This window comes from Nicotiana sylvestris, chromosome 2 (assembly GCF_000393655.2).
Source record: "Nicotiana sylvestris chromosome 2, ASM39365v2, whole genome shotgun sequence".
NCBI classification, from domain to species: domain Eukaryota; kingdom Viridiplantae; phylum Streptophyta; class Magnoliopsida; order Solanales; family Solanaceae; genus Nicotiana; species Nicotiana sylvestris.
Genome location: NC_091058.1, coordinates 108,185,991 through 108,258,079, shown reverse-complemented (window position 1 = coordinate 108,258,079; position 72,089 = coordinate 108,185,991). Strand labels below are relative to the sequence as shown.

The window sequence follows — 72,089 nt, the reverse complement described above, 5'->3', positions numbered from 1 at the left end:
GCAGTCTATGTCGATGGCATCATCATTACTGGGGATGATACTGCTGAATTTTCTTCTCTAAAGCATTTCTTGAATGCCCAATTTAAAATCAAGGACTTGGGCTTCTTGCATTATTTTTTGGGTATTGAGGTTTCTCCTGTTCCTGGTGGGGGTTCTACTCAACCAGAAGAAGTTTGTTTCTGATTTACTTCAGTAGTTTGAGTGCATTGATGTTTCCCCTGTTGTATGTCCTTTAAAGCTCAATTGTAAGTTGCATGCAGATGTTGGTGATCTTTTACCTTTTCCTGATCAGTATAGGAGTCTAGTAGGCAAGCTTCTTTTCCTTACTCACACTAGACCTGACATATGCTTTGTTGTACAACACTTGAGTCAATTTTTGAAGAGTCCCCGGGTTCCCCACATGACTGTTGCACTCCATGTGTTGAGATATCTCAAAGGTTCTGTTGATTTGGGATTGTTTTATTCTACTTCTCCTAATTTTTCTATACATGCATATTCAGATAGTGACTGGACTGTCTTCCCTGACACTCGCAGATCTATCACAGGTTTTGTGTTATTTTGGGTGGTTGTCTCATTAGCTGGAAATCAAAAAAGCAACCGGTTGTTTCACTTTCTTCTGCTGAGGCTGAATACAGGGCTCTAAGTAAAGTGGTGGCTGAGCTCACTTGGTTTTCTAAACTGCTCTCTGATTTTGGTCTGACTGTTTCACTTCTTATTTCTGTTTTTTGTGATAATCAGGTTGCTTTGCACATTGCCAAAAATCCTGTTTTTCATGAACGGACCAAGCATAATGAAGTGGATTGCCATTTTATCTGGACCAAGCTTCATGATGATTTGATTCACCTTTCCCATGTGTCCACTTCTAATCAGTTGGCTGATGTTCTTATTAAGCCCCTCCCTGGTGCTCTCCATCAACATTTCTTGACCAAGTTGAAGGTGGTTTCTCCCTCCAACTTAAGGGGGGGGGTGTTGAGCTAATGGAGTATTTAGCTTCTAAGCCAAAGCATAAGTAATATTGTAGTTTATTTAGTACTGTAAATATTTATTTAATTTGTACATGTGGGCCATTTTGTAGTTTGGCTATTTTTACAACAGTATCATTTTTAGCATTAGTTTTCAGGATTAGTGGGTCAAGGCCCAAACTCTAAATAGAATGACCTGCTCATTGTAAGACCCATTAGGTCATTTTTCTCTTTCACAGATATACAGAAAGGTCTGTTCTCTCTAAGACATAGACGAAGACCCTAAGCAATCTTTCTCATCTTCTACTCATGTCATAAAGTTTTCATGGTATCAGAGCCAGGCCTATCCCAATTATTGTTACCGATGTTGGGCCCTCATTTATGTTGTCCATACTCTAGAGGCTTGGGCAGGGGGGGGGGTGTTGAGTTGTCCCACATCGGAGGGATTTGAGGTCCTTGGTCTCCTTATATGGCTTGGGCAATCCTCACCTCATAAGCTAGCTTTTGGGGTTGAGTTAGGCCCAAGGTCCATTCTTATCAAAATATGCTCCATTGACATTGAATATTTGCGTGGTTCAAATGTTGGACTTGGGAGCAAAATCAAAATCTAGCAGGCTGAATTATGCTCCATTAACAGCCTCCTTTGTGGTCGAATTTTTGGCTGTTTAAATTTTAAAATATTGGGAGCTTTACTTTACATTCAAACAAATACTGGCATGGAAGATCAATGGAGATGCAATTCGCACAAGAAAAGCGCTTGGTCTCTTGAATTGTGGGATTTGAGTTTTACACAAATAGCCTATCATATTCATTGTTTACTTTTTCTAGTCATATATATAGTTTATACATTGATTATATATAATATACACATATAATACATAAATTATGCATACATTATACCTTTATCGACTATTTTTAGTTTAAGTAGTTGGGTGGACGGCTATTTGGGTTAATTCTTTCATTTAACGGTAGACAGACTGCTAATAGGGGCCTGAATGCTGACTGCCCGAAATGATCTTTGGTCTTATGGGCCTTTTCGTTAGAAGTGTAATTTTCTTTGACCCAAATAAAGAGAAACGCAGTCTGAATATCCAACTTGAGGATATGTACATGCAGAGCCCAAAAACTATGATTCACCACTGGATCCCGAGTAAGATGTACTCGTAGAACATTTGTATTAGTTTCCAAAATTATTGTCACGACCCAAACTGGAGGGTCATGACTAGCACCCGCTCTATGTTTGCCGAGCACTAACGTACATTTTATCTAACCTTTCTTATTATCTTTAAGGGCTGACGAAATCAATATAAATGGTAGACATGGATCATGAACGACCAACAATGAAATATAATGGCATGAACATATATAACATGGGATGACCAGACAATCAAGAAACTATATATAAGGTACGAGCTACCACGCTTCCATGAAAGACTATACAACAAAAATCAGCCAATAAGGCATACCAAACTATACATGAGTCGACACCTGTCTATGAGCCTCTAAAGGAGCATAAGTGCTGCAACATTGCCGGAACAGGGCCCCGACATACCCATAATGTCTATAACAAAAATGCATAACAAGACCACGGCAAGTCCGGAAAAGGGATCTCGCCAATAACCGCTGAACTAGGCAGCCTACTGTTGTGGGGGAGCTGCGTCTACATGTCTATCAGGACCTGCAGCACGACATGCAACATCCACAAATAAAAAGGGCGTGAGTACGAATAAAGTACTGGGTATGCTAGGCAGGAAAGCATAAGTATGTACAGTAATGTAAATAGGGATAAAAAATATACAACCTGTAACATCTGGGTACCTCTGAGGGCTATTGACATGAAATGAATGATACAAACATATTTATACATAAAATTTTAAAACATACGCCTCTATGGGCATCATTATCATCATATCATACCCGACCATAATATGCTCGGTAAAACGTGCCTGACCATCATAAAGCTCGGTAGAATCGTACCCGACCACGTGGAGCTAGGTAAAATCCAACTGATCAGTGGTGGCACAATATGTGCCATACCCGGCCATCTATAATGCGGCTCGGTAGAATAAAATAGATACATATATATAATGCATGCTGGACTCATTGAAAAGACATGGTCCAACCCAATTACCCTTAGCTCATCCAACTCATTAACCCACTTAAGTGCAAGATTTAATACTAGCCATCTTTTTCCTTCTAATACAATGGTCATCATGCCTTCCCACCTCCATATAAAATACTCAATTATAGAAACTCAACCCTAAGTTTTCATGACTTAGACCTAGCTAAGAAAAGATCTCTACACAAAAAGGAAATCAGCCGCAATTCTGAAGGGACAATTTTTGGACTTAAATCCAATAAACTTCTGTCATCAAAACCTTGAATTCCTCTAGCTAAGAGCACTAGAACCTTTCGGAATGACGTAAGTTCGGTATCCTCTGTACACGTTACTAGGACTAACTCTTTATCATGAATCTTATAAGAATAAGGAAGTACTAAAAACATTAATAACATAAGAATAAGAGAAACAACATCAACATTAATTGCTCCATAAGAAGGGAAACAATGTAAGTACTGATAGCTTCTAAGTGTAGAATATCGTTGGAAGCTCGTTCATTATATTATGTACAATCGGAGTCGTGCAAAAAAAGGAAAGGGATAGCCTCACATACCTTGTATATATTGTCCAACCTCAAGCTATGCAAATTTCATGACTCCTTAGTCTACAATAAGAGAAATGACACTATCGTTATCGTTTATTCGTCGTAATTATTATGTATCAACCACAACCTATTTTACGAGGAAACGGACAGCACCTCCCCTATTTATATGACTTCCCACAAGTCAAAAAAATTACCAAACAGCCCAAACGACATCAATAATGATCATATTGAGCCTCCCAAAACAGCCCACTAACCAACAATACTACTACCAAGCCTTTCGATATATATTTCACAAGTTCTAGCCTCAACGACTTAGCCGCAACTTGGATAATCTTAAATACATGTAGAGTAAGAGGTTTCTTACCTTTAAACGGAAAGAAAAACCCCAATTTGACCTTAATTTTCCACGAAATATCCTCCTAATGCTTCCACAAGAACAATGAAGCGAAACTAGCAATCAATTAGGGCCTTTTGGCGCTAGAATCACTTTAGAAGACTTGAAATCACCTAGGGTTGATATTAAAAACTTGAAAAGTATTTACAGAATATAAACCATTTAAAGCAACCTTCCACATGAGCTGGAACAACACAAAAATGAGCAACAACAGGAAGAACAAGAAATTTACTAACGCCACGGGATTTCCAACGCTTGATTTGTGTTGTTTGCCCTTTTTTTGGGTCTTGGATCATGAGAGAAACTTGAGAGAATATTTTTAGGGTTATAATTTCAGAATAAACTGAAAAATAATGACTTAAAAGGGGTTTGAGGCATCTTATATATATATATATATATATATATATATATATATATATATATATATATATATCCATATGTCTTAAACCGCCTACGTGGGCCCCATAGAGAGTTGCTTGGCGCAGTCTCACGAAAACGTGAATATCTCTCTACTCCGAGATTGTATTGACGAACGGTTTAATTCGTTGGAAACTAGACTTATAGATATTCAATTAGTGGGTATATCACCCCATAATTCCATGTAAATTAGGAGAAAATCTTAGTAACGTTTTACCTAAAGTTTAAGTAAAATTATCAACCTAAGTTACGACAACTTTTGTTGACTTTTCTTTTATTACTCGTTTGATTTCAAGACTTATGATATGAATATTACATGATTTAAATACCTTAAAACATGACCTTTTGAGTATATTAAGCACTTCTAGGTTTACCCGAAAATACGGGTTACAACATCCTTGATTCGTTTAGCTTCTAATACTTGTTAACCACCCTTATACACCCTTGTATAATTTAAGACCAATAGGATTAACTTCTTATCATCTTAAAAATAATATCTTCATGGATTTACATCGACTACCTTACGGCATGAACTAACTTACATGAATATGAGTTGTAATACCCCCCCCCCCCCAGGAACATTCGTCCTCGAATGTAAGGGTTTATGGGGAGTCTAAATCATCGTGCGTTCCAACGAAAATTTCTGGCCGAGTTTCCCCTATAATATGGACACTAGCCAAACTTGCAACCAGTTAAACCCAGCATATTGCCTCACAATGCTACATAAAGCATTATGGATATGTACATTAACTGCATATCACCATTTTGTATTAAGGAAGAGTATTCTCAAGCTATTGCTTACCTCATAGAGTTGTTTCACCTTCTAATGCGTCCTGCGTTCCCCTAGCATCCTCATTATCTTCATTCTGGAATAGGTAAGGGTATTTAGACTTCATCTCCTCTTCTTCCTCCCATGTCATTTCTTCCATGTTCTTGTTCCTCCATAATACTTTGACGGAAGCTACATCTTTTGTTCTCAGCTTGCGGACTTATCGATCTAATATAGCCACTGGCACTTCTTCATATGATAGATCTTCTGTAACTTGTACATCCTGATAGGGACGACTCGATAAGGGTCGCCAATACATTTCCTCAACATAGATACATGGAATACCGGGTGGACAAATTCCAATTCAGATGGCAATTTTAACTCATAAGCAACCTGTCCAATTCTTCGAAGAATTTTATATGGACCGATATACTGCAGACTCAGCTTACCCTTCTTCCCAAAATGCATAACACCCTTTATTGGCGAGATCCTCGGGAAAACCAAATCACTAACGTCAAACTCCATATCACGACGTCGTACATTGGAATAAGACTTTTGCCTGCTTTGTGCCGTCCTCAATCGTTCTTGTATCACTTTCACCTTTTCAATGTCTTGGTGAATCAAATTTGGCCCATATAATTCTATTTCTCCGACTTCAAACCATCCAACTGGTGATCTACATCTTCTCCCGTACAGTTCCTCGTACGGAGCCATTTTAATATTGGAATGGTAGCTATTATTATAGGAGAATTATATGGGTGGAAGATGGTCATCCCAATTTCCCTTGAAATCTAGAACACATGGTCGTAGCATATCTTCAAGTGTCTGAATAGTAAGTTCAGCCTGTCCGTCAGTCTGCAGATGGAACGCAGTGCTGAGATTCACTTGTGTGCCTAAAACCTTCTGAAAAGACCTCCAAAAATTAGCCATAAATTGAGCTCCCCGGTCTGATATAATAGATATCGACACACCATGAAGCCTAACAATCTCCTTGATATATAAATTCGCATAATCTTCAGCCGAGTAAGTTGTCTTAACTGGTAGAAAATGGGCACATTTTGTAAGTCGATCAACTATCACCTAGATGGAGTCAAACTTATGATAAGAGCGAGGTAATCCAATAATGAAGTCCATATTAATCACCTCCCATTTCCAGGTCGGAATATCTATATGTTGAATCAATCCACCAGGTTTCTGATGCTCCATTTTTACTTGTTGACAATTAGGACACTAGGCTACAAAATTCTGCAATAGACTTCTTCATGTTATCCTACCAATACTGCTCCTTAACATCATGATACATCTTTGTCGAGCTGGGATGGATGGAATATCAGGATTGATGAATCTCAATCATAATCTTCTCTTGCAACCCTGCTACATTAGGCACACATAATCGGTTCTGGTATCTCACTGACCCATCTCCTCCGATCTCAAAAGCCATAATTTTACACTGCTGAATGCTCTCTCTCAATCGTACTAAGGTAGGATCTTCATATTGCTGTGCTTTTATCTCGGCTATGAAAGATGATTCTGATGTATTCTGTACAGTAACACCTCCGTCATTAGAGTCTAACAATCTGATTCTTATATTGGCTAGATGATGAAGCTCTTTAGTTAACCCCTGTCTACCTGCCTCCATGTGTACTAAGCTTCCCATTGACTTACGACTAAGAGTGTCTACCACAACATTGGCTATACCAGGATGGTACAATATCTCGACATTGTAATCTTTCAGTAAATCCATCCACCTACGCTGCCTCAAATTCAACTCCTTCTACTTTAAGATGTATTGTAAACTCTTGTGATCTGTGTAGATGTCCACATGGACACCATATAAGTAGTGTTGTCATATCTTCAAAGCATATATTACTGTAGCCAATTCCAAATCATGGGTCGGGTAATTCTTTTTATGCTTCTTCAATTGTCTTGATGCATAAGCGATCACCTTCTCATGTTGCATCAGTACAAACCCCAAACCTATACCTGAGGCATCACAATATACCACATAACCTTCTATTCCTTCTGGGAGAGTGAGCACTGGCACGGATGTCGATCGATTCTTTAGCTCCTGAAAACTTCGTTCACAAGCATCAGACCAATGGAACTTAGTAGCTTTCTGTGTTAACTTAGTCAATGGTGTTTATATAGAGAAAAACCCTTTTACAAATCGCCTATAGTATTCTGCTAGCCCGAGGAAGCTGCGGACTTCTGATAGTGTTGTAGGTCTCGGCCAATTCTTTACTGCATCGATCTTCTGAGTGTCAACACTAATACCCTCGTCAGATATCACAAGGCCAAGGAATGCTACTGAGTTCAGCCAGAATTCACATTTGGAGAGCTTAACATATAACTTACGATCCTGAAGCATCTGTAATACTATCCGTAAGTGGCCTGCATGTTCCGCCTCCGAACGAGAATACACCAGATTGTCATCAATGAATACAATCATGAACACATCAAGATAGGGCCTGAATACAGTATTCATGAGATCCATAAAAGTTGTTGGGGCATTTGTTAGCCCGAACGACATCACCAAGAACTCAAACTGCCCATATCTTTTCCGGAAGGCCGTCTTTGGAATATCCTTCTCCTTAATACTCACCTGATGATACCCTGAACGTAAGTCAATCTTGGAGAAATACTTGGCACCCTAGAGTTGATCAAACAGGTCGTCCATCCTTGGAAGTGGATACATGTTCTTTATAGTAAACTTATTCAACTGTCGATAATCGATACACATCCTTAACGACCCGTCTTTCTTCCGCACGAACAAAACTGGCGCACCCCAAGGTGAAGTGCTAGGCCTAATGAAGCCCTTATCCAGCAAGTCCTTCAACTGCGCCTTCAACTCTCGCAACTCTTCCGGGGCCATCACGTATGGAGAAATAGATATGGGTTGAGTGTCAGGCAACACATCAATGCTAAACTCAATCTCCCTTTCAGGAGGAAGGCCTGGGAGTTCATCTGGGAACACATCTGGAAATTCATTGACCATAGGGATTGATTGTAGAGTAAGCAGCTTTGCCTCTGCATCCCTAACGTGAACGAGATGATAAATGTAACCTTTTAAGATCATCTTCCTTACCTTAAGATAGGAAATAAACCTACCTTTCGGGTAGCAATATTCCTCTTCCATTCAATGACGGGTTCACCAGGAAAATGAAACCTAACCATCTTCGTACGACAGTCAATGCATAGCATGAGGCCAACCAGTCCATTACCATTATCACATCGAAATCAACCATTTCTAACTCAAATAAATTCACCAAGGTTTGACGACTACAAATCATCACTATGCAACCTCTATATACCCTTCTAGTAATAACAGAATCTCCTATCGGAGTAGATACCGCAAGTGGTTTACTTATCAATTCAGGTTTCATTCCAAACTTATTAGCCACAAAGGGTGTAACATATGATAATGTAGATCCCGAATTAATCAGTGCATATACATCATAAGAAAACACAGACAATATACCTGTAACAACATCCGGAGATGACTCGAGATCCTGTCGACCTACTCGAGCATAGGTTCGATTTTGAGCACCACTCGAACTCGGCATTGCACCTCTACCTCTACCACGACCTGTCGACTGCTGGAAACCCCGTGATGGAGGTCGAACTGATGAGGAAGAACCAGACACACATCCAATCGGCTAAGCCATACCACCACCTTTTCTGTTAGGACAATCCCGCATCATATGGCAGGCTGTTCCCAAGAATAACACGCATCAGAACCTCGACGGCATAGTCCAATGTGGGCCTTGTCGCACTGATCACAACATGGTGTTGGGGGTCTCGTCTAACTAGTATCCTTGTGATATTGCGAGCCTGATGCCCGTGAACTCTGACTTGGACCAGAATAGGTAAATCAATCATATCGAGGCCTCTAAAACTGTGGAGGAGCACTAGCTATAGGTGGCACCGAACTCCTTGAAGACTGGGGCTTAACACTGCCTCTGAAGTCATCAGAATACCCTGCAAATCTCGCCCTCTTATGCTGGCCTCTATCTTGCTCCCTATCTACCCTTTGCTGGCACTTATGATCTTCTAGTGTCTGGGCATAAGCCTGAATACGGAAAATATCCATGCCCTCCACCAAGGAGGTTGTCGTGCACTTATTTATCAGATGTGGTCCCAACCCGTTCACGAACAGATGACCCTGTCGCTCATCTCGGCCACCATATGGGGAGCATACCTTGCTAAAGAATCAAACTGCATACTATACTCTTGCACACTCATATTACCTTGTTGAAGGTTCAAGAACTTATCAGCTCTAGCTCATCGTATCTTAACTGGCAAGTAGTGACGAAGAAAGGCTTTAGAAAGTTCCTTCCACACACCTGGAGGAGCATTCAGACCCTTGGATCTCTCCCAACTATCATACCAGAAAATTGCTAAATCCCGTAACCGATAAGAAGCCAACTCTGCTGCCTCTGTATCACTAGCATGCATAACCCGCAGCGTACAATGAACCTGATCAATTAAAGTCTGCGGGTCCTCCTTGGGGTCTCATCCGGTAAACACTATAGGATCTAGATTAATAAAATCACGAACTCTCGTACTAACCGGTTTATCAACAACATCGGTATTCTGCCTCTGAGCCTGAGCAACTACCAAGCTAGTCAACAATTGCACCGCACTCTGCATATCCTGGTCTGTAGTGCTAGATGGAGGAACTGGTGGTACCGGGTGCCTCCTAATATCCTCTGGAAGAGACGGAGTAGATGAGGTATGAGACGACATCTCACTCCGAGCCTCACTTTGGCCTGCTCTGGCTTGGGGCACCTGACTGGTACCCTCTCCCACAATTGTACCAAACTGTCTACTAATTGCTTGCTTCCTAGTCGAAGGCATCGCTGAAAGAAAACAAGGTGAATATTAAAGACGAACACTTATGACTCAACTCTACGTGCGATCTAGATTCAGGAAGAAGGTAACAACCCTAGATGTTATATAGCCTCCTGATTATAAATGTGGCATACTACATATCCATAATCAAGACTCTACTAGACACGACTCATAGACAAACCATAGGACATACTTGCTTTGATACCAAATTTGTCACAACCCAAACTGGAGGGCCATGACTAGCACCTGGGCCATGCTTGCCGAGCACCAACGTACATTTTATCTAACCTTCCTTATTATCTTTAAGGGCCGACGAGATCAATATAAATGGCAGACATGGATCATGAATGACCAACAATAAAAGATAATGGCATGAACATATATAACATGGGATGACCAGACAGTCAAGAAATTATATATAAGGTACGAGCTACCACGCTGCCATGAAAGATTATACAACAAAAATCAGCCGACAAGGCATACCAAACTATACATGAGCCTTTAAAGGAGCATAAGTTCTGCAACATTGCCGAAACAGGGCCCTGACATACCCATAATATCTATAACAAAAATGCATACCAAGACCACGACAAGTCCGGAGAATGGATCTCACCAATAATCGCTGAACTGGGCAGCCTACTGTGGTGGGGGAGCTACGTCTACCTGTCTATCAGGACTTGCAGCACGACATACCGCGTCCATAAATAAAAAGGTCGTCAGTACGAATAAAGTATTGAGTATGCAAGGCAAGAAAGCATAAGTATGTACAGTAATGTAAATAGGGATAGAAAATATACAACCTGCAACATCTGGGTACCTCAATGCATGATACAGACATATTTATACATAAACTTTTAAAACATACTCCTTTGTGGGCATCATCTTCATCATATCGTACCCGGTCGTAATAGGCTCAGTAAAAACGTACCTGGCCATCATAAGGCTCGGTAAAATCGTACCCGGTAGCTAAGTAAAACCCAACTGATGAGTGGTTGCACAATAGGTGTCGTACCCGACCGTCTATAGCGTGACTCGGTAGAGTAAAATAGATACATATATATAATGTATGCTGGACTCATTGGAATAATATTCTAAACCTTTCAGAATGATGTAAGATCGGTATCCTCTGTACAAGTTATTAGAACTAACTCTTAATCATGAATCTTATAAGAATAAGGAAGTACCAACAACATTGATAACATAAGAATAAGAGAAACAACATCAACATTAATCTCTCCATAAGAAGGGAAACAATGTAAGTAGTGCTAGCTTCTAAGAGTAGAGTATCTTTGTAAGCTCATTCATTACATTATGTACAATCAGAGTCGTGCAAAAGAAGGAAAGGGATAGCCTCACATACCTTGTATATATTGCCCAAACTCAAGCTATGCAAATTTCACGACTCTTTAGTCTACAATAAGAGAAATGACACTATCTTTATCGTTTAGGCATCGTAACTATTATGTATCGACCACAACTTATTTTACGAGAAAACGGACAGCACCTCCCCTATTTATATAACTTCCCACAAGTCAAAACAATTACCAAACAGCTCAAATAACATCAATAATAATCATATTGAGCCTCCCAAAATAGTCCACCAACTAACAGCACTACTACCAAGCCTTTCAATATATATTTCACAAGTTCTAGCTTCAACGACGTAGCCGCAACTTGGATAATCTTAAATACATGTAGAGTAAGAGGTTCCTTACCTTTAAACAGAAATAATAACTCCAATTTGACCTTAATTTTCCACAAAATATCCCTTCAATGCTGCCACAAGAACAAGGAAGCAAAACTAGCAATCAATTAGGGTTTTTCGGCACTAGAATCACTTTGGAAGACATGAAATCACCTAGGGTTGATATTAAAAACTTGAGGGAGTATTTACAGAACATAAACCATTTAAACAGCCTTTCATATGAGCTGGAACAACACAAAAATGAGCAACAACAGGAAGAACAAGAAACTTACTAGCATCACGGGATCTCCGACGCTTGATTTGTGTTGTTTGCCCTTTGTTTGGGTCTTGGATCATGAGAGAAACTTGAGAGAATGTTTTTAGGGTTCTAAGTTCTAAATATACTGAAAAATAATGACTTAAAACAGATTTGAGACATCTTATATATATCCCTATGTCTTAAACCGCCTATGTGGGCCCCATAGAGCTGTTTGGCGCAATCTCACAAAAACGTGAATATCTCTGTACTCCGAGATCGTATCGACGAACGGTTTAATGAGTTGGTAACTAAACTCATAGATTTTTAATTGGGTGGCTAGATCACCCCATAATTCCAAGTAAATTGGGAGAAAAGCTTAGTAATATTTGACCTAAAGTTTAAGTAAAATTATGAACCTAAGTTGCGACAACTTTTGTTTCATTACTCGTTTGACTTCAAGACTTATGATATGGATATTATATGATTCAAATACCTTAAAATACAACCTTTTGAGTATATTAAGCACATCTAAGTTTACCCATAAATACGGGTTACAATATCATTAATTCGTTTAACTTCTAATACTTGTTAACTACCCTTATACACCCTTGTATAATTTAAGACCAATATGATTAACTTCTTATCATCTTAAAGATAATCTCTTCATGGGTTTACATCGACTATCTTACAGCATGAACTAACGTACATGAATATGGGTTGTAACAATTATTCCCAAAAATAAAGGGATTTTTCGTTCCTATACACTATTTGAAACTTTATTACCAAAAATGTCTAAGTTTTGGTATTACCCGACCTAAACAAGTTTTAACTACAAAAAATATACATTCCACTATAAAAGGTTCTCAATCCATTATTAGTATCTTCAATAAAGGAATTTAGTTATACCTTTTTCTTTTTTTCTCTCCTCTCTTCCCTCTCCTATCCGCTTATACTGTGGAACGCATTGAATCTCAAGAGAGCTCAGAAAGTGGCAAGCTTGTTTGTCCGGCAACTTCATCTTCTCCCGAGGGGTCATAATCTTTAACATCAATCCGAAGCAAAGCCAGTTCAGGAACATGAATTGGGAATTCGAATTCCTCATTCCATATCAGTATCCATTGATCGTCAACTATCCTAGTTCTGCACATATTCTTAGTATCAGCAGGAACTCCCGCAATTCCCACCTGCAATTTTCTCAATAATTTAATTTTGTCATTAATGTAAACTATAAATAATCTCTGTCAATGTTCTGGTAATGTCCTAACCAGCAACTTACCCTGGCATAGAAGTCTGGTGGGAAACAATAATCGAAGTGTCTAAAGTGGAAGTCTGCACGCCAACCTTCTCACATTTATATCTTTACCTTATCAAATGAAATTTATACACATGAGATACATATCTTATTCTCAAGCACAAGCGCAAGCAAAGACGGATCCAGAATTTTAATTTTCGTTCAATCTTTTATGTTTTTAGCACTGAACCTGTTAGGTTTTGTTAGTAATAACAAAAGAGGTGTGAATGAAAAATAGTGGGAAAAGAAATGGAGGAAAATGAAATTTTGAATTAGTTCACTTTACTAATGCACTTTGTCCCTCGTTGGAAGAAGGAAAGAAATTTTTTGTGATTATATAGAGAAGCATATCTTCTAGCTCTTAAAGAGTTAAGAAGAAGTGGTGTCTCGCGGTGTCGGCGTCATCGCTCGGCTCGGCTTCGGTCAATTGGCGATAATTTGGATTTTCAACAGAAATTTAAATAATTTCTGCTGAATAGACACCTTATTAACGAATAGGCACCTATTCACCTGTTGGGACTCAACTTCTTTGGCTATAAATAGAGAGGTTAAGCCTCATTTTCCACTACCGAAAAAATCTGAAATATCTCCCCTCAATCTTCTGCATTCTGCATTGGTTTTCAAAAGCAAAACGTAAGCTCTTTTTTGTGTGTGTGATTTGTTCCGCCATTTGAGTTCGCCGAAGTTCTATGTTGAAGTGCCGCTATCACAGAATAATTATTCCGTTTTATCCTGGGAGGAATCCGTAACGGTGGGCAACTGTGAGGGGATTAAATTCCTTAAGGACACACAAGGAAATTATGGAGTCGGAAATTTTCTGTTCTGTTTTTTTAAACTAACGATTTTCTAGTTTTTTGGTATTGAATACAGTGTACTAATAGAACCCATTGCACGTTAAAAGTTATGGGTACAAAATGTAATTGACATATCTGTGGTGTCTGATTTGAAACCTTATTATACAACTATGGTGTGTGCTTAAATACAACTACAATATCATACAACTTAAATATAATTTTTATGCAAATTTTATACAGTATGTCTTTTGTATATTTTGTATTTGATTTATACATAGTAATTATATATTATACAATTTTTATACATTATTTTTACCCAGTTAAATACAACTACAATATCATACAACTTAAATATAATTTTTACACAAATTATATACAATATGTCTTTTGTATATTTTGTATCTGATTTATACAAAGTAAAAACAAATTTCATACAACTAATTATATATTATACAACTTATCTAAAATTTTCATATATTATTTCTACCCAATTATATACAACTACAATATCATACAACTTAAATATAATTTTTATATAATGTATCTTTGTATATATTTTGTATCTGATTTGTATATATTTTTTCTGTGGTGTGTGCTTCTTCCTCTCTAAAATTCCAATAAAAACTTACTCTCTTAATACAATTTTGATACATATCAATAACTTTATGTAAAAAGATTGTATTGATAACTTAAATACAAATTTTATACAATGATTCATATATTATATAATTATTTTTTAACTTATCGTTTAATTCAAATTATATATATATATATATATATATATATATATATATATATATTAATTATTATAAAAGTGGGAAGACCTAAACTAGAAAGTTAGATTACTAAAATGTCCTTCTTAAAAACCTAATTATCCTACTTACAAATTATAAGAAAACTCACCATCCGAAGAGGTGCCTTTTCTTTCGGAAAGGGTGTCATTTAACGAATGACTCTTGGATTTTTAAGAATAACACAAAGGAAAAAATTGAAAGGAATAAAACACTGAAAGTTGAGAAGAAAAGATTAACCATAGTAACGATGCAAATATGCGGTTAAGTTCAATTGCTATAGAAGACTGATTATTTTTCTATTCAAAGAAATAAAGATCCTACAAGAATGTGGTATTCTTTGAATTTCAGAAGTTCTGAAAATCATATTATTTCTATACAACGTGACAAATAATGTAGAAATTTAGAATCAAGGATGGCATATCTGAAGAAAATTAAGTCAACAATTATGTGTGTACAATAATATTCTTTTATTCTTTTCACTCCTTGATCTTTTGACTTCTCTTAAAATTATGGAGATTAAAAAGAAAATCATTGAAGGAATTCATTATGCATCGAATATTTTTTCTTCAATCAGTAAGTTAATTTCTCTATATACAACGGCGCAAAGTTTTTTTTTTTTAATACTGTTTGGAACTTTGTCTTATTATCATTATCGACCAAATTTTCCCCGTGTGATAATAGATGTACGACTCTGTTTTTCTGCCTTTTGCATTGCATATATGTTGGTTTAGTTAGTATGTACTACTATAATAATAAGTTTCTGATTTAGTTTCTTTCCTTGGTCCGACTTAAAAAGAGAGATGACTATGATCTTTGTGAAGTATTTTTTTTATGTACTTTTTCACGTGAAGGAAAGAGAGATTAAAATATAAATATGTTTAGGAATGAAAATATAAAAATTATAAAGATGTAATGGCAAATTTGCAAACTTTAGACAGATTTGTACACTCATGATTTTTATGGATAAAAAGGATAAAACACCTTGATTAATAATATGTAGCAGTATGTTTTTATCAAGCAATACTATGGTGGGAGAGTTTTTATAGTTATCTGTATCTATTTTTGTTACAATAAAATACATTACAACAAAAATAAAGTTAAGTTATTACAAGAGTGTCTATAGGTAGACTGAAATCTAGGAATAATTTATACGAGTGATTCTTGATTTGAAAAAACCCCAACAAAATAAGAAATCTATGTAATTCAATGATTATCAAGCTATTATATCGCAAATTAGTGCACATATCTAAATAATACTAAAGCACTTACCATTTAAGTGAATGGCAAAATAGAAAAAAGAAATCTGGTGTATGGAAGAAGAAAAAACATATTTAAATCCTCTGAATAAAGTATCTTTAGAAATAAATAAACAAAGTATTTTTGTAAAATATTTCTCTTAAAAATACTTTAACAAATTAGAAACAATTACAAAAAATTCAAATCTTTAAATGATAATTTATTATAGATGCAAACGAAAGTAAAACACTATACTGTGGGAACTGGTTGAAAGAATAAATTTTAACTATGTTATTAATATTTTTTTTATATCTTTACTTCTTATGGGATAGAATTAATACAGTCCTTTGAACATCCATCAATTAAAAGTAATTCGATAACGATAATAAACTCTTGCTTCACAAAAACACAACATCTGAGTGCATGAATATGTGCTTGGACAGAGAAATTAAGCTTTCCTAAAATGAAGAAACAATGGATCAATTAAAAGTGACGGTTTAATTGTATTTTTGCGATATTGCTTTATTCTTTTCCAATTTGTTGGAAACTATTCTTATAGTATTTCTTATGGATTAAAGAAATAGGACAATTGGCATTTTGTGTATTTTGCTGTGAGAAGAAAAAAAAAGACATCTTATGTCCGTCACCTGACCATTTTATTTAAAAGGAAATAGCTTTTAAAGAAAATTCAGAAAAATATCTGAATCTTCTAGGATATTCACGCTAAAGCTAAAAGAGAAGCATGATAACTTGTGAAATTGAAGTAATAAAAATATAAAGCTTAAACAAATTTTAAACTGAATATATTAGCTGAGATGATTGAGGTCTCATCCGGTAGTATTGAGTTGGCTAACTAAGAATCAACAATCATCATTTTCTTGCACTTACACTTTTGTCTTTATCTTTTACTCTATAACTCAAACACAACTTCATTATTATATTTATGTAATTTTTTTCAAAAAGAAGATGAGATACACGCGCAATGCGTGTGCCGAAAAACTAGTGTGTGTATATATATATATATAATATACAATATAATATAATTTACATACAATTATACTACAACTTTACTATAATTTCGTAAGTATATTGTATGTCATGTGTTCTTTTTCATCCAAATTTAGCCAAAATCAAGTCTAATCTTCACCCAAACACCCTCAAAATTGAAATATAAACTCCAAACAACATTCTCAATTATTTACAACAATACCTAATCCAAACAAATTATGATTTTTGAAAACCCAAATTCAAATTCAAAGCTTCAAAGCTTTTTAAGGTTAGGATAGGAAATAATTGATTCATTATTCAATTCCTAATATAAAGGGATACTCATTTAATTCCTAAAGTGTATATAATTGGTAACTTGTATATGCCTATGTAATTAAATTGAAACTTGAATTGGGAGGAGGAGTGGGTAATAAAATTTCAAATAGTGTATAGAAATGTAAAAATCCCAAAAATAAAAGAAATAGATTAACTTCTCCAAATAACTCACCCATAAAAATATCAAATAGGGGGAAAAGGATCTCAAAAGCGTATAATTATTTGCTGAGTGAACAGTGAAGCCTATCTTGTGGCACATGAGAGTTCAAATCTTTGAACACTCAAAGTAATTGTACTAATAAAATAATAAATAAAAATAAAAATAATAACTCTGTTATGATAAATATCACATTATGTTGGATGTCTACTCTTCTTCCATGATCTTTATCTCAAATGTTTAATGACATATTCAATGACATATTTTGTATGTTCAATGACGTATTCTATGACATATTTTCTTCACTTTTATGACTATATAGACCTTGTAATAGATAGGAAAATACACACAATTGAAGAAGAAATAAGAATCTCTCTTCCTCTCTTTCTCTCTATATCTCTTAGTTTGTTTTTGCTTGTTCTATATTGTTATTCTGGGTTATATTTTATAACACGTTATCAGCACGAGGCTCTACCATCTCAAGAAGATTTTTGAGAAAATTAAGGAAGCAAATATGGATATCTTTCAAAGCAAACTTGGATCAAAGTTCAATTGTAAAAATATTTGCTTAATTGATTCATGTACGACACATACAATATTCAAAGAGAATAAATATTTTTCTCATTTAAGTATGTGTAAGGCAGATATTACTACAATTTCTGGTAGTAGTAATCTAATTGAAGGCTATGGAAGAGCTATTATAACTCTGCCTATGAGAATAATAATTATCATAGAGAATGCAATGTTCTCCTCCAAGTCCAAGAGGAACTTGTTGAACTTTAAAGATATCCGCGGAAATGGATTTCATATTGAGACAATAGATGAGAATAATATGGAATATCTCATCGTTACCAAGAATGTCTCTGGCCGGAAAAGAGTTATTGAGAAGTTCCCATCTTTATCTTGTGGCCTGTATTGGAAAAAAATTAATGCAATTGAGGCACATTCTACCTTAAACCAAAAGGTTACTGCTTCCAATACTTTTGTACTTTGACATGATCGATTGGGCCGTCCTGGATCAATTATGAAGAGACGAATCATAGAAAACTCAAATGGGCATCCATTAAAGAATTTGAAAATTCTTTTAAATAATGAATTTTCTTGCACTTCTTGTTATAAAGGCAAGTTAATTATAAGACCATCACCAACAAAGGTTGGGATTGAGTCTCCTGCGTTTTTAGAATGTATACAAGGGGACATTTGTGGACCTATTCACCCACCTAGTGGGTCGTTTAGATATTTTATGGTCTTAATAGATGCATCTTCTAGATGGTCTCATGTATGCCTATTGTCATCTCGCAACCTCGCGTTTGCAAAATTAATGGCACAAATAATCCGATTAGGCACAATTTCCCAATAATCCAATTAAGTCTATTAGACTTAATAATGTTGCTAAGTTTTCATCCCAAGCATTTAATGATTATTGCTTATCAATTGGGATAAAAGTGGAACATCCTATAGCTCATGTTCACACTCAAAATGGCCTTGCAGAGTCTTTAATTAAACGTCTGCAATTGATAGCAAGACTGCTACTCATGAAAACGAAGTTGCCCACTTCTGTTTGGGGTCACGCTATTTTACATGCAGCAATGCTAATTCGTCTCAGACCGACAAATTATCACAAATATTCCCCGTTGCAATTAGTTTTGGGTCATGAACCTAATATATCTCATCTAAGAATTTTTGATGCGTTGTATATATGCCTATAGCACCCCCCATATCGCACCAAGATGGGCCCCCAAAGAAGGTTAGGAATATATGTTGGTTTGAATCGCCTTCCATTATTCGCTACCTTGAAACATTAACGGGAAATTTGTTCGCTGCTCATTTTGCAGATTGTCAATTCGATGAGGCATTTTTTCCAAAATTAGGGGGAGAAATTAGTGAAACCAAACGTGAAATTTTGTGAAAAAATACATCATTATCTCATCTTGATCCACGTGCCTCTATTTGTGACACAGAGGTACAAAAGATTATCCATTTGCAGAAAATAGCAAATCAAATGCCAGATGCATTTACGGATCTGAAAAGGATAACAAAATCACATATCCCTACAGAGAATGTTCCAATCCGTATTGATGTCCCTATTGGACAATCTTCTAGTGTCATAGCTAATGAGTCAAAAGCACGCCTAAAACGTGGCAGACCATTAGGTTCTAAGGATCGAAATCCTAGAAAAAGGAAAACAAATGATCAAGATAACACTATTGAAAGTGTCTCATAAAGAAATTCACGATTTAACTAATCCTGAGATTCATGAGGAAATCAATGAGCCTGAGACTCAAGAAAATAAGGAACTATCAATAAATCCAATCGATATCGAGACAAATTTGAATCGAATGAATATAGTGGTGGAATACATCTTTGCATATAATGTTGCATCTAGCATTATGCAAGAAAGTGAGAATCTTGAACCTCAATCTGTTGGAGAATGTCGACAAAGACTTGATTGGCCAAAATGGCAAGAAGCAATCCAATTAGGGTTAAGTTCACTTGCAAAACGTGAAGTTTTTGGGCATGTAGTCCAAAAACCTAATGGTGTTAAGCCTGCTGGCTATAAATGGGTCTTTCTACGCAAAAGAAATAAGAAAAATGAGGTACAAAGATATAAGGCACGCCTTGTTACACAAGGATTTTCACAAAGGCCTGGTGTCGATTATGAAGAAATATATTCTCCTGTTATGGATGCTATAACATTCTGTTATCTCATTAGTTTTGTTGTCCATGAAAAGCTTGACATGCATTTAATGGATGTAGTTACAGCCTACCTTTACGGCTCACTTGATAATGAGATATACATGAAAATTCCTGAGGGATTTAAAATGTCTAACGCACAAAATTCAAAGTCCCGGAAAATATTTTCAATCAAATTGCAAAGATCTTTGTATGGTCTAAAGCAATCAGGAAGAATGTGGTATAACCGTCTTAGTGAGTATTTATTAAAGGAGGGTTATATAAATGATGCTCTTTGTCCATGTGTTTTTATAAAGAAAACAACATCGGAATTTGTTGTACTTGCCGTGTATGTCGATGACATAAACCTTATTGGAACTCCTACAGAACTCTAAAAGGCAATTGATTATTTAAAGAAGGAATTCGAGATGAAAGATCTCGGAAAGACAAAATTATGTCTCGGTTTGCAAATTGAACATTTGACAAATGGGATTTTTGTTCATCAATCTGCCTACATTAAAAAGGTATTGAAACGGTTTTACATGGATGGAGCACATCCATTAAGTACTCCGATGATTGTTCGATCACTTGATGTGAATAAGGACCCGTTTCGACCTCAAGAAAAGAATGAAGAGATTCTTGGTTCTGAAGTACCATATCTTAGTGCAATTGGTGCACTAATATATCTTGTTAATACTACAAGGCCTGACATAACTTTTTCGGTTAATGTCTTATCAAGATATAGCTCTGCTCCTACAAGGAGACACTGGAATGGGATAAAACATATATTGCGATATCTAAAAGGGACTACCGATATGGGCTTATTTTATGGCAATGATTGCAATCCCGATCTTGTTGGTTATGCCGATGCTGGGTATTTATCTGACCCGCATAAGGCTCGATCTCAAACAGGTTATGTGTTTACATGTGGCGGCACTGCCATATCTTGGCGATCGACTAAGCAATCAATCGTGGCTACTTCTTCTAATCATGCTGAGATAATTGCTATTCATGAAGCAAGTCGAGAATGTATTTGGTTGAGGTCTATAATACATCTTATCCGAGACAAATGTGGTTTGAAGTGTGAAAAACTACCCACAATTTTGTATGAAAATAATGCAGCATGCATAGCCCAATTGAAGGGAGGATTCATAAAAGGAGATAGGACAAAGCACATTTCACTAAAGTTATTTTTTACACATGATCTTCAAAAGAATGGTGATATCAATGTGCAATAGATTCGTTCAAGTGATAATATGGCTGATTTGTTCACCAAATCTCTACCAACATCAACCTTCAAGAAACTGGTTTACAAAATTGGGATGCAAAGGCTCAAGGATGTGAGTTGATGCTCTCATTAGGGGGGAGTTAATACGCATTGTACTCTTTTTCCCTTACAAAGTTTTGTCCCACTGGGTTTTCCTTGCAAGGTTTTTAACGTGGCAACCAAAAGGCGTATTTCTAAACATGTGTACTCTTTTTCCTTCACTAGGATTTTTTTTCCCCATAGGATTTTTTCCTAATAAGGTTTTAACGAGGCACATTATATATGGACATCCAAGGAGGAGTGTTATGATAAATATCACATTATGTTGGATGTCTACTCTTCTTCCATGATCTTCATCTCAATTGTTTAATGACATATTCAATGTCGTATTTTGTATGTTTAATGACATATTCTATGACATATTTTCTTCACATTTATGCCTATAAAAAGACCTTGTAATAGATAGAAAAATACACACAATTGAAGAAGAAATAAGAATCTCTCTTCCTCTCTTTCTCTCTATATCTCTTAGTTTGTTTTTGCTTGTTTTATATAGTTATTTTGGGTTATATTTTATAACAAACCCAGTGTAATAAAACTTGAATTGAAAACTTCTTGAAGCTTAGTAAAGTGACACTTAGCCCGTGAAGGTTTTACCAAATACAATGTTAACGGACGTTGCCATCATTCAGAATGCCAAAGAATTGTTGGACTTTAAGCCATTGGGCTTTAAAGTAGAAGAAGTGTGAATGGAAAATGGAGGGAAATAATATGGAGGGAAAATGAAAAATTTGAAGAAGTGAACTTTTGTCTTGCACTTTGTCCCTCATTGGTGAGGACAACCACATTTGTGTGCTTATATATAGAATCACTTCTTAAAGAACTTAAAAAGGGTTGAAGAGAATGAACACTCGCGACGTTGTCGTCGTCGTCGCTCGGCTCGGCTTTGGATTTGGATTTGTCAAATGATCGATCGATAAGATTATATTTTGAACAAAATTTATTTAATTATTTAATAATTAATTAAATGCCAAGTCACTGCTAAAAATACGCCAGAATCTTGCTGAAGATTCAGAGGGTCTCTCTGGCCGCGGTTCTACCGCGACCGCGGTGGAACCGCGGCAGGCAGATTCAGAGAGCCTATCTGGCCGCGGTTCTGGCGCGGTCGCGGTAGAACCGCGGCAGGCAGCGTATTCCTCTGAAAAGGCATCTTTTCCAGACACCTCTTCTGATAATTGCCTATAAATTCTGAGGCAAGGCTCCATTTTCTACATACAAAAACACTCCAGAACTTCTTTCTTTCTGAATACACTGCATCCTAATTCGCAGTCTCTCTCTCTCAAATTCGTAAGTGTGATTTTGCTCCGTTCTTTGAGTTCGTTGGTATCCTGCAGTTTGTATTGCCACTGTTGCAGGAAGGTTTATTCCGTTTTATCCTGGGAGGATTTAATCCATTACCTTGGCAACGTGTGAGGGGGTTAAAATTCCTTAAGGACGCACAAGAAAATTGTGGACTCGGAATATTTCTTATTCTTTATTGTTTTCTAGATTTCTTTATTCTTCTAATAGTTTTGTTTCATGATTTTTGTTTTAACACAGTAACGCTCACAAGCTTAAGGAATTTTACAATTACTAACATTTCTGTGTTGATTATTAAACTGTTTTCTATATACTTTGTTGGAGACTAAAGCCTTGTTGCTTTCTACTCCTATAATTGTTTCTGTCCGGTTTAAAGTACATAAAAACTTTGCCGGAATAATAAACGTACGGGTTTGAAGTATATAAAAACTTCACCATTGTTACGTGTTGTATGTTTGGTTTGGTATTCAGTTTGAAGATATCAAAACTTCACTGATTTAACAAGTTCTGTATTGTTTTCCAACTTTACAGAAATATGATGAATGAAAACCAAACTAATGGAAGTGTTGCGGGAACGAGTGCTACTGTTACGAGTGTTGCTGCCTCGTCAAGCCGTTCTACTCCTGCTCATGTTATGGCACCGGCAGAAAAACTCGGAAAGTTTTCCGTTATTGACTTCAAACGCTGGCAAATGAAGATGCTCTTCTATCTTACTACGTTGAGTTTGCAACGTTTCATCAAGGAGGATCCTTCGGTCATGGCTGAAAATACTCTGGATGATGAACGACTTGTTGTAGCTGAAGCATGTAAACATTCTGATTTCTTGTGCAAAAACTACATATTGAGTTTTTTGGAAGATGGCTTGTACAATGTCTATAGTGTCATGGAAACTTCAAAAGCGTTATGGAATGCGCTTGAGAAGAAGTACAATACTGAGGATGCCGGACATAAGAAGTTCGTGGCTGCAAGGTTTTTGGATTTCAAGATGATTGACACTAGGTCAGTCATAACTCAACTCCAAGAATTACAAGTCATTGTGCATGACCTCCTTGCTGAAGGTATGACCCGAATCAATAATTTTATTAATAAGATTTATCTTATTATTAATTATGAATTTGTTATTGAAGGTATGGTCATAAATGAGGCCTTTCAAGTCGCTGCTTTCATTGAAAAGTTACCTCCGTTGTGGAAGGATTTTAAGAACTATCTTAAACACAAGCGGAAGGAGATGACACTAGAAGACTTGATTGTTCGTTTGAGGATAGAAGAAGACAACAAAAATGCTGAAAAGAAGTCACGTGGAAACTCGACAATAATGGGGGCAAACGTTGTTGAGGAGGCGCCACAAAATAAGAAGAGGAAGAAGGCTTCTGGACCAAACAATTACCCAAACAAGAAAAAGCTCAAGGGTAATTGCCACAACTATGGAAAATCTGGGCATAAGGTCGTGGATTGTCGTGCGCCAAAGAATGATAAGAAGAAAAAGAATCAAGCTAACATGGTTGAAGATGAAATGGAGGACTTATGTGCCATGTTGTCTGAATGCAACTTGGTAGGAAATCCAAAAGAATGGTGGATAGATTCTGGAGCCACCCGCCATGTTTGTGCTAACAAGGAGTTATTTGCTTCTTATGCCCCCGCAGGACCCGACGAGACAATCTTCATGGGAAATTCATCTACGGCTAAAATTAAAGGAGTTGGCAAGATTGCGTTGAAGATGACGTCGGAAAAAATAGTGACTCTAAACCAAGTCCTCCATGTTCCAGAAATTCGCAAGAATCTTGTGTCTACCTCACTTCTTTCAAGAATGGATTCAAATGTATTTTTGTTTCTAATAGTGTTGTACTAAGTAAGAACGATGTATATGTAGGAAAAGGTTACCTAAATGAGGGCCTTTTTAAGCTAAATGTAATAGCAGTTCCTATCAATAAAGTGAATGTTTCTTCTTACTTACTTGAGTCAAACACTTTATGGCATTCGCGTTTAGGTCACGTAAACTTCAAAACATTGCGGAAGATGATAAATCTAGAAGTATTGCCAAAATTTGATTGCATTAATTCCAAATGTCAAATATGTGTGGAATCAAAGTATGCTAAGCATCCTTATAAGTCCGTTGAAAGGAATTCAAGTCCTTTAGACTTAATTCACACAGATATTTGCGACATGAAGTCAACACCATCTCGCGGTGGGAAAAAGTATTTTATTACTTTTATTGACGATAGCACGAGATACTGCTATGTTTATTTACTTAATAGTAAAGATGAGGCAATTGATGCTTTCAAGCAATACAAGAGTGAAGTTGAAACGCAACTAAACAAAAAGATCAAAATGATAAGAAGTGATAGGGGTGGCGAATATGAATCTCCTTTTGAAGAAATTTGTTTGGAAAATGGCATTATTCACCAAACAACTGCCCCTTACTCTCCACAATCTAATGGAATTGCGGAGAGGAAGAATCGAACATTGAAGGAGATGATGAATGCATTGCTAATAAGTTCTGGCTTACCACAGAACTTGTGGGGGGAAGCTATACTTACAGCTAACCGGATAATCAACCGTGTACCTCATAGTAAAACACAGTCCATTCCTTATGAATAGTGGAAATGAAGGAAGCCTAGCTTGAAATACTTCAAAGTGTGGGGGTATTTAGCTAAGGTACAAGTTCCTAAACCTAAAAGGGTTAAGATAGGTCCAAAAACGGTTGATTGTGTGTTTATTGGATATGTAACCAATAGCAAGGCATATAGTTTTCTGGTTCATAAATCAGAAAATCATGAGATTCACATTAATACGATAATAGAATCAGATAATGCTGAATTCTTTGAAACTATTTATCCGTATAAAAAGGAAAGTGAAGTGACCTGCCAAAAGTCAAAACGACCTCGGGAGGAAATAACAGATGGTATGCCTAATGAAGAAAATCCAAGAAGAAGTAAACGTCAAAGGATATCTACTTCATTCGGTCCAGATTTTCTGACTTTTCTGTTAGAAAATGAGCCTCGTACCTTCAAGGAAGCAATGTCTTCCTCAGAAGCACAATATTGGAAAGAAGCTGTCAATAGTGAAATAGAATCCATATTGAGCAACCATACCTGGGAATTGGTTGATCTTCCTCCAGGTAACAAAACGTTGGGTTCTAAATGGATTTTCAAGAAGAAAATGAAGGACGATGGTACTATTGACAAATACAAGGCAAGACTTGTTGTCAAAGGATTTAGACAACGAGAAGGTCTTGACTATTTTGACACATACTCGCCAGTAACAAGAATTACATCCATTCGGATGCTAATAGCGTTAGCCGCCTTGTATGGTCTTCAAATCCATCAAATGGATGTAAAAACAACATTCTTAAATGGTGATCTTGAGGAAGAAATTTACATGAACCAACCTGAAGGGTTTGTGGTTCCGGGAAAAGAAAAGAAGGTGTGTAGACTTGTCAAGTCCCTTTATGGACTAAAACAAGCACCCAAGCAATGGCATGCGAAATTTTACCAAACAATGTTGTCAAATGGTTTTAAGATTAATGAATGTGATAAATGTGTTTACATTAAGAACGTTCCAAATCATATAGTCATTGTTTGCATATATGTTGATGATATGCTAATAATGAGCAAAGACATTGCCGACATTCAAGCTACTAAACGTATGCTTGCTAGTAAGTTTGATATGAAAAACTTAGGAGTTGCCGATGTAATTCTAGGAATTAAAATCCAGAGGACTCCTCAAGGTCTAGCTTTGTCTTAGTCACATTACGTGAAAATGGTACTGGAAAAATTCAAACACTTGGAATTTAGAAGTGCAAGAACTCCAATTGACTTAAACCATCATTTTATAAAGAATAAAGGTGAAAGTACGTCTCAATTGGAGTATGCTCGTGTGTTGGGAAGCTTAATGTACATCATGAACTGTACACGACCTGATATAGATTGTGCAATAAGTAAACTTAGTCGATTCACAAGTAATCCCAACAAACATCACTGGGTGGCAATGAAACGAGTTCTGGGATACTTGGAGTATACCCAAGACTACGCTTTGCACTACAATAAATATCCTGCGGTTATCGAAGGATATAGTGATGCAAATTGGATAACCGGCTCAACAGAAACAAAGTCCACAAGTGGATATGTTTTTACTGTTGGTGGAGGAGCACTATCTTGGAAATCTTCCAAACAGACGTGTATCGCTCGTTCTATAATGGAATCAGAGTTTATAGCTTTGGATAAAGCCGGTGAAGAAGCTGAATGGCTTCGAAATTTCTTAGAAGACATTTCGTTCTGGCCAAAGCCTTTGGCTCCTATTTGCATACATTGTGATAGTGAGGCTGCCATAGGACGAGCAGGGAGCGTTATGTACAACGGAAAGTCTCGTCATATATGACGAAGACATAACACCGGTAGACAACTACTTTCTAGTGGAATTATCACTATTGATTATGTAAGATCAAAGGATAATGTGGCGGATCCGCTTACAAAAGGCTTAACTAGAGAGAGAGTTGAGAAATCATCTAAGGGAATGGGACAATGGCCGAGGACAAATCAACATGGCGGTAACTCTACCTAGAATTTTGGATGTTCCGAGATCTAGGTTCAAGGAGCTCAAACAAAGTTGTGATTGACCGGTTTATATTGTCAAAATAAAATCTTTGGTTCATTCTCGTGATGAAGACAATGTTCAGTAACAAGGATAGAACTTTACACGTTCTTTAATGATTACCAAAGTTTGATGAGGTATCTATCAAATAGTTTCAATCTAAAGGATTACACATTTAGGAATCACCTACGTAAGTGTGAAGTATAAGCCGCTTCAGGGAGAATTCTGTAAAGCCAATTCTCTACGCACTTATGAGATCAGGCGGTGTTCATGGCTAAAACGAACACAACAATGAGAACCAAAAGACGGTTAAGGGTTGGTTGTGTGACATATGGTTGTTTAGGTATACACTAAAGTTCGACGGTTCAAAGATATCAAATCTACCGATTGACCGAGTATATCCGACATATGTTCACTACGGAAAGTTCAAAAGGAAACCTACTTATCCAGATGCAATTAATCCTTACTTGCAAAATCACATAGCTTTCATCTATGATCTTTCTTGATACAGCCATTCCCATTCATATGGGGGATTGTTGGACTTTAAGTCATTGGGCTTTAAAGTAGAAGAAGTGTGAATTGGAAATGGAGGGAAATAATATGGAGGGAAAATGAAAAATTTGAAGAAGTGAACTTTTGTCTTGCACTTTGTCCCTCATTTGTGAGGGACAACCACATTTGTGTGCTTATATATAGAATCACTTCTTAAAGCTCTTAAAAGGAGTTGAAGAGAATGAACCCTCGCGCCGTCGTCGTCGTCGCTCGCTCGGCTCGGCTTTGGATTTGGATTTGGATTTGGATTTGTCAAATGATCGATAAGATTATATTTTGGACAAAATTTATTTAATTATTTAATAATTAATTAAATGCCAAGTCACTGCTGAAAATACGCTAGAATCTTGCTGAAGATTCAGAGGGGCAGGCAGATTCAGAGAGCCTATCTGATCGCGGTTCTGCCGCGGTCAGCGTATTCTTCTGAAAAGGCATCTTTTCCAGACACCTCTTCTGATAATTGCCTATAAATTCTGAGGCAAGGCTCCATTTTCTACATACGAAAAACACTCCAGAACTTCTTTCTTTCTGAATACACTGCATCCTAATTCGCAGTCTCTTTCTCTCAAATTCGTAAGTGTGATTTTGCTCCGTTCTTTGAGTTCGTTGGTATCCTACAGTTTGTATTGCCACTGTTGCAGGAAGGTTTATTCCGTTTTATCCTGAGAGGATTTAATCCATTACCTTGGCAACGTGTGAGGGGGTTAAAATTCCTTAAGGACGCACAAGAAAATTGTGGACTCGGAATATTTCTGATTCTTTATTGTTTTCTAGATTTCTTTATTCTTCTAACAGTTTTGTTTCATATTTTTATTTTAACACAGTAACGCTCACAAGAATTACTTGCAACCCAATCTCTTGACTCGGTATTTCAGCTAGCAATTAATTGCAGTATATTTTACCTAATAAAACAAGTTTGTAAACAAGATAATATAAACTTTAGAGAGACGTACGATGATGAGGCAAACTGTTAAGTACCTAGTTTTTAGTTTTTCTATTAAATTTACAGGAGAAGATGAACATCACATGAGAAGAAAGCTACTGGCTAAGCATTTGCCTATACTGATTAGACAAGAAATAGGAATATAATGCTTTAGAGCGCACTCACAAAAGAAAAAGATGAAAAATTGGAAAAAAGCAGAGTAATGGTGGATACTTACACTTCAATTGAGTAGTATTAAGTTTCTACTACAAAATTTCAAACTGAAATATTCTTATTTTTCAACGGCTTAACTTGGAAAGGAAACTGAAAAGACGATGAACAAAAAAGAACCACGCAGCTGCCAGCAAATTAGAACATTTTTAAAGGAAGCAGGCATGACTCGTACGTGAGGCGTAGTGAGAAAAGAATATAACAACTTTCTAGTTTTGTTTAATTCATATATAAAACTAGTGGAACTAAGATTCTTTTTTAACGTTAGAGACACTGTTTGTAGCAGACAATTAATTTTTACGACTAATGCGATTTGCGGTCTCGAAGATTAATCGTTGAATAAATCCAAATAATTATCACGATGACGATTGAAATGGGTTTTTGTGAAAAGATATAGTATCACTTGGTGAAAAAATACATCTTGTTAACTTATACAATACAAGCCCTTGCATACAAACCATTACAAAGACGACGCAATTATTCATGAATGAGTGTCTAGTAATAATAAGACCAAAATGACCTGTGTGAAGCTGGATTAATTCCAAACATTATAACGAGAGCCAATATCACTAATTGTAGAAGTCCTACTACTTTGTTGGATATTGCAAGTGTTATTGTCTACATAATTAGTTAGTAAATCTCGTGTGAGGACAATATATTAATAATTCTCACATTTGAAAAAGTAGAAGGTGTTGACATGACATGACAATTACTTGTGAAAAGAATCAGGGACCAGCATTAGCTAGGATCAAGACATACACATATACTATTAAACTAACGGATTCAGAAAATCTAAGAGTTAATGCTGCAGTGCTTTTCATGCCTTGCACTGAGCACTGGCAGTATTATTACAAAAGGAATTGTTTCTTAGCTTGTTCACAATCTCTATGATTCGTGCTCAGAGAATCTCTAATAAAAACCAATTAACAACGTGAAACCCAATTCTTAACCAGGGAGAGTGTTAGGTGGTTAAAAGACAAAGGAAAAATCAGAATGGTGAGTGTGGGCATTTTGTCGCGTAACGGAAGTGGAGATGCTTGAGGTACCACTACAATGACACACGATTGCTCGTTGCGGCACACGCACGCACTTGGCGACGGCGACGCTAGACTCGGCTTCGCGCTGGTTTCCTTTCTTATCCCTATGCCACCCTTTTCTACCCTCTTTATTAATGCCACGTTAATTTCTGCTTCTGGCACATCAAATCAACATTGGATTTTTGGAATGAGACAGGGACATATTATTGGAGGATGATCTTGACAAAAAGCCAATGTTCCTTTCAAGGAGTGGGAGGAATATATGTTGTTTGGCTAGTTTACGTTCACTCGCTCTTACTAAACGATTAATATTTCTCACAAGACTTAGATTAATAGGAACAAAATATTTACCTAAACCTTTGGTTTTATATGATTTCACCCACATCATTAATCATTAGACCCCTTCATTAACAATAGGCCATGTTTTTAAATTAGCTACTTTGATATCAACTACAATAACCATCCTTATATAACTGGATTCATCTTGGAAATCTTGATGAGAGTGGCTTGTATCATTAGTCTCATCAAATGTTCTTTTCAATGTTGCATCACACTTCCTGTTTTCGTGGACTTCAATGGCTCGCTCCGAAAGAGATGAACGGTATTCTTTATTAGTAAAATGAAAGCCACTTATGTTGTCTTGTTACCAAAGTAGAAAGCTGGGGAAGACAACCGTAATTTGGACAGTGTTATTGTGTTACTACTTATTTTTGAAAGTTTCCCTTTCATAAAAAATAAAAAAAATCAATGTAGTCGAAGGGTTGTCCTCAATCAACGAGCGATAGATTCATAAAAAATATAAAACACAGAGAAAAACGTTACTGCATTTGCACCAAAAAAGTAACAGGAAGGATCAAAGTACAGTCGAACCTCTCTATAACATCCTCGTATGTAACGAATATTTTTGGATGTTATAGCGAAGTACTGTTATATAGAACATATATTATAACATAACATAAAAATTGGTTCCGAAAAAGCTTGGCTTTATAGTGAAGTGTTGTTATATAGGGATGTTGTTATAGAGAGGTGTAACTGTACTTAATTTTCTTAGTGTTAATTTTGGATATCCGTTATTTATTTTTCAAAAGAAAAAATTCAAATATTCTAAATTACAGTAAGATAAATATAAAACCTTCAAAATAATTATCGTCCAAGAGACAGGGAAAAAAAGTTAGTCTTAGTCTCACGCTCTCCCTGTTCTTCCCCTCATCACTAAATAAGAAAAAGTCAATGGATCATTTTTGCTTCTATGTCAAATTAAGAAAAAATCCTATTAGATCTATTTTATTAGGACTTATTTCATTCAAATTACCAGGAAAAATGATTTCTCAGATCTAGAGGTTATGTCCTTTACCACTTACTAAACTAAGAAGACTTTGATAAATCCAAGATTATAAATTTAACATCGATAAATAAACATAATTCCAATTATAGTTGCTATACTTTTGGCTTTACATTGTGTTTTTATTTTTTAGCAAAATTCATACTCATTTCAAAGTGGAAAAAAGGGAAAAAAATAAAAGGAGAAAGGAAAATAGGCGTGCAAATAGAAAGCAGTAGCGTAATGGTAGTTTTCAAAGAATCATTCGTCTTATCGTCTGAAAAGAAAAACCAGAAAAAGATCCAAAACCAAAACCCTCCACTATAAAACAACATAACTTCCCACAAACCGAACTCACCTGTAACTTTTAACCGCTAATATCCTCTTTACCGATTTCTCTTCTAAATGCCTCCACACGATGACGAACAGCAACAATTGCTAGCCAACCGATTACTCGAAGAAACAGCCTACGACTACTCCGACAAAGTCCATATCATCGGAGTCGACGAACACGACGGTGAAGATTTCACCCAAGTTCCTCCTTTTTCTTGGAAAAAGCTATGGCTTTTCACTGGGCCGGGTTTTTTAATGAGCATAGCGTTTTTGGATCCGGGAAACCTTGAAGGAGATCTTCAGGCCGGTGCAATCGCTGGGTACTCTCTGTTATGGCTACTATTTTGGGCTACGGCTATTGGGCTACTTATTCAGCTTTTATCGGCTCGTTTGGGAGTGGCCACCTCTAGACATTTGGCTGAGCTGTGTAGGGATGAATATCCTACATGGGCTAGGTTGCTTTTGTGGATCATGGCTGAATTGGCTTTAATTGGGGCTGATATTCAAGAGGTTATTGGCAGTGCGATTGCTATTAAGATTTTGAGTCGAGGATTCTTGCCTCTTTGGTCTGGTGTTGTCATTACTGCTCTTGATTGGTATCTTCTTTTTCCCTCTCTTGTCTCCCTTTTAGAAATTGGAGCTATATTATATTATGAATTACATTGTTTTAGACATTTGTAAGCTTTGATCTTTAACTTCATAACTGCCTTTAGTTATAGCATATTTAATACAAGAAATTCATATCAGCTTCTTGGAGCTTTGTTTTTTGTTAGTTTTTGTTTTTGACATTTGAAAGCTCTGACCTTTAACTTCATAATGTCTTAGTTATAACATAGTTAATATAAGTAATTCATTTAAGCTTCTGGTTAACAAAAGGGCTCTGCTTGTCGCTTATTTTCATTGTGTAACTTCTCAAGGCTACTTGTTTATTCTTGAACATAATTATTGAAGAAGGAGAAGAAATGGTTATGCTTTTGCTAGGTCAACTAATTAAATAGTGATAACTAAGAAGATGCAACCCCTTACAACACCATTATGTATCCGAGTATAGTGTTCTCAACTAATAATATTTTATAATGGTCCATAAAATGGATAAAGAGGATTCATATAGCTGATGAGTTGAACGATTGACTTTTTAAAAATAATGGTCTTCATCCAGGGTTCATTCTATGTTATGCTGACTTAGGAACCATGTGTCATTCTCCATTTTTTTTTAAAATAAATTATTTTCCCTTTTTCTTTGAATGAAGACGCACAATAACTATTCAACTGACTGTAAAATTGTCTATTGAGCTCAAGATCCGCCTTTATGATTCGACCCTTTTCTCATGCAGCTTTATATTCTTATTTCTTGAGAACTATGGTGTGCGAAAGCTGGAAGCACTCTTTGCCGCCCTTATTGCAGTTATGGCATTCTCATTTGCATGGATGTTTGGAGAAACAAAACCTAATGGAGTTGAACTTCTTGTTGGTGAGAAAATTCATCACCAAAAAACTGCCATTTTAAGTGGTATCCAAATCATAAACCATTTGTATGCATGGTCTTAAACCTTATCAATTTTGACTGCAGGTATCGTGGTTCCAAAATTGAGCTCCAAAACAATAAAGCAGGCAGTAGGAATTGTAGGGTGTGTTATCATGCCGCACAATGTGTTTCTGCATTCTGCTCTAGTGCAGTCCAGAGAGATTGACCACCATAGAGTTGGAAGAGTTCGAGAAGCACTCAAATACTACTCCATAGAGTCGACAGCTGCCTTGACAATTTCATTCATTATCAATCTTTTTGTCACAACAGTGTTCGCGAAGTCATTTTATGGTAGTGAAATAGCCAATAGCATTGGCCTAGAAAATGCAGGTCAATATCTTCAGGAGAAGTATGGTGGAGGGGTGTTCCCCATCCTTTATATCTGGGCTATTGGACTGTTGGCTGCTGGACAGAGTAGCACTATAACTGGCACATATGCTGGGCAATTTATTATGGGAGGTTTTCTACACATGAGGTTGAAAAAATGGCAGAGAGCGTTAATAACAAGAAGTTGTGCTATCATCCCAACTCTGATCGTTGCTCTTGCTTTTGACACCTCCGAGAAATCATTAGATGTTCTCAACGAGTGGCTTAATGTTCTTCAGTCTGTTCAAATCCCTTTCGCCCTGATCCCCCTTCTTTGTCTTGTATCCAAAGAAGAAATCATGGGTGTTTTCAAAATTGGCTCTACTCTAAAGGTATGTTCTTATCTTCAAAAGTTCTGCCCGATGAGCTGCTTTCACAAGTCAGCATTAGATCTATTTCTTATTCTTTTCGTCTTGAATTTGGAGTTTATCCACAAAAATGAGAAACATCATTTCATAAAAAGTCATCATTTTTACGACAGTTGGGGATCAATAACTTATATTATACTCTAATTGTTTGTGAGGGATATTCTTAAAAGATAAGGAGTGTTATTTATTAAGCTTCAGTGTTAAAGGGGATTGTAATCTAGATGCAGGGAGAAGTATTGATATTAGAGGTGGCGTTTTTTTTTCCACTCTCCATTTCTCTTTTAAAAGGATGCAGTTCTCCCACAGTTTATATGAAATCCAAAATACTCTTGACCTTGACTGAATCTGCTGGTACATTTTGTTGATTGTGTGGCCTTCTTCTTTCTGTTATTTGTGATTCACATCATTTTAGATTCTTACTTGTCCGGGAAGAAGAAATCTCCTGCATTTTATCCTGTCTTGATCACTTGATTATTGAACCGATAAACTCAAAGAAACTGCTATAGGCATAGTTATGTAGATTGGCAACCCTTGCCTATTCATTTTATCAGCTTTCAGAATAAGAGAGAAAATATTAATCTATGCCCAGGGGCATATCACACACTCACATGTTTCATGAGACATATAGTCAGTCCATCAGGGCTTTTCATTGTCTCTTAGAACAGATATTTTTGTTAGGGGGATGTAGTTTCACTTTGATCTTATTCTTGCATGCTTGATGGTTCTCATACTGCTTACATCTTATTTCTTTTGTTTCTGTTTAGGTGATATCGTGGCTTGTGGCTGCGCTGGTGATAATGATTAATGGCTATCTTTTGATGGACTCCTTATCTTCTGCAGTCAGTGGGGTGTTGTTTACATCTGTTGTATTTGCATTTACTGGTGGATACGTTGCTTTTATTGTATACCTCATTTTACGGGGAATTACCTTCCCCGATTGGTTTGTAAAAAACAAGAGTATCACCAGCATAGAGAATTGATAATGTTATTAGCAGAAAGCTTAGATCACGTTGTTTGTGCTCTTTTAGTCTGAGCTTCAATATTTGGTTGTACTAGGTTTCATACTAGCTAGTGCTTGCTATGTTAACATTTAGAGCTCTCCCCATTTCCTTCCAATGTGAAGAGCAATTGGATATATGTGTATCATTGATCAATGGTTACATTTTACCTTCTAACAAGGAAAAGCAATAGCAGATTTTAGTACGTCTCGGCTTAGACTACTATGTTGTGTGTGTTGGAGTTCATCAGCGGAGCGTCCTGTAATTACATTCCATGCTTTAGTGGATGTGGTCACTGATGAAGAAAGATGAGGAAACTTTGGTCAATGACGGAAAAAAAGGAGTGGTTTGACTCAAAAGGTGGAACGGGAAGAAATAAGGAACTACATGTGGTACCTATATGTATTGGGAACTTGAATGTTGCTCAGAAAACAACAACAATAACCCAGTGAGATCTTATAGGTGGGGTTTGAGGAGGATAGTGTGTACCCAAATCTTACTCATACTCCGGAGGAGTAGAGAGGTTATTTTCGGAAGACCCTCGGCACAAGAAAAGAAAGAGACAGTGTATCAGTAACAGCAAAGGAATCTAGAAAGATAACACCAGCAATGCAATAACTAAAAAATAGAGAGCAAAGTAATAACACTAAGCAGTAACAAAGGAACATGTAAGGGAATAATATGTACACAAAGGGCCACTAAACATACTACAGCCTAACTTACGACCCTAATGAAGTATTAAGAACACAACTGGAACCATTAGCAGCCTCAAACAAAACACTAACATACTAGTCTCCTATCTCCGAACCTACAACCCTAATGGCCGATCTCTACAACTTCCTATCAAGAGTCATGTCCTAGAAAATCTGCATCCGCACCATGTCCTGCTTGATCACCTCTCCCCAATATTTCTTAGGCCGCCCTCTACCTCTTCTCATACCCGTCAAGGCCAGCCGTTCACACCTCCTTACCGGCGCATCTAGGATTCTCCTCTTCACGTGCCCGAACCATCTAAGCCTAGCTTCCCGCATCTTGTCTTCCATGAGAGCCACACCCATCCTCACCCGAATATCTGCATTCCTAATCTTATCTAGCCTAGTGTGCCCCCACATCCATCTCAACATCCTCATCTCTACAACTTTCACCTTCTGAGTATGAGAATTTTTGACTGGCCAACACACTGCACCATACAACATGGCCGGCCTAACCATAGCTCTATAGAACTTTCCTTTAAGTTCTGAGGCCCCTTTCTGTCATACAGGACACCAAACGCTAGCCTCCATTTCATCCACCCCACTCATATACGGTAAGTGACAACCTCGTCAATATCCTCATCCCCATGTATAATTGACCCCAGGTACTTGAAGCTCCCTTTCTTGGGGATGACTTGAGAGTCAAGCCTCACGTCCATGTCCACTTCACCCGGCAGTCTTAGTCCTGCTCAGCTTGAAACCTTTGGACTCAAGGGTCCATCTCAAAACCTTCAACCTCTCGTTAACATGCTCCACGTCTTATCATTCAGGACTATATCATCAGCGAATAACATACACCATGACACCTCTCCTTGAATATGGTTTCAAGCGAATATTATCAGGATTATTCTCATGAATTATCTGAACAACAACAAGTTCAAGAGCCACCACCACTTGAGGAGCCACGTGAAGGTCAACCCATTTTACCAGAACCCACTAAAGAAATGTCTGAACTATTGGGAGTAAGAAAATCCTCAATAGTTCGAAAAATAATAATTTTTAATGACTATGTTGTATATCTCCAAGAGTCTAATTATGATATTGGACTAAAAAATTATCCATGCTCATTTTCACAAGCCGGACTAACTGAATAGCTTGAGAGGCTTAGCTTGCAATTGGGCTGTTAAATTTACTAACAAAAGTGTAATCCGTTTAGCCCGTCAAAATTAAATGAGTTGGACTAAAAATGTATTCATTTGTGAGGTACCTTAGCTTGCTTATAAATGATGCACAAGAAAACTTAGTGAAAAAAGATTTTATTTTTGTGCATTTTGTTATGTATAATTCTCTTTCAACATTTTTACGCATTTTAATTTCTTGACAACTTTGTGGGCCACATGTTTGCGAAGCCTTCCCTTCATTGAGGCTGAATACGGATCATAAGAACTATCATTCTTTGCATCTGTCTTTCTTCTCCATTTCTTACTTCTGGAAAAGTAGGAATTAAAATCTTTAATTTAGTGGAACTAGAAGACAAGAAAGGATAGGAAGAGTGTGAAGCAAAAAGAATGCAGTGAGAAGCATGATCCAAGTCCTCTAGTTTTCTTATCCGTCTTTATCTTCTTTCTCCAGTTTTTTTCTTTCCTTTTCTATAAAACGCCAAGGACAGAAAAAACAAAAAAAAAATACAAAACTCTTCTAAACTAAAATCACACAAGTCTGAAAAAATCGACTTAGCTTAGTTCTTTCTTAAACTTAGTTCAATGGTAGATATATATGAATTCAACTAAAACAATGCTAAAATCTACATGATCTGCCATCGATGGAAGGAATGATGAACTCGAAGCTTCTTCTATGGAGCTAGTCGAGCAGCACAATGAATGAGATGATGATGAGAGGATTTTGAGAAAATGATAATTGCTGCTTCTCTTCTTCTATGGATATATATATATATATATATATATATATATATATATATATATATGTATGTATAATCAACTAACTAACTCGACTAATGAAGCATAACTAACTGACAGGCTGGCTCCTTTAAATTACAGATGTCATGGAGCAAACTAACTAACTAACTATCTGCAATGTTATTTCATAATACTGCCCCTCAAACTGCAGGGTGTAGAATGTTAAGCACACCAAGCTTTCCTAATAGACGATTGTGTTGAGCTTGACTCAGCCCTTTGGCAAGTAAATCTGCCAACTGGTCTTTAGTATTCACATAGATTCTTTTCACAATTCCATCCTTAATCTTGTCTATGATGAAGTGATAATCTATCTCGATATGTTTAGTACATTCATGGAAAATAGGACTAGCTGCAATCTGCATAGCGGACTTGCTGTCACTCAAAATTGTAACAGGAACCTTAATAGAAACTCCCAATTCTTTAAATAATCCTAGCAGCGCATCAGTTGAGGCCATGTTTCTGTACTCAGCCTCTATTGAACTTCTAGACAATGTCTGCTATTTTTTTTTTTATTTCCATGTGATCAAAGACTCACCAAATTTGATCACATAACCTGTGACAGACCTCCTTGTTTTAGGGCAGGCTGCCCAGTATGAATCACACTAGCAAGTTAACTCTTCAGTAGAGACTTCTGACCTCAACCATATTCCTTGGCCAGTAGATCCTTTCAGATACCTAACTACCCTCAATGCAACATCCCAATGAGATCTTTTAGGTTGCTGCATGAATTGACATGTTTTGATGGCATAACTAATGTCTGGTCTAGTAGTAGTGACATACATCAGTTTACCAATCAATCTTTGGTACAATCTAACATCCTATAGAACTGTATCTTCTTTAAGTCCAGTTGTAACATCAAACTGCACTGTGGTGAGCTTTATGTTTGTTTCTAAAGGAGTAGCAGCTATCTTGGCTCCACTAAGTCCCATACTACAAATGAACTCTAGAACATACTTTCTTTGATTTAGAATTACTCATGTGCTGGATCTTAGTACTTCAATGCCTAGGAAATATTTGAGTTTACCTAGGTCCTTCGGCTTGAATTTCTGATTTAAAACATGTTTTGCCTCAGCTATCAGTGCTTAATTATTACCTGTTATCAGTAAATCATCAACATACACCAGGATAATAACCAGACCTTCATCATTTCTCAAGGTAAACAAGGAAAAATTGTGATTACTCTGCTAAAAACCTCCCTCAGTTAAAGCATCAGATAGCTTGATGTTCCACTGTTTTGAGGCTTGCTTGAGTCCATACAAGGACTTGAGTGGCTTGCAGACCTTCTGCTCCCCCTATCTTCTGAAACCTTCAGGCATATCCATATACACTTCTTCACAGAGATCTTCTTGTAAAAAGGCATTATAAACATCCATTTGATATAAGTTCCATCTTTGGAAACTGCTAAGGCTATTACTGATCTGACTGTAACCATTTTCACCACTGGTGAAAAGATATCATGGTAATAAAGTCGTTCTTGTTGACTATATCCCTTTGAAATAAGTCTATCCTTAAACCTTTCAGTCTCAACATTAGCTTTATACTTAATTTTATATACCCATTTGGATCCTACAGTATGTTTTCCATGTGGTAAGTATACTACTTCTCGTGTTCTGTTGTCTTCTAGTGCCTTTATTTCTTGCTTCATAGCTTCTATCCATCCTGCATCCTTCACATCCTGCTTAAAGTTCTGTGGTTCTACCAAGCTAGAGAAGTTTGGTAGGTAAGACTGATAGGAAAGAGTAGTGTTTTCATATGACAAACAATTATGGGATGTTTGCCACTTGTCTTCCCATGTGCTATGTAGTCCTTCATCCAAATGGGTTCCTTAAATTCTCCGATTGACTTCCTGACAGAAAGTTGAGATCCTTCTACTTGTATGTTCTCAGATGATGGATCGGATATAGTAGGCAAGGATTTGTTGAGGGAGCAGTTGTTTGAGGTAAAGAGCCACCTGCAACAGATGCATCAGTAATGGAATTGTCGTGCCCCCTTTTTCTAGAGCGAAATCGGGTTTATGACATTTGGAGGGACAACTCATTCCTTTTGGGAATTGGGTTTGCATTTGAAGAGTCGCCACCTAATGATTAGGGTGCATTAGGACACCAAAAGAGTTTGATTTTGAATAACCAGATATTAGGGTAAGGGCTTGAAATTATTCCAAGGGGAAGGTGTTAGGCACCCCTCAGAATCTACTAGTGCGGTTCTCGGCTAGACAATTATTGTGAATTTGGGGTGCAATTAACATGTAGACAAATAAGGCTCAAATAAGAGGGGATTTCATATAACGGTTTGCAAATAAACAAAGTTTGGAAGAGCAAAGAAAAGCTGATTTTTTATAAAGAATGAGTTGAAATGATAAAAGAAATAAAGAAATAAGGGAAAGGGGGTCCTAGGTTTATTAACAATATGGATCACCCCACACAATGCCCGGTAATCACTCCTCGATGAGGGGCTACACGTGACATTAAAGCGCGGATTGGTCTCATTTACTTATTGCATGCTATTACCCGTCCCAATCCTATCAGTCCCGGAGGCATTTAGGACTACTAATCCTAAAAGGGAGGGATATTAGGCTTATTTGTAGTTTCAAAGGAAAAAAACTGTAAGGCGACATACAAAACACGTATTGCAAATTGGGGAAAACATATAACAAGTAGAGCTCAGATATACCTCCTTGAACAAAGAAGCACGTAATTAGCATGACTTACACATACTGTTTAGGTCTGATTTAAAAGGTATTAAAGACGAGGGAGAGGAAATTATTGAGACAGTTTCAGCTTATCACATAACTCAGATAAAAAGTCTGAATCAGGCCTGCCTGCTGGTTGTAATTATTAACAGAAGTAGATTCAGTTTTTATTACCCTAACGCTTGCCTAAGTATTTGAATAGGGGTCCTATAGGCATGGTATCTACTGGATTCAGAAAGCAATGAAACAGTAAGGCTCGAAATGAACTGTTTGAATGCATACTCGTTAAACTTGTTAAGTGATAGAATCAAATTATTAAAAGAGAAGCAGGATATAAACAAATTGATTAAAAGTCATGCGGCTGATAGTAGTCATTATTACCGGTTTGATGTCTAACAATGAGTGAAGCGAATCAGATTTTATTAGAAAATCCTATAGGCATGCTTTCTACATGTTGCTGATTTTAAAACTTTATAGACGTGGTATCTAAATGCGGACCTTGTTTTAAACCTTATGTAGAATTGAATGTTTCTATAGGCATAATTTCTATATGAAGTTAAATATGCAGAATCCTATAGACATGATTTCTATATGTAATTGAATATGCAGAATCCTATAGACATGGTTTCTATATGAGGTTGAGTATGCAGGAATATAGTAGTCCTATAGTTATGATTTCTACCCTTTGCATACATAGTTACCCACCCTTTTTAACTAACCAGCCCCAAATGTTTGCTACAAATTATTACACCAAAATAAATAAAATTATATCCAAATATAAATAAAAGTACAACTAAAGAAAGCCCGATTCTGACTTCCTCCCTGAGTTATAAGATAAACCCAACTCAAAGACCATTGATCCAAAGCCTTTCTCCAATTTGAGTGTGTCAGAGTTCCCTAAGAGCCTCAAAGGGACTCCGGCAATGCTTACACCCAAATTGTATTATCAAAATAGGGATAAGTGCAGTGTGGAAGGGCCATCCCTCAAGTGTCCAAGTTCAGAGGGAGCTCAAAGGGTCCCAAAGGCAAGGCTCACAAGAGGGGGGCAGAACTTAAAGTCTAAGAGAGTGTGCAAGTGAAGAGCAGAGTTCTGGGGAATAAAGGAGAGGGAAACAACTACACAAAAAGGGTTCAGGGGAATAGGTAAGTTGCAAAGAGTCCATGTACTTAGACATTTAGCTAATTCTGGGCATGCACAGCAATAGAGAGTGCTGTTATGCTTATAAATCAACAAGAATACACAACATAAGATAGTGACATGGAGGTTATGATTCCAAAGGAATCAAGTTTGAGCCATAAACAATAATACTTGATACTGCCATGCCTCAAACAAACCAATAGCATCAAACATATTAGGGTAGGGGATTTAGGATTCATAATAGGAAGGAAACTATATCATGCTAAAGTAAATTCTGAACTAAACTCAAGCAATAGGCTGACATGCAATTGAAGGTATTAAATAAACACATTATTGTAGTTGCTGAAAACCTTAATCAGGACATACCAGTTTCAAAGAAGCAAACACAATAGTAGCAGCACTTGAAAGAAAACAGGCCATAGTACAAGTAACAAGAGAGAGTGCTTTTTGAATGTGAGTGTGAGTTCAGAAAACTAAGAATGTTCGTGTGTGTTTGTGTCAATGAAAGTGCATGGTATTTATTGTTTGAAAATAGGAGAGAATAAGGCAGGAAAATAACCATGTACCAATTAAAATCAATTAGTAGAAGAACTTCCTTTAATTAAGGAGTTCGAACTTAAATGGTAATGAACAGAAATCATTTAAGGAAAGAGATCAGATTAGCATCTTGTGTAAAGTAGACAATTAGGGGTAAATACATAGGAGTTTAATTAAGGGAAGGATCTTTGAAATATACAATTAAACAAATAAGGTAAGAATCAATCGGTACATAGTAAATCAAGGAGTCAGAGATTCAAAATTACTATTTCATGAATAAACCAAGTCAGAAAGGCTAAGGAAAGTTTTCAAATCAAACCAAGAAACAGTGAAATTAGTAAAACAAGGAAAGCATCAATTAGACTTACACAAGGAGGTCTGAAATTAGTCAAAAAATTGAAAGTCATTTTAGTGGGGAAGCTTAGCATATATAAAGAGCACACAAGTATTAGGCATGCGAGGCTGAATTTAGGACAAAGAAAAGTGTCATGCAATTGCAAAATCAGTAAGTACTGGACTATAGGAACATGGTAGTCACATAGGTCAGTTTCAGTAACTCAGCAATGGAGAAGGGAGAGAGTATCAAATAGCATGCAAAGGGTCCAGTAGAAAGACCTTAGAAGAGTTTAGTAGGGATTCAGAAACATATAAAGAAACAAAAGAATTTGAAATTCAGTCGATCAATAGATGAAACAACTTCAGAAACCCAGATAGGTCCAAAGGAATTAGGCTTTCGAAACCAAATAAGTTCCGAGATGAAGACAAGCAAATCACATAGCAAATAGCCTCAAAACTTGAGTGAACCCCCCAAATTTAGGGTTTTCACCATCAATCGAGTATAGAGATGAAAGACAAAAGAATCACGATATCAACGAAGAAAATAAAATCAAAAACCTTAAGAAAGGGCTAGGACTTTTAACATAAAAAACACAGTAGAAGAACAACATAAGAGACACAGAAGAAGAATCAACATAAGAAACACAATAGAAGAACATCATAAGAAACGCAGTAGAAAGTTCAACATAAGAAACACAGTTGAAGAACATCATAAGAAACACAGTAGAAGGATCAACATAAGAAACACAGTAGAAGAATGACATGTTTTAAAAAAAATCAGAAAAGCTTCGAAATAACTTAACAAAACCCTAAATCAGAAAAGATAAAGGTTTTGAAGGTGAGGTTTTGAAAGAAACTTTAAGAAAACTTTCAAAAGGTTTGGAGAGAACACAGATCGACAACGGATCTAAAAGAATCAGAAGAACCTCGAAGGTTAGGGTTTCAGAAGAAACCCAAAGGGTGAGAGAGGCTTGGAAATCATCGATCTAAGCAGGAGAGGTCGAGATCAGGCTTGAATATCCATAGCCGGCCGGAGCAAGGTCGAGGATGGCCGGAGACAGCCATAACACTGAAAACATCCGAGGTCTGGACCAAATTTCTTCAAGGTCTGACCTTGAGGCCATGATAATCGAGCATGCAGGAGTCGTAGGATGTAGATACAGGCCATCAATGGCTTTGGAAGCCCTGGATGTGGTCGATTTTAGGTGGTGATTGAAGGTGGCAGCTAGGGTTTCTAAAAGAGAATGAGAGAAAATTGGGAGAGGGGGAATTCAAGGGCGGCTTCAAACGGGACATGATTAGGGTTAGGGGGTAATGAGGAATTAAAAAGGAAAGGGAAATGGGGACCGTTGATCTGGGAGATCAACGGTTAAAGAGGGTAGGTGGGAAACGGGTCTGGGTCGGTTTGAACGGGGTTTAGGTCAGGGTAATTGGGTTTGAGATTGGGTTTAATTGAGGGTTGATTTAGGTCTATAATTGAAATAAACGGGGCTAGCATTTAAATGGTCACTTTTCCCTTGTTTGATTTTATAAAAATGGTAAACTAATTTTTGAAAATAAATTAAAGGCACTAGGATGATTAATAATACATAATTATCAAATAAAAAATACTGGAGCCAATTTTATAAATATAATTACAATTAAATCTTAGAAGAGGCTAATATTGCAATTATATACAATTTAGCCTAAAAATGCTAAATAAATTTGTAAAAATATGAAAAATTTATGTTAGCTATTTTTAGTATAAATATGAGAATCCACTAAATGAATCACCAAAAATGATAATTTTGGGGATAATTAATGGCTTTTTCTTGATGAAATAGGGCAATAAATTGATTTAAAAACCCTTGAAAAATTGGGAAAAATAATGAAACCTTGGGACATACTTATATATGCATATAGATGCTATTTTGAAAGTATTTTGTATATTAAAATATACAGGAAAAAATTGGGTATGAACAGTTGCCCCTCTTTACTTGGGAAGGATGAAAGAGTTGTCGGGTAAAGATATGATGGACAATTTTGACCGAACGAAATGGTTCGAGGAGACTTAGGACATACTCTGGCTTCTAAGCTGCCTACATATCCTTGGGTTTACAAGAATCAGGTCATATGTAGTTCGGGATCCGTCGGCGGAATATGCCAATGGAGACTTTTCAAGAACGGATGCAATATTCAGGTTGGGATGAATGGTTGAAGTCTGATAGGGCTGCGGGAACTGGAGTGGGATCGCTCCTACTGAGATGGTCGTTGCTCGCTGATTTACCTGTAAGTAAGCAACGCAAGCATATACCATGCGTAAATTTAAATATGATGCAAATTCCCGTCGGACTATGAATGTTTGTCGTTGGACGATTAAGATGACGTCCTTAGACCATGATGTACTGGGCCATGAAGCATATAATAAAGGATTCGCAGGCCATGAAATGATGGTCTCGGGCTATGAGATGATGCCACTGAACTATGATGCCTTTGAATAATGATATGCAAATGATTAAAAGGGATCCTCAGGCCATAACATGGCGTTCTCGGGCTATGAAAATGGTGCCTCCGAACAATGACGCCTTTGGACAATTTGGCGATCTTTCAGCCCATAAAATGCAGTATTTGGCGATCTTTCAGCCCATGCAATGCAGTAAGTGGCGATCTTTCAGCCAATGCAAATGTAAATAAGGTGGCGATCTTTTAGCCATGCAAATGTAAAGGTGGTGATCTTTCAACCATACAAATGTAAACAAGGTGGAGATCTTTCAATCATGCAAACGTAAAGGTGGCGATCTTTCAGCCATGCAAATAAGGTGGCGATTTTTCAGCTGATGCAAATGTAAATAATGTGGCGATCTTTCAGCCAATGCAAATAGAGTAGAGCTTAACCTCGGAAAGAAGAATGGTAGCCTTATGCAATGCAAGAAATGTAGATGGAGGTAGAGCTTAACCTCAGAAGGCAGAATGGTAGCCTTATGCAATGCAAGACATGCAGATGGAGACAGAGTTTAGTCTCGGAAGGTAGAATGGTAGCCTTATGCAATGCAAGAAATGCAGATGGAGGTAGATCTTAACCTTGGAAGGCAGAATGGTAGGCTTATGCAATGTAGAAATGCAGATGGAGACAGAGCTTAGTCTCGGAAGGCAAAATGGTATCCTTATGCAAGGAGTAAAAGGGCAAATGATAATAGAATTTTCTTAGCTGATAGCAGATTGCGATACTGCGACTGCTGGGGATACTGTGTCTGCTGGGGACACTGCGTGCGGATAGCAGTTGTGAGTAAGTACAATAGTTCTGAGAGTTGTATTTCTGAGCAATGTGAGTCTCGTGAGTGTATAGTATATTTGATGATTTTGCAACTCAAGTGCCTGCATCCAAAGAAAAATCATGAGTTTTATAAAAGGGGGAGGTTAGTTTGTATCCCCGTTGGCTCTGCTTGACCTGCTCGGCTGTGGTCTGGTGATACTGTACGTATCATTGGGGGTAGCGTTGCTAAACAAGACAATTTGGCAATAAACATGCATGATTTAGTAAAGAAAATGTAACAATAAATACATAATTAAGAGTAGTTTTCTTTAGATGAACCAATGACTGCGACGTGGTTCAAGACATTGCAACCCTTCTTGTTACGGAATTTTGAGGGTCCTCCTCAAAATTCTGCCCCATTTTACTGTGTTGCTGCTTCTGACTGCTGCTAGCGATAATTGGCTAAAATTGACTTCGGAATTTTGAGGGTCCTCCTCAAAATTCTGCCCCAGTTTCCAATAGGGCTGCCTACGTATCCCCTCTTAAACGGGAATCAGTTCAGGCGTAGTTCAAATATTTTGCAAGATTCAGTTTCAGGTTGTACCTTTGCAGTCTATTGAAGAACTTCCTCAAATCTTCCATGTGATTAGTGGCTTTCTTGGACTTGATAATAACGTCATCTACGTACACCTCTATCTCTTTGTGTATCATATCGTGGAAGATGGTAGTCATGGCCCTCATATAGATGGCCCCTGCATTCTTTAACCCAAACGACATCATCGTGTAACAATACATTCCCCACGGCGTAATGAAAGCCGTTTTCTCAGCATCTTCTTCATCAATCCAGATTTGATGGTAACCAGCCAAACAATCCACAAATGACTATAATTCATGCTTGGCGTAATTGTCAATCAGGATGTATATATTTGGCAAGGAGAAATCGTCTTTCGGACTGGCCCGGTTGAGATCCCGGTAGTCGACACAGACTATGACCTTCCCGTCCTTCTTTGGTACAGGCACAATGTTGGCTAACTATGTTGGGTATTGTACTACCCTGAGAACCTTGGCTTTGACTTTCTTAGTGACTTCTTCCTTGATTTTCAGACTCATGTCAGGCTTAAATTTTCTAAGCTTTGCTTTACCGGCGGATATGTTGGATCGGTTGGCAGTTTGTGAGCCACAATGGATGTACTTAGACCAGTCATGTTATCATACGACCTAGCGAATATGTCTTCATATTCCCTTAGAAATTTTGTGTACTCCCTCTTTTCTGATGGCGATAAGTGGACGTTGATTCGTGTTTCTTTGATGTTTTCTGCATCTCCCAGGTTAAAAATCTCAGTTTCGTCCAAGTTGGACTTAGGTCTTTTCTCAAAGTTCTCAACTTCCTTAACAATCTCTTCTGGTATCTCATCTTTCTCTAAATCTATGTCCATTTGTTGCGTTGTCTTGTTGCATGTCACAGTCATTGGTTCACCAAGATAAGTAATAGTAATGTTATATTAGTAAAGTAATGAGAGAAAATAATAGTAATAAGTGTCGATTTATAAGAAAAGTCAAAATGCTTTGATAAATTGCATAATACTTGTTTTGAACATTGGAGATCTTATTGTAGGAATTGAAAACATGCAAAAAATAAAAAATCTTTTAGTAAATTAAAACAATGCTTGTTTTAGCCTTGCTACCCCGAGGCTCGTCGGGCCCTAGTTGTCCTGATGGTCCAGTTATTGAGGCGGTCCCCTCTGCTTACGACTTGTATGGCAGGGCTTTCCTCCCCCTCCTCCTCGAGAATGACACAACAGTCCATATAACTATCTTCTAATAACAAGTTCTTCACCGCTGCCAATGCTTCCTCTTCTTCTGACCCATAGATAACATCGGCTGGTTGGAAAGTCTGCTCCAAGTGAGGTATAGGCTGCTCCAGCGGATAGTAAGGACCGCACCATGGTGGCGACTAGCTTTTGAACTCTTCCCAGGTATACTCATATCCCAGACCAAAAGTAGTGCCATGCTTTTTGAGTTTTATAGGCTTAGCAATTCCTTGGAGATTTTTGCCGAGCCCTTTGCCAGGTTTGTACCTACACCAATTCAGTATACTCTCGATCTTGTTGTCCCACCATTTGTCTTTGTCAACAACATTCACTCGTTCAATGTGATGGTAAGTCTCTCCACCTAGCTTCTCTCTCCCTTCGATTGATGGAATGGTCTGGCGACTGTATATGGGGTTACTACAATCACCGTGAATGATCACTTCCTGGTGGTTCCATTAAAACTTTACTGCCTGATGCAATGTTGATGCTACGGCCCCAGCAGCATAAATCCATGGCCTTCCCAACATTAGATTGTAAGATGCTGGCACGTCTATCACCTGGAAATCAACATCGAACCAAGTTGGGCCCATTTGCAAACACAGACTAATCTCCCCGATGTTGGACCTTTGGGAACCGTCGAAAGCTTTCACGTTGATGGATCCATCCTTTATCTCATGTAATCCCTTGCCCAATTTCTTGAGTGCTACCGGCGGGCAAATACTGAGACTGGAACCCCCATCAATCAGGATCCTAGTGATAAAGTAGTCCTCACATTACACAGTGATGTGCAGTGCCTTGTTATGACCCAACCCTTCAGGCGGTAGCTCGTCCTCATGAAAAGTAATTTTGTGACTTTCTAATACCTGTCCGACCATGTTAGCCATTTCTCCACCCGTAATGTTGCTTGGCACGTATGCTTCAGTTAGCACCCTCAATAGAGCATTCTTGTGTGCCTCAAAATTTTGTAACAAAGCAAGTATGGAGATCTGCACCGGTGTTTTGTTCAGCTGGTCGATGATCGAGTATTCTTTGGCCTGTATCTTTCTCCAAAGATCGTCTGGACCCGTCTCAATGATGGGCGGCCGATTGGAGGCCTGCTTGCTTGACTCAGCTAGGTGTTTCGGGGTATAGACCCTACCAGTCCTCATCGTACCTTATACGGCAACAGTTTCCTCGAACCTAACTTTGCCCTTCCTCCTTGCCTCAGCTATATAGTACCATGGTATAGGCTTGGTATGGAATGGTGTTACGGCCGGCATCGCTATTAGGATCGGCGTGGACATTTTCACTCCGAACGGAGCATATGCTTTGGGAGGTAAAACTGCAACTTCAAATGGTGGAGGTGTATTTGCTGGAGTCACGAATTCGACCTCAATTGGTGTTGGTGTCTTTGCAGTTGCTTCGAACTCAAGTGGCACAGACATGTTTACCTCAGCGTCCCCAGATGGCTCAATCTGGACTATGATTAGATTAAGAGTAACTATTGGTTTCTTTGGATCATCACCTTCTGTGATCAACCCAATCGACCCCTCGGGATCCCAATCATCCTCTATTTCGATCATGTGAACGCCTCCGCCCTTATGGTCTGGCAGAGGGTTATTGCGGACATTCGGAGCGGGTTCCTTTGCCACAATAATTTTGTTGTCAAACAGAGCCTGGATCTTGTTCTTTAGAGAACGACATTCGTCGATGGTGTGTCCTTTCATGCTGGAATGGTATGCACAGGATTTGTTTGGATTAACCCACTAAGAAGGGTTCTCAGGATTTATAGCAAGGATAGGGGTGACATAAACAGCAGTTTTGAGTCTCTCGTACAGCTGGTCAATGGGTTCGGCAATGACTGTATACTATTTAGGAGGTCTGCGGTCAATATTTGGTCGAGGTCTAGGGAATTTTTGGCATGTATGAGGTTATTGATGGTAGGATGGTTGAGCATTGTAGGCTTGGTAAATATGTGCTGGTTGGGAATATCTGGGTGAAGTAGGTTGATATATGGGTGGTGGAGATGATTGATAAGTGGGTGGTGGAGTTTGGTAAGAGGGTGAGGGTGCTTGATAGTTTGGAGTAGGCTGATATGTGAGTGGAGGCATTAGATAGGTTTGGTATTTGATGGGAGATTTAGTTCTTTGTGCTACCATTACGGCTCTGACGTCCCTTTTCTTGGACGCACCACCAGACTGTAAGGCCTTATTTATAGCTTGCAAGGCCTCGAGGTTCGTAACCATACCACTTTTGATGCCTTTTTCAATCCTTTTACCTAGCTTGATAATGTCAGAAAATTTGTGGCCCTCAATCATCATCAGCCTTTCATAATACTGCGGGCCCTGAGCCCAGATAAAGAATTTGTTCATTTGTGCCTCATCTAAGGCAAGTCTGACCTTAGCAGCTTCGGACCTCCAGCGAGTAGCGTATTTGCGAAACGTTTCTGTAGGTTTCTTCTTTAGATTTTAAATGTAGAACACATCTAGCGCATTCTCTGTGTTAAACCTGAACCTATCCATAAAATCGGACGCCATGCCTACCCAACTTGACCACTTCTTCGGATCTTGGCTAATGTACCAAGATAGAGCATCTCCTTTCAGACTCATGAAAAGCTTCATGCAGATTCTCTCCTCTTTCCCTACTCCAACCAGCTTGTCACAGTATGTTCTCAAATGTACTCTTAGATCCCCTGTACCATCAAACATTTCAAACTTAGGAGGTTTGTACCCCTCGGGCAGTTCGACATCGGGATGTATGCAAAGATCATCATTGTTCAACCCCTCAATTCCTTTGCTTCCTTCAACACCTTGAATCCGGCTAGTCAATTTCTTAAGTTCTTCAGCCAGGTTCCTGATGAGTGAGTCTTTATCATCAGACTTGGGTGTGCTTGAGATGGGTTGGGTGGAGTGCGACATGATCTCCACATAGATGGGGGTGTTGTGGTGGGTGTGAAAGTGGTTATTGTAGAGTTCAAGTGTTCTGGGATGAGTAGGGGAGTATTGTTGGAAGTATTGCAGTGTTGCAGTGGTGGTGAGGAGCGGGATGGTTTTGTGGCTTTGGGATATTTTGTGGAGGTGTAGGGTTCGGAGCATTTGGGAAATTGACATCTGTAGTGGTGAGGGAAAATGACAGATTCGCCAGATTCCGAACCTGATCAAGTTCTTCTTGGGATTTCAGTAGCTTTTGTTCAAGCTGGGATGCACTTTCCTTAGGAACCAGAGTACCATGACTATGAGTGACATCTACCCGTTCAGTTGAGTTCTCCTTTCTGGCGTTGTTCACATCTTCCATCTTTTCTTTGTTCTTGTTTTTGACAGGACTAAGAGGAAGAGTGGGTGGAGGGACCCTGGATCTCGTTGAAAAGATGATATTGCCAGAGTGCACGAACTAACCTTTGGGGAAGGGGAATAAATAAACAAAAAGTAAAAATAAAAGGTAACAAGTCAGTGACGATTATAAGAAAATGTCGCGATATTTAAACACATAGTGCAATAATGTAAATCGTGTTCTAATTTGGGAACCTCTTTGTGCCCGAGGTGGGCCTAGCGACAAGTTGATTTGGAGAATTTAGAATGCTAAATGCCTCATTTTATTGATAAAAAGTAGACAAATCCCAAATCGACACTAAATAACAGGAAATAAAATATCACTAGTGGCCATCGGCCTTATTACATTCATAAAACGAAAAAGTAAATTCCTATCTACTTGGTCCCAGAAGGACCTTCCCCAGACTCGGCATCTTTGGCTCCGTCGAACAGCTTTCCCAACTTGCGAAGTCCCATAGGTAGGCTCTGGCTAGATGTCCGCCCTCATTTCCCTCAGCATTTTGGCAATCCTTGATTCTTTTGAGAAATTTCCTTTCCAGCTCTACTACGCCCCGCTCCAAATATCCTAGTCGCTTGTTGGCACTGACAGCCATATCTTTCCACTCTTCAATCAGCTTTTGGTTGGCTTCTTGTATCTCACGGTGCTCGCTTTCACATTCCCGGATTCTCTTACGTAGTTGATTGTATTTGACCTGTGCCTCGGCCCTTTTATTTATGATCCTGTGGCCCCTAGCAAATCTTGGCTGGCCTAGACCATCATGATTATCTTCCAACCAGCCTGAATAGTAAGGAGCGCAACCGGCGTGGTACCTGTCTGGCTCGATGGTATCTCTCCCCATGACGATCTTGCAGTGCCACATATGCTGAGCTTGGCACTTGTAAGGACTGTCATTATCCTGGAAGTCAGCTCGGAAATGACTCATCTTGTCGACCCTTGGTATAACCTGCTTCCTACCAGCCTGTCTCATAACTCGGAGAGGGACATAAGGGTAGGTTCCTCTCAGATCGATTAGTATCAGAAATAGTGCATCCTTGGATCGGGCGATGAATTCCTCGGTAGGGAACCATTCGAACATCTATTGTATTTGATCCCCGGTTAGATTATCAAATAACTCTACCCATCCTCTAGCATCTTCTGGTTGGTCGAACATGTTGGGCATGTAATTCATTCACTTCGGATGATAGAAAGCGATATGATCATCCCAGTCTCTTTGCTGAATCTCTTGTCGGTACTCACCCCTTTAGAGATGCTCCATGAGCCAGAGATGAAGTAGCAAATTGCAGCCCTCGAAGTGTTTGGCTCCTCGTTAACACTTCTCCAAGGCTCGGTATATCTCCGCAATGATCATGGCACAATGCTGAAAGGTTGCCCACCAATGCCCTCAATAAGAGTTTTAGTTACTATAGCTAGCCGGGTATGGATCCTTGCTTTCTTCATTAGAAATGCTATCAACCCCAGGAAACAAAACATAAATACGAAGACCCTTCGGTGAATATGCCCTAATGATGTGATGGCAAATTCGTCAAGATAGGTACAGAAGGACTTGCTGTGACCATACCATTCATACAAATAATCAAAAGGGATATAGGACTCTTTCAGGCATGTCATCTCTGGATTCTTATTCAGACCCATCATTTTGAGGAAGCCCCGACCTTTGCGGTTCTCAGGCATTAACAAATCCAAAGTTTCCCATGGTATGCCAGTCAATCCTCCTATTTCTTCTAGCAAGGGTGTCATTTCAATGTCCCTGAATCGGAACACAGACCTATCACAATCCCAGAACAGAGTAGCAGCTTCTATGATCTTGGCAAAGGTTTAAGTTTGGGGGAGTTGATAAGTTAGGATTTTAACATGTTTTATGCCCCTACTTGCCTATGCTTTGATCATATATTGTTACAAAATAGTCCTAAAAGGCTCACAAGTTGTGCTTGATCGCAGGTTTGATCGACAAAGTGACGAAATGTCAAAGATCGGCTTAGAAAGGAGTGAAACCTGCTCAAGTATCAAAGACCAAGAAATATTGTGAAAAGAAGGCCTAGTGCGGACCGTGCAAAGTGGAATGCAGCCGCACTAGGTGGTTTAGAGAGTTGGTGAATCAGGATTAGAAGAAGCACGGCCGCGGTACACATCTCGCGGTCCGCGGTGAAGGCTCTGCGGCCGCACTACTCTTTTGTGCGGTCCGCGGTCATGAGGTTCAGAGAGATTGAGTTTGCAAAGCCAGTGCCATGCGGTCCGCGGTCGTGGTTGCACGGACCACGCCAACTCCCTCCGCAGCCACGGTCGTGGCTGCGCGGACCGCACCAGCTCCCTCCGCGACCGCGATCCGTTCTATGCGATTCGCGGTGTCCAAGTTCAGAGAAGCAGAAGGAAGCCCAGTGCGGCCGCGGTCTATTTAATGACGCCCTCACTGACCTCGTATGTGTATTTTTGTCCAGTTTTTTCAGCCTAGTATAAATAGAACATTTTACCATTTTTTAGGTATTGAGACATATCAGACAACAACTGCGCTCGTGAGAACAAATTTTGTAGCCATTTTTGGCACTTTTGCTTTACATTTACTATAGATTCTTGTATTTTAATTTTAGCAATTAATTAATATGCTTAGTTCTTCATCTATTTCTTTAATTTCTTTATCTAGCATGAGTAACTAAACTCATTAGCTAGGGTTGTGGCTCAATCCTAGTATGGGTAATTGATGGGTGTTGCCATCTAGTGTTAGATTGACTATGGGTGTTTGCTATTTGGGTTGATTTTATGTTTAATTCTAGAATTGGTGGTTGCAAACACTGATTCAAACTTTGTGGGTTTAACTCTTCTTGACAAAGAGAGTCTATAAACCCAAAATTGACCCAACAAGGAATTGAGATGGACTCATGAGAAATGATAGTCTCAATTAACGGGTTAAACCTCGAGAGAGTAATTACCCTACCTGAACCCTAGTTGCTTGGTCTAAATTGCCTACCCATTTGGTCTCGAGAGAGTCAATTAGGCAAAGTCACTTTTTCTACCGAGAGGTGTGAGAGTAGGTAAAACTATGCAACGGTTATAGCATAAGCCCCAAGTATATCAATCGAACCTTAGTAACATCTACCCATCAATTAGCCACCTAGGTAGTGTCACGACCCTAGTGCCCTTTTTCCCATTAGATACAACTCAGCAATATTCTTGTAGCATACTTTAGTGTTAATCAATAGTTTTACAAAAATAGTTATAATTTGAAAACCCAAAAATGTTTGAAGTGACATTAGAAATACAAACACGTCTCTAGGATAGACAGACAATCCAACTTCACTACTAGCTCCCTGAGGAATTCGATCCCGACCTTCATATCGGGTAAAAGCTATTGCGACCCGCTCCTCCTACCTTAGTGTAGCGTTGAGTTGGCAGTGATCACTTTTTGGCGCCGTTGCCGGGGAGCTAACGGTGTTGATTATCTGTTTATTTAGTTTTGTGTTTTGCTTCTCTTTCCTTCTTGTTTACTAATTTTGTTTGTGTCGATCAATCAGGTACAAATGGCTCTTAATGCAAATGACCCTCTCGGCAATGTGATAGCGGGGGAGGATGTAGAGGATCTAGAACAAGATGAGGTCTTACCTTAAGTTCCACGGAGAGGCCGAAATGCCAATGTAAATGCAAATGAGAACAACAATATTCCAGACCCTCCTCCGGCACCGCCGAGAGTGGCTCCCAGAGTTTTACCAAATCAAGGATACACCAGTGCTATTTCTCCTCCCCGAATCCGAGCGGGGAACTTTTAAATCACAAATGTTATGTTGACCTTGCTCGAGCAAAGAGGGTATTTCATGGGCGCCTCCGATCAAAATGCCTACAAGCACTTGAAGGGGTTCGTGGATACATGCTGGGGTAGTAAGCAGACAAACGTGTCCGAGGATGCGTTGAGATTGAGGCTTTTCCCGTTCTCTCTTCGGGGTAATGCATTGGATTGGTTAGAAAGGCTCCCCAATCATTCTATCACAACATGGAATGAATTGGCGGATAAATTTATTGCCAAGTTCTTTTCTCCAAGTCATATGGCGGCTCTTCGGGATGAAATTCTAGCCTTCAAGAAGGAGCCAACAGAACCTTTGCACGAGATATGGGAAAGATATAGAATAATGGTGAAAGAGTGCCCTGATAACGACATGAACGAGGCCATGATTCAACAAACCTTTTATCGGGGCATCAACACCACGAATCAATGCATTGTGAACCAATTGGCCGGAGAAAATTTTATGAAACTTTCTTACCAAGAGGCATGAGATGTACTTGATGAAATGGCCGACACCTCTTCGGCGTGGCAAAGCCGAGCAAATGTGCCCCAAGGTGACCCTACGGTCATCCATTTGCACAAGGAATTGCACGATCATGGCCAAGCTATTGCCGAGCTTACAACAACTATGAATCAATTGGCAAAGGCGCAATTGCAACAAGTCCAAAACCCGGGCCAAGTCAATGCAATGGAAGGTGTTTCTATGTTGAAAAGGAGGCAAAGAGGGAAACATACTCAAGGCAATCGTTAACAATATGACAATAACAATGATGGTGGTGGTTATTCAAATGAGTGCTATGATGATCAAAGCGAAGAGGTCCAATATGTCAATAACTACCAAGGGAATAGAGGCAACTCTTCGAATCAACAATGGCGTCCTCAAGGAAATTGGGGCAATCAACAACAAGGCGGAGGTAATTGGAATAACAACAATCAACAACAAGGTGGTGGCAATTGGAATAATAACAACCAAAACAACAATTGGGGTAATCAAAGCAACCAAGGGAATTGGAATGGTAATAACAATAATTGGAGTAACAACAACAATCAAGGAGGGTGGAACAATAGCGGGAACCAAGGCAACCGGGGGCAAGGCTTTCAAAGGCCCCCCATGTACCAACAACCGAACAATACACCCCCCTTTCCTTCTCAAGGTCCGAGTTCTTCTGGGAGTGAGATGAGGAGAATTGAAAGCATGTTCAAGCAAATGATGAAAAAGAACCAAGATTCCGATGCCCAATTAGCTTCTCATAATACATCTATCCGGAACTTGGAGGTGCAATTAGGACAAATCTCTCAAGCGTTGAATACTCATCCCAAGGGTGCGTTACCAAGTGATACGGTAGTGAATCCGAAGGGTGGGAATAATAATCATGTGATGGCGGTTACATAAGAAGTGGGAGAGGTGGTGATGTGAATGCCTCAAAGAAAAAGCAAGTTATGGATGAAGATGTTGAGTTGAGGGATAATGACGTACCTTTGATTGATGATGATATGGTTAACCAAAATGTAAACAATGATGTGCAGATTGATATTGATGATGAAGCCGAGGTAGAGACTCAAGATGTCGTGAACCCGTCTAGGGAGCACGTGATTGACATGCCCGAGCTGGTTGTACCAAAGGCCAAGGTACCTTTGCCTAGGACACCTCCACCTTATCCTCAATGGCTAGCAAAGCAAAAGAATGACAATCAATTCAAAAAGTTCATTGACATGATGAAGAGCCTCACAATCAATGTGCCTTTGGTAGAGGCACTTGAGCAGATGTCGGGGTATGCTAAGTTCATGAAAGATTTGGTGACAAAGAAGAGGTCGATGGAGTGTGAAACAATTAAAATGACTCATCAAGTGAGTGCCATAGTGCAATCAATGGCACCCAAGCTTGAGGACCCCGGAGCTTTTACTATCGGAAGTGCGGATTTTTCCAAGGCCCTTTGTGACTTGGAGGCTAGCATAAATTTGATGCCGTACTCGGTCTTCAAGACTTTGGGAATTGGACAACTTCGACCTACCTCAATGGGACTTCAAAGGGTGGATCGTTCGATGAAGCGACCTTTGGGCATAATCGATGATATACTTTTCCGGTTGGATAATTTTATATTGCCAGTCGACTTTGTCATATTGGATTATGAGGTGGACTTTGAAGTGCCTATTATTCCTGGTAGACCCTTCCTAGCTACGAGGAAGGCATTGGTCGATGTTGAAGCGGGTGAGTTGACTTTCCGAGTGGGGGATGAGAAGGTGGTATTCCATATTTGCAAATCAATGAGACAACCTAATAGCACGGAAGTGTGTTCTTTTGTAGACATTGTCATAGCTGTGATAGTGGGTGACACAAGTTCCATGATCCATGTTGATGATCCCCTTGAGGTCGTGCTTCTTAATATGGATGTCAATGATGATGCTAGTAGAGTGGAGTGCGTGAATGCATTGCATGGTATGGGTTCATATTCATATGAGCCTAGGAGGCTATCTTTGGATCTTGAAAACTGCAAAACTCCACCAACAAAGCCATCGATTGAGGAGCCACCGGTGTTGGAATTGAAGCCACTTCCTCCACACCTCAGGTATGAATTCTCGGGTTCAAATTCTACTTTACCTGTTATTCTTTCTTCTTGCCTTACTAACATGCAGGTTGAGGCCACATTGGCGGTTCTTCAAAAGCGGAAAAGGGCAATCGGATGGACTCTAGCTAATATTCGAGGAATAAGCCCCGCATTTTGCATGCACAAAATCATCTTGAAGGAGGATGCACAGCCTTCCTTGGAGCATCAAAGAAGACTAAATGAGGCGATGCAAGAGGTGGTGAAGAAAGAGGTTATCAAGTGGTTAGATGCTGGGATGGTTTATCCTATTTCTGACAGTTCGTGGACTTCTCCGGTGCAATGTGTGCCGAAAAAGGGTGGTATGACCGTGGTGAACAATGACAACAATGAGCTCATTTCCACTAGAATGGTCACCAGGTGGAGAGTTTGTATGGATTACCGGAAGCTGAACAAGGTGACTAGAAAAGATCATTTCCCATTGCCATTCCGTGACCAAATGCTTGATCGTCTTGCGGGCCGGGCTTTCTATTAATTTTTGGATGGTTACTCGGGGTACAATCAAATTCTAATTGTCCCAGAGGACCAAGAGAAGACCACCTTTACATGTCCTTATGGCACATTCGCCTTCTCTAGAATGCCATTTGGATTGTGTAATGCTCCGGCGACCTTCCAACGTTGCATGATGGCTATTTTCATCGACATAGTGGAGGATATCTTGGAGGTCTTCATGGATGATTTCAGTGTGGTTAGGGATTCTTTTGAGGAGTGCTTGGTAAACTTGGATAGAGTTTTGGCCCGATGTGAAGACACCAACCTTGTTCTCAATTGGGAAAAGTGTCATTTTATGGTAGAAGAAGGTATGGTGTTGGGTCACAAAATCTCGAAGCGAGGAATTGAAGTTGACAAGGCCAAGATTGAGGTTATTTCGAGGCTCCCTCCCCCCATTTCTATAAAAGAGGTAAGGAGTTTCCTTGGGCACGCGGGTTTCTACCGGAGGTTCATAAAAGATTTTTCTAAAGTGGTACATCCGTTGTGCAAGTTGCTAGAGAAAGATACGAAGTTCTTGTTCGATGAGAGTTGTATGCACGCATTCGAGCTTCTTAAGCTCAAGTTAACTTTTACCCCCATCATTACCACACCAAATTGGAGCTTGCCCTTTGAGCTCATGTGTGATGCTAGTGATGTTGCGGTTGGGGATGTTTTGGGCCAAAGAATCAACAAGATCTTTCATCTGGTGTACTACGCAAGCAAGACCATGAATGAGGCTCAAAGAAACTATATAGTCACCGAGAAAGAATTGTTATCTATTGTGTTTGCTATGGAAAAGTTTCGACCTTACCTTATGGGGGCCAAAGTTATAGTGCACACCGGTCACGCCGCCCTTAGGTATTTGATGACCAAGAAAGACTCCAAGGCGAGATTGATGAGATGGGTGTTACTTCTTCAAGAGTTTGATCTAGAAATTATTGACCGGAAGGGTAGTGAGAATCAAGTGGCGGACCACTTGTCCCGTTTAGAGGAGGAGGGGAGGCCTTGTGACGGCCTTGAGATCAATGATTCATTTCCCGACGAACAACTCCTTGCGGTGTCAATGAAGGATATGCCATGGTTTGCCGGTGTTGCCAATTACCTTGTGACCGGAATAATCCCGTGTGAGCTCTCTTCTAACCAAAGGAAGAAGGTCAAGCAGGATAGTTTGGATTTCTATTAGGATGAGCCATACTTGTTCAAGATTTGCACGGATGGTGTGATTCGACGATGTGTCCCGGAGGAGGAACAATTGGGTATTTTGGAGGCTTGCCATTCCTCTCCCTATGGTGGCCATCATGGAGGGGCGAGAACGGTTTCTAAAGTGCTTAGTTGCGGATTTTACTGGCCTACCTTGTTTAAAAATGCTGGCGATTTGGTGAAGAGATGTGATGAGTGCAAAAGAGCCAACGGAATTTCTAAAAGGTATGAGACGCCTATCAATACAATTCTTGAAGTGGATATCTTTGATGTTTGGGGCATCGATTTCGTGGGTCCTTTTGTGAGCTCTTGTGGGAACAATTACATTCTCGTGGCGGTGGACTATGTCTCAAAATAGGTTGAAGTCGTGGCTTTGCCCAACAATGAAGCCCGGAGTATTGTGACATTTTTGAAAAAGAGTATCTTCACAAGGTTTGGCACTCCTCGTGCTATTATTATTGATGGGGGGTCTCACTTTTGCAACAAGGCTTTCGACACGTTGCTTTCTAAGTACGGTGTCAATCATAAGGTTTCGACCCCCTATCATCCTCAAGCCAGTGGCCAAGTGGAAGTCTCCAACAGAAAAATTAAGAGTATCTTGTCTAAAACTGTCAATGCTAATAGGACCGATTGGTCGAAAAGTTGGATGACACTCTTTGGGCTTATCGGACGGCTTATAAAACTCTGATTGGTATGTCACCATACCGGTTAGTATTTGGGAAAGCTTGTCATCTTCTGGTGGAATTAGAGCACAAGGCCATGTGGGCTTTGAGGAAGTTGAACTTAGAATGGGATGTTGCGGCAAATCTGCGGGTTGAACAACTTAATGAGCTTGATGAGTTTAGATTCCATGCCTACTCCAACTCGTCCTAGTACAAGGACAAAATGAAGTACCTTCACGACAAATATGCTCAGGGTAAAGAGTTCAAGGAAGGTTGGAGATATGGTTTTCTTGTTCAATTCCCGGTTACGTCTATTTCCGAGTAAGCTCAAGTCAAAGTGGAGTGGGCTATTTGAAGTTGTGTTCGTGACCCCATTTGGTGCTCATGATCTAAGGAACAAGAATGGTGAAGTATTCAGAGTCAATGGACATCGGGTCAAATATTATCTTGGAAAATTTGATGATAGCCATGTGGTGGCACTTCTCCATCTAAAATGATGTGTTGGTAACATGTGTCGTGTCGTGACGTTAAATCAGGCGCTGCTTGGGAGGCAACCCATGTCTTTTTTTTTTGTTATTTTCTGTATTTTCTTGGTAGTGTAGGTTTGATTTTTAGCTAAATGATTGTGAGATGTTGCAGAGATTGAGTTGATGCCGTGCAAATAGTTTGAAAAAAAGAGTTGAACAGTCTCTGAAGATTGCCAGTGCGACCGTGGTTGCTTTTGTGCGGTCCGCACTGGCAATGGTGAAAAGTTGTACTCTCTGAAGTTTGTCACCGCGGACGCATTCTATTTAGTGCGGACCGCGGAGGACCTCCACGGTCGCGGTCTATTTTGTGCAGATCGCGGAGGTTGCCTGCTCAAGCTTCATTTTGAACAAACCCAGCGCGGTCCGCGGTCGGATTTGTGCGGCCGCGCTGGTAGGTAAGGCTAGGTCCTACTATTTTTCTATAAATAGAGCCCAACGGTCACAGCTTACACTTTTCGAAATTTTAACACTCAGACCCCTAAAAGCTACTGTTTACTCTCTCTTCTAATAGTAATTCGTGTTTAGCCTGATTAATTGCATCTCATCATCACAATTTGGTAACATTTCGTCATCTTTCTTTGTTTTATATTATAATTTCATTTTATTTTTCATGCCCAGTAGCTAGAGTCTATTCTTTTTCTCATTTTTATTTCATTTGTTAGCCTTGGAAAGTGTAATGGTGGGATATTGTGTGTTGTGAATTGGGTAAAATGAGTAGGGATAAGTTAGGTGGAAAACTTGAACAAAAATAGCAAAAACTTAAACCCTGACTTAGTGCCTGTTCAAAGTACTCTCCGTGGCCCGCGGTCGCCTTTGTGCGATCCGCGGTACCCTGATGCGGTCCGCATTACCTTTTTGTACGGACCGCGGTGCCCATGTGATCGAAATTGAACCTATGCCCAGCGCGGCCATATTGCACTTTATGCGGTCCGCGCTGGCCCACCGCGGTCGCGGTGCTACTTTGTGCGGGCTGCGGTGGTTGGATTCAGAGAGGTGGCATTTCAGTCCTTACATCAGTGCGGTCCGCAATCGCTTTTATGCGGTCCGCGGTGCCCCAATGCGGACGCACTACTGTTTGTGCGGTCCGCAGTGGGCAGAATCAAAGAGATGTTGTCCAGGGCCTTGTCCCAATGCGGACCGCGGTCGCCTTTGCGCGGTCCGCGGTGCCCCCAGTGCGGCCGCACTCCTATTTGTACGGGCCGCAGTGCCATGTTCTGCAACATTTAACCTGTTGTCTGCAATTCAATTTCAAGACTTGTTTCACTGCCTGTGCTGATACTAACTATGTTAGATGTGTATGCTTGCAGATAATAGTCGAACAATGAGGTAAAGGTGCCAAACAACCGACCGAGGTAATTTCTCCTGGGGAGGGAAGCAACGGATGGTAAAACTCACTCCCCAAGCTAGACAAAACATAAAGGACATGAGAAAAGCAATCAAAGCGGCTGATAGAGCCCTTGACACCTCGGGGAGTGAGTACGAGCCCTCCCGAAAGATCTCTTCAGATTCAGTCCCTCTTTACATCCCGTATCCGGAAAATGCCATACATATAGGCACTCCTCCATCTTCCCCTGATGGTCAAGCTTCAATCAACTTTTCTTCTGGGTCATCCGAGGGCTCAGCGGCAGGTAGTGGGGATGAATACTCTACCTCCCCCAAAGCATCAATATCTGGAGAGGGTGTTAGAGGTGATGAGGAAGATGGGAAGTTACCGGGAGGTGGTGTGCCGCAGGTTGGGGTGTTGACCGGACTAGGAATCTCGTTGTTTGGGAGGATAGATTCGTCAGCCAGACAGCGTTCCACAAGTTTAGGGAATGATGGCCAGCACGAAAATTGATTCTTGAGAGGAGTTTCATTGACAGAGACCTCCTACCCCTACACCCCAAAATACATAGATAGTTTCAGGCTCGGGTGGGTTGGGAGTTCTTTAAAGATAATTGTGTGAAGGCGAATGAGCATATGGTCAAGGAGTTCTATAGCAATGTGGCCCACATCTTGAAGGGTACTAAGGTGACCAAAGTGAGAAACAAAAATGTGGTATTTACCGGGAAGGCAATAAATGAATACCTGGGTTTTAATGATGAAGATGAGTCTCTTTACAATGAAAAGTTGGCAATGGACGAGGAGGTTCGTCCGTGGTTAGCTTCATACCTGGCAATCCTGGGTACGGTTCCAGAGTGGTTACAAGCAGGGACCAAAATACTTCAGAGAACCTTTAACTTTGAGGCAAGAGGGTGGTTGACTTTTGTGTGCAGTTGGCTCGACCCCATTACACATGATCAGACTATTCCACTCGCCCGAGTTGTTCTTGTTGCTTCTATTATGGCGAGATATCCTATAAACATGGGCAATGTGATGTCCCGTGTCATTTCTGCAGTGGGGGTTGAGCATGACCAGAACTACCCTTTTCCCAGCACCCTCACTATTTATTTTCGGGACCTGGAGGTGGAGAAGAGACCTTTTGATGCAAAGGTCAAACCTGTGGCTCCGTTTTCATGGTACAGTTTGAAGGGGTCAGACAACCCCAAGGACAAAAATTACAAGTTGCCTGCTTCTGCCCCAACCGGCTAGTCTGAAGAGCCGGTTGCGCTAGAGCCCTTCACTGAGCTTACTTTCATAGTTGCTGACATGCCTCCCGGACCTTCCACTTCTGTTGGTCCCTCGACTTCAGCTGGCCCGGGGATTCCATCTTCCCGGGCCCATCCTATCACCGCCCACCAGCTCAGCCAGACACTTCATAGCTTGAACAACTGGATGGCGACTGATTCATCCAAGTTGTCCACCTTGGCTTCTACCATTGCGGCTCAGTTGGAACCACAGCCAGTGCAGGTGCCCCAGTCTATCGAGTATTCACTTAAGGAGATTCTTGCCAACCAATAAAAGATTCTCGATTCTCAGGCTACCTTGGCTAAGGCAGTGGATTCACATGGCAAGGCCCTGAAGGAGCTTGTCAGGGAGCACAAGAAGCTGCACAAAACACGGGCTTCCAAGGAGTTTGTGAAGGCGCTGAGGGAGGATGTTGACAAACTGAAGGCAGACCAGCTACCTTTAGACTTGTTATTTGAGGATCCAGCCCCAGCAGCAGCACTAGTAGCAGAGCCATAGCAGGAGCAGACACAGAGGCTTCCAAAGAAGAAGAGGAAGCTCCCTAGTGCAGATGAGGCGATCATCCAGTTGGCGGACCTACCGAAGGTTTTCCCCAGTCAGCCATAAGATGTTCCAGATATTCAGCCCATACAGGTCCAGGCCCCAATCCCAGCAGCTGAGCAGCAGGAGACTGGGAACCAGTCTGAGGTTCCCGTACATACAGAGGACCAGGGGACCACTCATGTTCCCATGCAGACAGACGAGGCTTAGGGAACTCCTATATCCTTTCCTTTTGATTTTTAATGCTTATTTGTTTAGTTGGCATTGGGGACAATGCCAGCTTTTATTTGTGGGGGTGCGCCCTACTTTTTATCCGGATGATTGTATATATTAGTTTATTTGGTATGTACATAACTTTACATTTAGTTACTTTTATCGCACTTTTTATCTTCTCTTTGGTCTGTATATAAAGTCATATTTTTGTATATATATTCATCCCCCGTTGTATATTCTAATCCCCTATTGTAAATATTCATTCTATTTTTTATTTTCGTAAAATTTTTTCATTCTTAGCTTAGTAGATAGGCTCGCAGCCTTTTTGTTTCGGTTTTGGTGCTTTCAATAAACCTTTGGTTTTCTTAATGCCACGGGTCTTTCCAAGGGTGGAGTATTGTGCGAACCGGGTGGCTCTTCCCGATGATGGATGGCGTGACAACCTTTTTAAGGGTTTGACTCCGTTTTTGATTTTTCTCTTGTTTTTAGTAGTTTATAGTTAAGGGTACCTCAAGCAAAGCTTCACTTGGGCCTAACACATTTGCCTTTGATCCCATGGTCAAAGACAAGGGGTTGTGTTTAGGATGGTGAAAGTAGTGACCTTGAGACTCTTGTTTTGACCAAACAAACATCATGTGGTCTTTCGGGACTATTGTGTACTCAATCATGTCTGAGATTGTTGTGGGCCTCCGACTCTATGTCTTTAGCAATCCTTGAGTGTGTGCAGTGAGGAATCGAATTGTGAGTCCAAGTCCCGAGCCAATAGTCTAGAACTTGCCCTGAATGTTTATTGAGGCAAAATTTTGAGTGAAATTCGATTTGAGAAGTGATTATAGGCTCTCCTTGATCTAAACAATAGTCGAACAATTCCATAGCCTACCAATGATATAATCCTTAGCTAACCTTTTTGAGCCTTAAACTTTTTTCTTTCAAGAACCAATGCTACAAGCCTATACCCGTTCTAAATTATACCCTCTCTTGGCACCCAAATCGTCCCTTAAGTAATGGAAAAAGTCTAAGTTTGGGGGAAGATACAAGAAAGGAAACAAAGGGGTAAAAGGAACAAAAGCAAAAGGAAAGGAAGGTGATGAAAAAGAAAGAAAAGAAAAGGACTAAAAGAAAGCCCAATGTGCAAAGAATAAAACAGGATTCAAGAAAAACAAAAGTGAAAAAGGTGGGGAAAAAAGTAGAAAAGGAGAAATGCTTTGAATTGCATAAGAAAGAGTAACAATGTGTCTCTCTAACCCCTTGAAAAGAAGTGGAATACTTAAAGAGTCAAAGAGAATTGTGCCAGAATGAATCAAAAGAAGTTCTTAAGGGAAGATGGAACCCATATAGACCAACAACTTTTCCTACCCTGAACCAACAACCTTCACATTGACTCCATAAAAGCCCTATATGCTCTTGAGTTGGATGACGCTCACATTAGTGGATACTTACATAAGGGTCAAGCATATGGTACTTAGAGCCGGACTTGTGACCTTTCCTTGAGAGAGACGAGTGACTTCCCATTAACCTTGGTTTGCGTGCTTATACTCTAAAAAGGTAAGGTTTGCTTAGGGAGAGTTGAGGATATGTGAGTTTGGGGCCCACAGCAACCAAAGTAATTGAGAGAGTTCTTTGATGTAATGAGTCAATTCTTAATGCTCTTGTGTCACACTTGATCCATAGTTTTTCAAAGTTTGAATTCTATTAATGATACATTCGTATTGAGGGCAATTGTTAGTCCCAACTGTTGCTTGTTGAGGTTACTTTAGAACATCTGGAATTACTTGGATTTTCTTTTAAGGGGTGGGTCTTATTTTGTTTGCTTGAGGACAAGCAAAGGTTTAAGTTTGGGGGAGTTGATAAGTTAGGATTTTAACATGTTTTATGCCCCTACTTGCCTATGTTTTGATCATATATTGTTACAAAATAGTCCTAAAAGGCTCACAAGTTGTGCTTGATCACAGGTTTGATCGATAAATTGACTAAATGTCAAAGATCGGCTCAAAAAGGAGGGAAACCTGCTCAAGTATCAAAGACCAAGAAATATTGAGAAAAGAAGGCCTAGTCCGGACCGCGCAAAATGGAATGCGGCCGTACTAAGTGGTTCAGAGAGTTGGTGAATCAGGACTAGAAGAAGCGCGGCCGCAGTACACATCTCGCGGTCGCGATGAAGGCTCCGCGGCCACACTACTCTTTTGTGCGGTCCGCGGTCATGAGGTTCAGAGAGATTGAGTTTCAAAGCCAGTGCCATGCGGTCCATGGTCTTGGTTGCGCGGACCGTGCCAGCTCCCTCCGCGGCCGCGGTCGTGGTTGCGCGGACCGCACCAGCTCCCTCCGCGGCTGCGGTCCATTCTATGCGGTTCGCAGTGTCCAAGTTCAGAGAAGCAGAAGGAAGCCCAGTGCGGCCGCGGTCCATTTAATGCTGCCCACACTGACCCCACAGGGGTATTTTCGTCCAGTTTTTCCATCCTAGTATAAATAGAACATTTTACCATTTTTAGGTATTGAGACATATCAGACAACAGTTGCGCTCGTGAGAACGAAATTTGTAGTCATTTTTGGCACTTTTGCTTTACATTTACCATAGATTCTTGTATTTTAATTTTAGAAATTAATTAATATGCTTAGTTCTTCATCTATTTCTTCAATTTCTTTATCTAGCATGAGTAGGTAAACCCATTAGCTAGGGTTGTGGCTCAATCCTAGTGTGGGTAATTGATAGGTGTTGCCATCTAGTGTTAGATTGACTATGAGTGTTTGCTATTTGGGTTGATTTTATGTTTAATTCTAGAATTGGTGGTTGCAAACACTGATTCAAGCTTTGCGGGTTTAACTCTTCTTGAGAAAGAGAGTCTATAACCCTAAAATTGACCCAACAAGGAATTGAGATGGACTCATGAGAAATGATATTCTCAATTAACGGGTTAAACCTCGAGAGAGTAATTACCCTACTTGAACCCTAGTTGCTTGGTCTAATTTGCCTACTTATTTGGTCTCGAGAGAGTCAATTGGGCAAAGTCACTTTCTCTACCGAAAGGTGTGAGAGTGGGTAAAATTGTGCAACGGTTATAGCATAAGCCCCAAGTATATCAATTGAACCTTAGTAACATTTACCCGTCAATTAGCCACCTAGGTAGTGTCACCACCCTAGTGCCCTTCTTACCATTAGATACAACTCATCAATATTCTCGTAGCATACTTTAGTGTTAATCAAAAGTTTTACAAAAAATAGTTATAATTTGAAAACCCAAAAATGTTTGAAGTGACATTAGGAGTACAAACACATCTCTAGGATAGACAGACAATCCAACTCCACTACTAGCTCCCTAAGGAATTCGATCCCGACCTTCATATTGGGTAAAAGCTATTGCGACCCGCTCCTCCTACCTTAGTGTAGCGTTGAGTTGGCAGTAATCAGGAAGGTAGGTTTCCCAGATATTTCCGGACAAGAGTCTGATCACTGGAGTGAAGATCCTCCCACCATCTTAGCAATTTTGGATGGATGTTGGTGACCATTCCGAATCTGGGGACTTCGTGCCTCATATTTCTGCAAGACAAAAGGGTTAGGCCCTTACCCCCACCGGACTCGACTATTTAAATATCAATAATTGGCATAAAAGCATTTATTTCTCCAAATAAATGCATAGAACATGATAGTGTCTGTTTGGATTTTAGGGAAACCCAGTGGACTTTGGACAATGCTATCTTAAAGAGTCATTGTGCGAACAACATAACTGACTCGACTAGGTTTGACCATGATGCATGCACAGTTAAACAGAGTAAAGTTTCTATGGGGTTTTAGACTGGTACCCTTGAGCGGACAACTCAAGGGGGAAAGGCACGGAACCGTTGACTACACCGTTGATCGATTGGTTTTACCGCAAATACGCCTTTTCCGGATTTAGGGGTGATATTATCGGAAGAGCGCAACCACTCATTATAAGTGTTGCTATGGTATTTTTTTTGGTACGAGTGGAATATGATGTTGAGCATGATTATGCAACAATTAAAGCAGGTTGTCATGTATTTGCACGTTAAGAAAGCAATAAATACAACAGTTCTTCATAATTTAAAGCAGTAAAGGAAAGAAATAAAGGAAAAAACAAAAAGATAAGTCATTTTTGTAGTTGAAGAGGGAATTAAATACTTAAAGGCATTAAATAAAGACATATAAAGAAGTGTAAAGTCACAATAATAGTCTGAAATGATAAAAGCCTACAGTATCCCCAGCGGAGTCGCCACGCTGTCGCGCCCCCTTTTTCTAGAGCGAAATCGGGTTTATCACATTTGGAGGGACAACTCATTCCTTTTGGGAATTGGGTTTGCATTTGAAGAGTCGCCACCTAATGATTAGGGTGCATTAGGACACCAAAAGAGTTTGATTTTGAATAACCAGAGATTAGGGTAAGGGCTTGAAATTATTCCAAAGGGAAGGTGTTAGGCACCCCTCAGAATCCACTAATGTGGTTCCCGGCGAGACAATTATTGTGAATTTGGGGTGCAATTAACATGTAGACAAATAAGGCTCAAATAAGAGAGGATTTCATATAACGGTTCGCAAATAAAAAAAGTTTGGAAGAGCAAAGAAAAGCTGATTTTTTTATAAATAAAGAGTTGAAATGATAAAAGAAATAGAGAAATAAGGGAAATGGGGTCCTAGGTTTATTAACAATATGGATCACCGCACACAATGCCCGGTAATCACTCCTCGATGAGGGGCTACACGTGACATTATCGTGTGGTCATCATATCCATATCTACCATTCCCACCTTGTTAAGGTATTAAAGTGCGGATTGGTCTCGTTTACTTATTGCATGTTATTACCCGTCCCAATCCTATCAGTCCCGGAGGCATTTAGGACTACTAATCCTAAAAGAGAGGGATATTAGGCTTATTTATAGTTTCAAAGAAAAAAAACTCTAAGGCGACATACAAAACACGTATTGCAAATTGGGAAAAGCATATAACAAGCAGAGGCTCAAATATACCTCCTTGAACAAAGAAGCACGTAATTAGCATGACTTACACATACTGTTTAGGTCTGATTTAAAAGGTATTAAAGACGAGGGAGAGGAAATTATTGAGACAGTTTCAGCTTATCACATAACTCAGATAAAAAGTCTGAATCAGGCCTGCCTGCTGGTTGTAATTATTAACAGAAGTAGATTTAGTTTTTATTACCCTAAGGCTTGCCTAAGTGTTTGAATAGGGGTCCTATAGGCATGGTATCTACTGGATTCAGAAAGCAATGAAACAGTAAGGCTCGAAATGAACTGTTTGAATGCATACTCATTAAACTTGCTAAGTGATAGAATCAAATTACTAAAAGAGAGGCAGGATTTAAACGAATTGATTAAAAGTCCTGTGGCTGATAGTAGTCATTATTACCGGTTTGATGTCTAACAATGAGTGAAGCGAATCAGATTTTATTAGAAAATCCTATATGCATGCTTTCTACATGTTGCTGATTTTAAAACTTTATAGACGTGGTATCTAAATGCGGACCTTGTTTTAAACCTTATGTAGAATTGAATGTTTCTATAGGCATAATTTCTATATGAAGTTAAATATGCAGAATCCTATAGACATTATTTCTATATGTAATTGAATATGCATAATCCTATAGACATGGTTTCTATATGAGGTTGAGTATGCAGGAATATAGTAGTCCTATAGTCATGATTTCTACCCTTTGCATACATAGTTACCTACCCTTTTTCACTAACCAGCCCCAAATGTTTGCTACAAATTATTACACCAAATAAATAAAATTATATCCAAATATAAATAAAAGTACAACCAAAGGAAGCCCGATTCTGACTTCCTCTCTGAGTTATAAGATAAATCCAACTCAAAGACCATTGATCCAAAGCCTTTCTCCAATTTGAGTGTGTCAGAGTTCCCTAAGAGCCTCAAAGGGACTCCGGGCAATGCTTACACCCAAATTGTATTATCAAAATAGGGATAAGTGCAGTGTGGAAGGGTCAGCCCTCAAGTGTCCAAGTTCAGAGGGAGCTCAAAGGGTCCCAAGGCAAGGCTCAAAGAAGGGGGGCAGAACTTAAAGTCTAAGAGAGTGTGCAAGTGAAGAGCAGAGTTCTGGGGAATAAAGGAGAGGGAAACAACTACACAAAAAGGGTTCAGGGGAATAAGGAAGTTGCAAAGAGTCCCTGTACTTAGACATTTAGCTAATTCTGGGCATGCACATCAATAGAGAGTGTTGTTATGCTTATAAATCAACAAGAATACACAACATAGGATAGTGACATGGAGGTTATGATTCCAAGGGAATCAAGTTTGAGCCATAGACAATAATACTTGATACTGTCATGCCTCAAACAAACCATTAACATCAAACACATTAGGGTAGGGGATTTGGGATTCATAATAGGAAGGAAACTACAACATGCTAAAGTAAATTCTGAACTAAACACAAGCAATAGGCCGACATGCAAGTAAAGGTATTAAATAAACACATTGTTGTAATTGCTGAAAACCTTAATCAGGACATACCACTTTCAAAGAAGCAAAACACAGCAGTAGCAGCACTTGAAAGAAAACAGGCCACGGTATAAGTAACAAGAGAGAGTGCTTTTTGAATGTGAGTGTGAGTTCAGAAAACTAAGAATGTTCGTGTGTGTTTGTATCAATGAAAGAGAATGGTATTTATAATTTGAAAACAGGCAGAGAATAAGGCAGGAAAATAACCGTGTACCAATTAAAATCAATCAGTAGAAGAACTTCCTTTAATTAAGGAGTTGAAACTTAAACGGTAATGAATAGAAATCATTTAAGGAAAGAGATCAGATAAGCATCTTGTGCAAAGTAGACAACTAGGGGTAAATACATAGGAGTTTAATTAAGGGAAGGATCTTTGAAATACACGGTTAAACAAATAAGGTAAGAATCAATCAGTACATAGTAAATCAAGGAGTCAGAGATTCAAAATTACTGGTTCATGAATAAACCAAGTCAGAAAGGCTAAGGAAAGTTTTCAAATCAAACCAAGAAACAGTGAAATTAGTAAAACAAGGAAAGCATCAATTAGACTTACACAAGGAAGTCTGAAATTAGTCAAAAATTGAAAGTCATTTTAGAGGGGAAGCTTAGCATATATAAAGAGCACACAAGTATTAGGCATGCGAGGCTGAATTTAGGACAAAGAAAAGTGTCATGCAATTGCAAAATCAGTAAGTACTGGACTATAGGAACATGGTAGTCACATAGGTCAGTTTCAGTAACTCAGCAATGGAGAAGGGAGAGAGTATCAAATAGCATGCAAAGGGTCCAGTAGAAAGACCTTAGAAGAGTTTAGTAGGGATTCAGAACCATATAAAGAAACAAAAGATTTTGAAATTCAGTCGAGCAATAGATGAAACAACTTCAGAAACCCAGATAGGTCCAAAGGAATTAGGCTTTCGAAACCAAATAAATTCAGAGATGAAGGACAAGCAAATCACATAGCAAATAGCCTCAAAACTTGAGTGAACCCCCCCCCAAATTTAGGGTTTTCACCATCAATCGAGTATAGAGATGAAAGACAAAAGAATCAGGCAAAAATATCAATGAAGAAAATAAATCAGAAACCTTAAGAAAGGGCCAGGATTTTTAACATAAAGAAACACAATAGAAGAACAACATAAGAGACACAGTAGAAGAATCAACATAAGAAACACAGTAGAAGAACATCATAAGAAATGCAGTAAAAGAATCAACATAATAAACACAGTAGAAGAACATCATAAGAAACACAATAGAAGGATCAACATAAGAAACACATTAGAAGAACGACATATTTTAAAAAAAAATCAGAAAAGCTTCGAAATAACTTAACAAAACCCTAATGGGGAATTCAAGGGCGGCTTCAGACGGGAAATGATTAGGGTTAGGGGGTAATGGGGAATTAAAAAAGGAAAGGGAAATGGGGACCGTTGATCTGGGAGATCAACGGTTGAGATTAGAGAGGGTAGGTGGGAAACGGGTCTGGGTCGATTTGAACGGGGTTTGGGTCAGGGTAATTGAGTTTGAGATTGGGTTTAATTGAGGGTTGATTTAGGGCTATAATTGAAATAAACGGGGCTAGCATTTAAATGGTCACTTTTCCCTTGTTTGATTTTATAAAATGGTAAAATAATTTCTGAAAATAAATTAAAAGCACTAGGATGATTAATAATACATAATTATCAAATAAAAAATACTGGAGCTAATTTTATAAATATAATTACAATTAAATCTTAGAAGAGGCTAATATTGCAAATATATGAAATTTAGCCTAAAAATGCTAAATAAATTTGTAAAAATATGCAAAAATTATGTTAGCTATATTTAGTATAAATATGATAATACACTAAATGAATCATCAAAAATAATAATTTGGGGGATAATTAATGGCCTTTTCTTGATGAAATAGGGCAATAAATTAATTTAAAAACCCTTTAAAAATTGGGAAAAATAATGAAACATTGGGACATACTAATATATGCGTATACATGCTATTTTAAAAGTATTTTGTATATTAAAATATACAGAGAAAAATTGAGTATCAACAAGAATCTATCATATTTTCCTCTTGTGTGACTATTTCCTGTGTATTTGCATGTTAAGTTTGTTCCTCATTAGCATGATTGGTCTCAGAGGTCGAAGCATCATAATTAG

The 72,089-nt window shown here is 38.9% G+C and overlaps 1 protein-coding gene across 1 annotated transcript; it reads left to right on the top strand.

Annotated features, from left to right (window-relative positions):
- Positions 1–31,801: 31,801 nt before the first annotated feature.
- LOC104243303 (metal transporter Nramp3.1-like) lies at positions 31,802–35,341 on the top strand. Its single transcript, XM_009798480.2, has 4 exons — positions 31,802–32,475; positions 33,214–33,350; positions 33,450–34,102; positions 34,903–35,341. The coding sequence occupies exons 1-4, from the start codon at positions 31,952–31,954 to the stop codon at positions 35,116–35,118; spliced, it is 1,530 nt and encodes a 509-aa protein (XP_009796782.1). The 5' UTR covers positions 31,802–31,951; the 3' UTR covers positions 35,119–35,341.
- The last annotated feature ends 36,748 nt before the right edge of the window (positions 35,342–72,089 follow it).

What these genes read in the sequence shown, in the direction of transcription:
- LOC104243303 (XM_009798480.2), top strand. Translation starts at nt 31,952, where the DNA reads ATGCCTCCACACGATGACGAACAGCAACAATTGCTAGCCAACCGATTA. An exon ending in GTCATTACTGCTCTTGATTG is followed by an intron (nt 32,476 to 33,213) that starts GTATCTTCTTTT and finishes TTTCTCATGCAG; the next exon opens with CTTTATATTCTTATTTCTTG. An exon ending in TGGAGTTGAACTTCTTGTTG is followed by an intron (nt 33,351 to 33,449) that starts GTGAGAAAATTC and finishes TTTTGACTGCAG; the next exon opens with GTATCGTGGTTCCAAAATTG.